This window comes from Osmerus eperlanus, chromosome 21, assembly GCF_963692335.1.
Source record: "Osmerus eperlanus chromosome 21, fOsmEpe2.1, whole genome shotgun sequence".
Lineage (NCBI taxonomy): Eukaryota > Metazoa > Chordata > Actinopteri > Osmeriformes > Osmeridae > Osmerus > Osmerus eperlanus.
Genome location: NC_085038.1, coordinates 4,824,780 through 4,893,776, shown reverse-complemented (window position 1 = coordinate 4,893,776; position 68,997 = coordinate 4,824,780). Strand labels below are relative to the sequence as shown.

At 44.7% G+C, this 68,997-nt stretch overlaps 5 protein-coding genes across 7 annotated transcripts in view; all 5 read right to left on the bottom strand.

Annotated features, from left to right (window-relative positions):
* arhgef7b (Rho guanine nucleotide exchange factor (GEF) 7b) overlaps positions 1-10,628 on the bottom strand; it is a 12,328-nt gene extending 1,700 nt beyond the window's left edge. Inside the window, exons 1-19 of one of the 2 annotated variants that reach the window (XM_062446856.1) lie at positions 10,186-10,628; positions 9,135-9,218; positions 7,643-7,727; positions 7,377-7,510; positions 7,010-7,211; positions 6,314-6,402; positions 5,266-5,360; positions 5,063-5,158; positions 4,263-4,385; positions 4,013-4,151; positions 3,696-3,755; positions 3,145-3,291; positions 2,970-3,056; positions 2,762-2,840; positions 2,524-2,669; positions 2,145-2,354; positions 1,883-1,976; positions 1,615-1,707; positions 632-814 (exon numbers count right to left, since the gene is read on the bottom strand). In XM_062446856.1, coding sequence (XP_062302840.1) covers positions 632-814; positions 1,615-1,707; positions 1,883-1,976; positions 2,145-2,354; positions 2,524-2,669; positions 2,762-2,840; positions 2,970-3,056; positions 3,145-3,291; positions 3,696-3,755; positions 4,013-4,151; positions 4,263-4,385; positions 5,063-5,158; positions 5,266-5,360; positions 6,314-6,402; positions 7,010-7,211; positions 7,377-7,510; positions 7,643-7,727; positions 9,135-9,218; positions 10,186-10,350 — 2,311 coding nt within the window. In that variant the 5' untranslated portion in view covers positions 10,351-10,628. The remainder of the gene's footprint in view (positions 1-631; positions 815-1,614; positions 1,708-1,882; positions 1,977-2,144; positions 2,355-2,523; positions 2,670-2,761; positions 2,841-2,969; positions 3,057-3,144; positions 3,292-3,695; positions 3,756-4,012; positions 4,152-4,262; positions 4,386-5,062; positions 5,159-5,265; positions 5,361-6,313; positions 6,403-7,009; positions 7,212-7,376; positions 7,511-7,642; positions 7,728-9,134; positions 9,219-10,185) is intronic. The other variant, XM_062446858.1, reaches the window with a different exon arrangement.
* A 450-nt stretch (positions 10,629-11,078) lies between these two features.
* On the bottom strand, positions 11,079-22,195 carry eif5b (eukaryotic translation initiation factor 5B). 2 transcript variants are annotated; one of them, XM_062446541.1, is made up of 24 exons: positions 22,040-22,195; positions 19,486-19,605; positions 19,324-19,393; positions 18,473-19,187; positions 17,986-18,191; positions 17,700-17,850; positions 17,392-17,490; positions 17,185-17,283; positions 16,923-16,988; positions 16,427-16,743; positions 16,244-16,355; positions 15,929-15,984; positions 15,617-15,684; positions 15,324-15,465; positions 14,641-14,772; positions 14,279-14,461; positions 14,008-14,169; positions 13,695-13,826; positions 13,369-13,500; positions 13,207-13,283; positions 12,933-13,097; positions 12,680-12,818; positions 12,371-12,532; positions 11,079-12,274 (listed from the first exon to the last, which is right to left on the bottom strand). In XM_062446541.1, exons 1-24 carry the CDS (start codon positions 22,072-22,074, stop codon positions 12,167-12,169), a joined length of 3,648 nt encoding a protein of 1,215 aa, XP_062302525.1. In that variant the 5' UTR covers positions 22,075-22,195; the 3' UTR covers positions 11,079-12,166. The 2 variants fall into 2 exon arrangements, with proteins under 2 accessions (XP_062302525.1, XP_062302524.1); XM_062446540.1 differs by having other exon boundaries at positions 15,929-16,039; positions 16,248-16,355.
* A 13,057-nt stretch (positions 22,196-35,252) lies between these two features.
* Positions 35,253-47,561, bottom strand: LOC134007115 (sodium/potassium-transporting ATPase subunit alpha-1). Its single transcript, XM_062446283.1, has 22 exons — positions 47,401-47,561; positions 43,060-43,173; positions 42,832-42,891; positions 41,475-41,678; positions 41,130-41,243; positions 40,906-41,040; positions 40,688-40,805; positions 40,342-40,610; positions 39,935-40,243; positions 39,215-39,349; positions 38,821-39,013; positions 38,452-38,627; positions 38,226-38,362; positions 37,844-37,994; positions 37,541-37,709; positions 37,301-37,455; positions 37,059-37,182; positions 36,729-36,874; positions 36,474-36,604; positions 36,267-36,368; positions 35,930-36,021; positions 35,253-35,521 (listed from the first exon to the last, which is right to left on the bottom strand). Exons 1-22 carry the CDS (start codon positions 47,410-47,412, stop codon positions 35,493-35,495), a joined length of 3,075 nt encoding a protein of 1,024 aa, XP_062302267.1. The 5' UTR covers positions 47,413-47,561; the 3' UTR covers positions 35,253-35,492.
* Positions 47,562-49,744: 2,183 nt separating this feature from the next.
* On the bottom strand, positions 49,745-57,632 carry LOC134007117 (sodium/potassium-transporting ATPase subunit alpha-1-like). The gene is made up of 22 exons (XM_062446286.1): positions 57,479-57,632; positions 57,218-57,325; positions 56,992-57,051; positions 55,800-56,003; positions 55,568-55,681; positions 55,322-55,456; positions 55,121-55,238; positions 54,701-54,969; positions 54,292-54,600; positions 54,007-54,141; positions 53,390-53,582; positions 53,101-53,276; positions 52,810-52,946; positions 52,571-52,721; positions 52,082-52,250; positions 51,834-51,988; positions 51,559-51,682; positions 51,234-51,379; positions 50,942-51,072; positions 50,678-50,779; positions 50,321-50,412; positions 49,745-49,950 (listed from the first exon to the last, which is right to left on the bottom strand). The coding sequence occupies exons 1-22, from the start codon at positions 57,488-57,490 to the stop codon at positions 49,922-49,924; spliced, it is 3,069 nt and encodes a 1,022-aa protein (XP_062302270.1). The 5' UTR covers positions 57,491-57,632; the 3' UTR covers positions 49,745-49,921.
* Positions 57,633-58,539: 907 nt separating this feature from the next.
* LOC134007116 (sodium/potassium-transporting ATPase subunit alpha-1-like) lies at positions 58,540-65,728 on the bottom strand. Its single transcript, XM_062446285.1, has 22 exons — positions 65,586-65,728; positions 65,245-65,352; positions 64,533-64,592; positions 63,892-64,095; positions 63,691-63,804; positions 63,453-63,587; positions 63,249-63,366; positions 62,774-63,042; positions 62,365-62,673; positions 62,089-62,223; positions 61,813-62,005; positions 61,537-61,712; positions 61,246-61,382; positions 60,893-61,043; positions 60,591-60,759; positions 60,330-60,484; positions 60,106-60,229; positions 59,773-59,918; positions 59,507-59,637; positions 59,249-59,350; positions 59,027-59,118; positions 58,540-58,743 (listed from the first exon to the last, which is right to left on the bottom strand). Exons 1-22 carry the CDS (start codon positions 65,595-65,597, stop codon positions 58,715-58,717), a joined length of 3,069 nt encoding a protein of 1,022 aa, XP_062302269.1. The 5' UTR covers positions 65,598-65,728; the 3' UTR covers positions 58,540-58,714.
* Positions 65,729-68,997: the final 3,269 nt, after the last annotated feature.

Below are 68,997 nucleotides of genomic sequence, written 5' to 3'. Positions count from 1 at the left end.
TCCCTGTTGTCCATGAGAGAACCAGTGTGTGTAGGTGTAGGCTTTATGGTGTAAAGAACAGTGTTGGAAAGCAGCCACAGACCCATCTGCCGAGGGAGGATCAGGACAGACAGGTGTGCCAAGGCTCCAAACCTGGCAACTCAAAGCGGCTGTCTTATCGCCCATTCATCTCTAACGATCTTTCAGACATATACAGTAGGCTTCAATATCAGATCCTCAAAGCAGACACAGTCCCCAGACAGCAGCATGTTTACTGAAGGTCACTGAATGGAGCTATGGAACTCGACGCCCAGTTCTTTGAAGTTTATAATGGAGGAAGATAGGAGGAGGACAGAGGGGAGACTGGGCAATTATCTCATCTTTGTCCACCGAGGTCTCTATGGACCCAATAAAAAGGTGGGGGGGGGTTTTTGGTTTCTCCTCTGTCACTGGAGAATGGGTGTGGGGAAGATGAAGAGCCTATCACTGTAAAAAAAAAAAGAAAAGCTGCCTGGTTCGTAATGTTTTACAGGAAGCATCTAAACTGTGAAGTGGCCTGGATTGGTCGGTTGAGTGGAACGTAGGGGAGGGGAGGAGTCGAAGGGGGGGGGGGGGGGGGGGGCTAAATGGGAACAGCAGCAGTGGTTCTTACGGGAGACAGAGGAGGTCCTGTAACTATGTGCGTTCCAAATACTGTCATAGTCTGAGTCCTCCGATAGGTCGGAACATGGCTCCGCCCCCCGAGTCGTGTTAACCGGGCCGCCGGGGGCATCCGCGCTGGACCGGTGGGCGTCGATGAGCACATGGTTGTGCATCAGGTCGGTACCCTGCCATGCTTGGGTGTGGGGGGGTGAGTCAAACCGTACGGAACGGGTACGGGGGAGTGGGTCAAACCATTTCAAAAAGGGGCGGGGGGAGCGGGTTAACCCATACGGAATGGGTATAGAGGAGTGGTTAAAAAAAAAAATCAAAACGGGAATGGTCAAAATGGTCAAACCAGAAGGGAAGGGAAGCATGGGTCAAACCATATCAAATCAGAAGGTGAGGGGATGTGCATGTCAAGCCACATGAAAACAGAACAGGAGTTCAAACCATTTGGAGGTGGGGGTTAAATTATTTTGAATGGAATAGGTGACATTAACATGATATTTAATAAGAAAATATATATTCCAAAAACAAGGCCGTGTCAAACCATGTAGGATGAGAGAGGCAGGTTTGTGGAGGTGTAAAGTGCAAAGCACAACATTTAAAAAGCAAGGAGAAAAAAGGATTTGGGAAGGGGTGTGTGTGTGTGGGGGGGAGGGGGGGAGGGAGGGAGGTAATATTGCAAGGAAAGTAATATACACAGAAAAGAAGAGAGAAAAAGGAAATGGGACGAGAAGAAACAGCAGAAAGACCTTTGTTAGAAGATAGAACAGTGTGACAGCTCATTAAGCACACAATTGAGAGTCGACTAAACCACTAGCTTTATACTGGTCTAGAATAGAAATACCATGACATGCCCCAGAGCTAAGATGGACATACTAACATTAACGGTGGAGATTAGTACAGAAACAGAGAGACCATGCATGAAGTGAGCTGGAAGCAGAATGACAGTTGGTGTCTTCGAAAAGGCTCCGAGTTAAGAGTATATACTTGAGTTGAGTGTCTGGCGTGTTTTAGCGCTGGTGCAGTATGCCTCGATGACTTTCAGAATCTGAGCATCCTCCTCCAGTGCAGCTGCCGTACCTGGGAGGGAAGAGAGAGAGGGGGAGCGAAAGAGGAGGGGTGAGGAGAGGGAGGGGAGGAGAGCAACAGAAAGAGGGAGGGATAGAAAAAAAAAAGAGAGACAAGACAGCTGATAAGCCAACGCAAAGCCCCCTAAAAGCAGGTCAACATTTCCTTGGGTGGTGTGTTAGCATACTCTTCCTGACGCTGAAGTCCTCCTCAGACGGCTTCCTCTCTGGTTTCCTCTTAGGAAGCAGCTTCTTCATGCTCTTGGGGCTCTTGCTCAGGTCCTGCATGAGAAGGGGGGAGAGGGGAGGAGTGGTTAGTGTGTGTGTGGATAAGAGCGATCGAGGTACAGGCAAATGGGAAAATGTGTCCAAACTTTTGACTGGTACTGTACATGTCCTGTATGTGTAAGTGAGTGAGTATGCAGTGTATGTCCACGTCCTACACCGTACCTCCTTGTAGCAGAGGGCAGCAGAGGGCCTGAGTGGGGGCGCGGGCCGCAAACAGCTGAGGCTCCAGGGTTTGGGGGTGCTGGGAGGTTCCAGTGGGGGCCAAGGCAGGGAACCATGGGAGGAAGGGTGGGGCAGGGTGTGGTAGGCCGGAGCCCCACTGGTGCCCCTGCTCTCGGAGAGCCTGGAAGGGGTCAGGGGCTGGGACGGAAGCTGGGGGCGGACACACGGACACGTAATGATAAGATGAGACTCCTAAATGTAGCGTACGTACATCGCTTAAGTACAGTAACCCTGCTGATTCTTCACAACTGACATCTGTGGACATTGAATTGTGTGTCTGTGTGTGTGTGGGGGGGGGGAGGGGGGGTGGTGGGCGTACCGTGTGACAGGGAACTGACTGGGGTTTAGAGGTGGGCGTGGCCATGGCAAGGTCGTGCTTATTGGTCAAGCACTGGAGATGCTCCACCCACTCCTGCTGGTCCTGCTGGCTGTCACACACTACCTGCATCCGCTCACATTGGCTGCCTATCACACACACACACACACACAATAAGCTGCTGTGTGGAGATGTAGGGTATTGGTCGGTTTAATGTGACCAGGAGAGGAAAAGGTTGTACCAGATATCTCAAAGGCATTCTTCAGGATCTCCCCGTCCTCCAGTTTGGAGACCAGCATTCCTGTAATCGGCAGTCTGCCCTAGAAATATTAGGGGGGGGGGGGGGGGGGGAATAAATAAATACAGAAGAAAAAGAGATAGGTTAGATTAGATGTGTGTGGTCTGAAGTTATGTATGTGAGGCGAGGGGGGTGAGTGTATGTAATATACCTGGTAGATAAAGCCACTCATTCTGGTGCTGGTAGACAGCATAAGGAGAACTTGAGGGAACAGCAGGAAGTAACGCTCATTTTTCTCCTGAAAGACACACATACACACACTGGCTGTGGATCACCAAGGACATGTAGACCGGACCCAAGGTCCTAGGGTTCTGTGGTCCTAGTACCTGGCTGGCTTGGCTGTGGACCAAAGTATGGGACATGTAAAGCACCGGGCCCAGGGTGGTGATGTCATTGCCCTCCCAGCGTCTGATGGAGTCAGTGAGGATCTGCAGCTCCAGTTCCTTACGCTTCCGAACCCCCTGACACTGGGCCTGTCACCATGGAGACACACACACTGGTTTTCATGCCACTGATTTACACTGCATTGTATTCAATCCTTTTTAATGTGGTATGGCACACAAAGACAAACTGAGATAGCTACACACACACACACACACAGTCTAAGCCGGGCACAGAGCCACAGAGGAGGGCAGCCAAACGGAGGCTGCAGCCAGACAAGGGCTTTACGCTCAGTCCTGGATAAGAACCACTGCTGATTACACACACACACAAAATGTCACCTTGACCAATACTACACAGCTCAACAGAGAGTGCGACAACAAAAACATGTGATATACAGGCATAGAAAATGCATACAAAAGAGTTCAATTAAATCCTGAAAAACATATATTGATCTGTCAAAGTGACAGAGAGATAGGGGGGTGGGGGGACTTACAGAGAGGCTTTTAAAGGCAGTCATACACAACTGGATGTCTGGACGATCAAGGTGGTGATCCTGTAGGTGGAAGCACAGGATTCAGACACACAATCAATATCTCTCGCTCTCTCTCTCGCGCTCTCTCTCTCTCGCGCTCTCTCTCTCGCGCTCTCTCTCTCTCTCGCGCTCTCTCTCTCGCGCTCTCTCTCTCTCGCGCTCTCTCTCTCGCGCTCTCTCTCTCTCGCGCTCTCTCTCTCTCGCAGTCTCTCTCTCTCTTGCACTCTCTCTCTCTCGCACTCTCTCTCTCTTGCACTCTGTCACACACACACACTCACTTCCATGTGCCTCTCCAGTTCTTTGAGCAGGGTGGGGTACTTGTCCAGTCTCATGAAGGCTTTACTGAGACCGGTGGTCAGAGTCAGAATACCTGGACTGTTGGCTCCCTTCGCCTCCATGTAGTCCCCTAGCTCCTTACTGCAAAACACACACACTTTCAACTTTTAAAAGGAAAGTACTCCTTTGGTCCGCAAGACACTTCTCCTCTCTGTCACTTGAGCATTAAAACACACCCACCCGCGCACCTACCTGTGTTCAGTGAGGATGCTGACTGCAGTGGGATGATTGGAGCAGTAGGCCATGTACAGAGCCTTCATCTGGGGCATGAGGTTGAGGAAGAACCCCCCTACTCTCTGCTGGCTCTCTGGAAGCCTGCACACAAGCACGCGCACGTCAACACGCGCAACCTGGATGTGCACAACTCGCATCCTGTTTGCAACACTCAAAAGCCGTACCAGTGTTTGCCCCTAGGTGTCACTGTGGCCTATTGAAATAGCATAGGGATGTGGGAGTAGCCGTCATGTGGTTTGAAGAACAGTACACCCACATATCGGCTATGAAAGAAGTGCTGTAAAAAAGAGCTTAATATAATTCTGGGTTCAGTCTTTAATGGACCCAGCTGGAAAGAAGATCTAACATAAGCATATTCTTTACAGCTGGTCTGGAATCAGCCATCCATTTTCTGATCATATCCTACCCCAGCAGAGTGGAGCCCAGAAAACTGACCACAAACAGGGGAAGTGTTCCATAGGTGGAGGGGGGGGGTGTTATTGTTCAACAGGAAGGGGCTTTTGTCTTGGTTCTTGCCCCTAGTGACAACCAGGAAGTGCTATTTGAAGCACAGGATAGAGTAGTGGGAGAGACAGCACGAGAGAGAGAGAGAGAGAGAGAGAGAGAGAGAGAGAGAGAGAGAGAGAGAGAGAGAGAGAGAGAGAGAGAGAGAGAGAGAGAGAGAGAGAGAGAGAGAGAGAGAGAGAGAGAGAGAGAGAGAGAGAGAGAGAGAGAGAGAGAGAGAGAGAGAGAGAGAGAGGGGAAAAAAGCAGACTAACTTGGAGCATTCCTCCAGGGACTGGACCAACATCTGCTGAAAGGTGGAGATTTCCTCCAGGTTCCCCTGAATGTAACTGACGTCTGCACTGGTCAGTCTAAAGAGAAGACGAGGAGGAGGAGATATTAGCTGTCATGTTAGATTCACATTATTCCAGAGAACCATTGCATTATTTGTCTCTCCCTCACACACACTCATACCCACCCCTCCGAGGAGTGCAATGAGCGCAGGTATGAGGACAGCAGGGTCTGTAGCTCGTTAGAGTACTCAGTCTCTGTTTCCAGAATGTTCTGGAGAACCTGTGGGAACATATAACATTTAATAGTGACACTGAGCCTGATGGACACACGCACACACACACTTTCTTCCTCCTAGAAGAAAAATAAAAAGACAAAGGAGACAGAATGAGGACAGTCCATTGGTTTGTCTGTTCATTACACAACCTAACTCCTGCCATCATTATCCCTCATGAAGAGTAGCCTTCTCCACCGGCCGTCATTTCAGGGGACCATTAGAACCACAGTGCAGTGGAGAGAGCTCCTGACGTCCCATTTTCAACAAATCCCTTTGTTTTTCAGCTGTTTTTAAGTCATTACCAGGGTTCAATAGAGGGACGTTCTTTTTGTGTGTCTGTGTGTGTGTCCATCTACAGTGGATGCCCGTCTAATCCAACCCTGTCATGTCTACAGAACATGCTGTTCTGAGGTGGAAGCCTACTGTTTCTATGTTGTGTTTATTTGTTCCGTTTCCAGGCCTGCAGATAGAAGGGAAAGGGGGCAGGAAGTCCTTCCCTGAACACCACAGGCTCCTCTAAATAATATAGCAGCACAGCCAGCTCTCCCAGGATGCCTTGCAAGCGGCAGCCTCTTTTTTGTAGTTAAACGTGAGACAAGAAGATTTTCTCACTGATCTTAGATGCCCGAGTCACCCTTTCATTGTGTGACTGACGCAGGCACACAACACGTCGTCACCATGTGTGTATCTGCGGGCACAGACACAACAGCCACTCCAAGTGCCCTGAAGACCAGCTTGGCCTAGGAGCCAGTGAGACGGAATAACCGACCTACATTACAGCATGCATGCCAACACTGACACACTCCTTTTCTCTCTCACACACACACACAAATGATCTCTTTCTACTTCTCCCTCACACACTATCTAGTTATGTCGTATCAGGAATTGTAGGGTTGGTTCAAATCCATTTAATTCGTTGCAACAGGGCCAGGTCATATCTCATATCTCAGATCCTCACCACATTGTAATAGGTCTTGCTGATGGCTGATGTGTCCAAGCCTTTAGGAGGGCTCTTCAGTGTCCCGGACTTGGGCGACACAGGCTTGTCTGTGATGGAGAAAGATGGATACAGTGAGGGAGGGAAAGAGAGGGAGGAAAAGAGAGGGAGGGAAAGAGAGGGAGGAAAAGAGAGGGAGGGAAAGAGAGGGAGTAAGAAAGAAAAGAAACCTCCTGATTTTGTTTGAGTTACTTCCTTCCTTCCTTTCTCTCTCTCTCTAGGCCATGGAAATGCATGGGTCTATTTCCTGAAGTAAATCCAGTAAATCAATGTGTTACACCATGTGCTTGGCCGGCCAATCGATAGACTGGTTGTTGGTGGATGAGCCCAAAATACACACCCAGTAAAAACAAGCTCTGCAACACTAAGTGAGAAGAACTTGTTGGGGGACGATGGGAGTCTCATGGAGGCTATCGAGCCATTATGCATTATGCATAGCTTAACAGACTGGATGATAGGCACATTTGGTTTTGTTCATTCTTGGACTTTTGGAACCAGAGGTTTTGCAAAGTAATTAGAAGGGTAGTTGTATTTCCTCCAAGCAAGAAGGTCTGCGTTTACATACAGTATGTATCACAAATTCAAATATGCAATCTTCTGCATGGAATTGACAAAAAAGTGAAAACTCTGAAGGTTTAAAAAACGGGTCACACCCACCGCTGCCTTTGACCTCGCGGACATAGTTGCTCGGGAACCAGCCTGTCCTGCCGCTGACCGACCCCTCCCACCAGCCGCCGTCCTCCTGCCGGCTCACGCTGATTATGTCACCCTTGGAGAAGGAGAGCTCATCCTCATTGGTCTGCTGGAAGTTGAAGCGTGCCCTCACCAGGACCTGCTGCCCCCCACTCTCTGACATGTCCTGTAGAAAGAGGGAGTAAGGGAGGTTAGATGAAGAAAACAGAAGCCATCTGTTAACCTTGATATTCCTCTCATGGTCCCTTATTTGTGCTTTAGTTCATGCTGGATGTGGTTCTGTGTGATTCTAGAAGGTTCTGCTCAGGGTATACGGTTCTGCTGGACTCACCAGGCTGCGATACTGGTGCTGAAAGAGCTTGGAGGAGCGTCCGTGAGGAGACTGGGTGTTGAGAGACTCGAATGACTTAATCCTCAGAGAGGAGGAGTGTCGTGCACACACGCTGTCACAGTCCAACCCAATATCTGGAAAGGAGAGAGACAGGTCTGCAATGAAATACAGGCTTGAATTGTATTGGTAACAGGAAGTGCTCACTGATTCATCGTTTATCAGAAACACACAGAGATACACGCAAAGACAAACACATGTTTCTTTACCTTCTGTAGCTTTGTTCAGGGCCACTAGAGAGTTGAGCACTTTGGTGAAGTTTAGTCCCTGAAGGAGATCATTCACCTCAAAGGGCTTGAAATACAACAAGAGGAGGGGAGGGAGGGGAGGAGCCAGGGTGAGGAAAGGAAATTATTTTTTTAGACTAGCCAAATGGAAAACCTATTATGCTATAGAATGCAACTCACAGGCATGTCTAGATAATCCACACATATAGTGATCTGGTTATCGTCACAGTTAGACACCATGGCATTACAAGTTAAAGGACGGGGGACTGTGCAATGTAAAAATCACAACCAATAGACACACACACCTTCACCACCCTGTCTGGACGGATTAGGCTATCCCCCAGACTGAGCCCCCTCTCTAATCTCTAACAATGTACCCTGAAACACACATGCCACTAAGCAAGCCCAAATTCATTCAAACGGACACATCACATGCATCCTGGTGGCTCAATCTTCCCTGACACAAAGTAACCGAGTAACCGGGATGAGTGTAACCAGTACATTTCTTGATTTCAGATCAAAATGGGGGGGAGGGGGGGGGGGGCAAGTAATTAAGGGAGAGGGGGAAGGAAGGAAATACTGAGAGTATCCTTTACAGAGATGTTGTACTGGGCCAGAAGCCAGAAGCTTTACATTTAGTCATTTAGCAGACGCTCTTATCCAGAGCGACTTACAGTAAGTACAGGGACATTCCACCTGAGGCAAGTAGGGTGAAGTGCCTTGCCCAAGGACACAACGCAATTTGGCACGGCCAGGAATCGAACTGGCAACCTTCAGATTACTAGCCTGCTTCCCTAACCGCTCAGCCACCTGACTCCCTCAGGTGAAACAAGGTGTGTACTAAACAGGCCTTGTTTGAGAGGCCTCCCTTCCAAACCCCACCTAGTTTGCTAAGAATTCTAAAAGAACAGCAAACGCTGAGAGCACCACCAGACAAAAGAGCCCCAACACACCCTGTCTGATATCTTACCAATGTCATGACATGGGGAAATAGCCTTCCAGCAATATTGCCATCCTCATTTCTTCTCTTGCAATACATGCCACACTATGGCATCCCAAACTCTAGTTGGCAATGCATTTCCTTTATGCGTGCATATGTGACGAAACAAAATCAGTTCATAGCCAGTTGTCATTCTCTCCACCCTGCATGGCCATAAGACTTACGCTAACATATCTGTACTGTGGGCACAAGATCTCCGGAATATGACCTTGTTTTAAGTTTGACACTTTCAATATTGGACTAACTTTGTTAGACCTAAAGTCTTCATGACGAGAATTTGGGCAAAAAACAAAACAAAGCTGTACTTAGTATCGGTTGTAGCCTATAGGATACTCCTTCGCGGATTAATAGACTCAAGTAAATAGTGTACTCTACTTTGTTTGTAAAACAGTTCTTACATAAAGCATGTCTATATGTTTACAATGCGAGACGTTTGGTATATTATTGTAAAATCCAGCGGGTTACAATGCTCACCTCTACACGGAAAGAGCCGCAGCCCTTTAGAAACTCCCTGATGTTAACCTGGCACTCGCTGTCATTCCGAGGTTCTTGCAAGACCTGTGGACGAGGAAAGAGTTTTGTGAGGTAAATCCCGTCCGGTACACCTGCACAATCTTCATGGTTTCCATAAACTGAAAATGTTCGGTTACAACTCACAAGGTCATATTATTTCTGATGAGGAACGCAGAGAATAATGTAAGAAAATAAATGCAATTGCAATCTTTGCCCCTGCGAAACCTCCGTTTGGGAAACAGGATTAGACGAGGAGGAAATGACGTTTGGTCCATTCTACGGTTGCAAACATGCAACTCCACCTGTGTTCTGTCTGTTTCCCATGAACAACATACATGTGTTTAGAATCAGTTTTTGTGCAATAGATTTATTGGGATGTAGTGCAAAAAGTAAAAAATTGTCATCATGTTTTTCTAATTGATGCAATGTTATCATTTGATCATTGTATTTTGACGCTGTTCAAAATCGGCACATTGCCATAAGAATAAATGCAGAGCAATAACATACCATCTGCCCAATATGCCCGAGCAATTCTGTACAGGCCTGATGTACGTGCTGTGAGCGTGTATAGCCTATCACGCTCTCACACACAAATCAGCCTCTTTAAAACGGGGAATGTCAGTAATTTTGCTTCTCAATGTTGGGTGACTGTACAAGCAGTCCCATCAACAACATTAAAGGTATTGGGTTATCACCCCATAACCTTATACGGTTAGTAATGAGACACAAATGTGTTAGATTAATTTTCCTGATTATGAAGGCTACATTTTGATAATAAAAAAACATGAGGTAGGCTATTAGCTCTAAGGCGCACAGGAAAGCCTAGGTTGAAGTAGACAATGCAAACATCTGGGCATATTTGGCTGTACAACGTGCTCCAAACAGTCTGTAATTGTCCCTATTGCGCCCATTAATCATAAGGCCAAGAGTGACGAAATATCTTGTCAGTCTAGTAAGTGAGGCCACAATGGTGTATTTAGTGTTGGCTATTCAGAATAATAACTGTACATACTTTTTCAACGGAACCCGGGCGCAATCTCTCCAGCAGCTTGCACAGGACTACCCCATCTTTAAGCGATGACTGCAAGAAGCCCTCTGGATCCGAGATGGTCTTTTTTGGCGATTCCAAAACCCCCAACGTTATTAGCCAAGTTACTGTCTGTTCCGCCGAATTCATGACTATCACACTCACTCTTTTATCCTTCGATGTTTTCCAGCGCACATGTGGTGAATCGCATAACTCACAATAATAACAGAAGTAGCTATTTCAGATCTATACCGACTATTTAGTCAGTGGTAGTCCAATGTTGATTTTCCAGAGCCCTGTGCAAGTGGTTCCTTCGTTTTCGCGTAACTGGTCTGGAATAATGTCAATTAGCCTACCCTATCCTGCTCCCTTATCCCGGAATAGTCTGCTGCCGTGGGCCAATAGATGACATCACTTTACTGTCCATGTCAACTATGACAGTGTATGTGAATGCCCCCGCTCTGACAGTTAAACATTTTACCATATTATTCTGCATCCTTGAATTAATGGCTTGCTGGCGTGTCAACACACATTTTGTACTTTTAGATATCTGGCACCTGCATCTATGTTCATCTTTAACACGTTTCATATTTACCACGTGTTATACAGTTGCAGTGCGAACTATATCTTAAAACAGCGAAGGCTGTTCAATTACATGGAAAACTAGCCTATTAAGTCTACAAATTCCAAAGGTTGTCTTTAAAATAATGTGGAAAGAATTGGTTTTAACAAACACAAGTGATTAATTTAGGATCCTTCAAACCCTGCATTATACCGCCCCCTGCTGAATTGCTCGATATGACAGAGCATAAACGTGGAAAATCCAAAGACCCACAAAATAATAATCAAAATCATATACATTATCATTCAAAAATAAATCAGATTGTGTATTTTCCATTTCTATAAATATGCAATTTCTTTATTGGGGTTGATTGTTGTATTTCTCTTGTACATTTCAAACAAGTCAGGAGGGATGCTTGGGGTCACCTAGTTCATTCACGGTGAGGAGAACACAATGTCCGTAGGCACCTGTAGAACCAACTAACAGGGTGGGGCCGATCGTGCCGATATGAGTGAAACTTTTAAAATGACCATAAAAAGAACTGCATTCAAGAAAAGGTAAAACACTGACAATGCAATATTATTCGGACGTTAGAAAACTTCTGTAAAGCAGGTCTTCCTTCCTCTTAGCCCGATTCCTCCGCACCTGTGGCCGATTCGTCTGCACCTTCTCAGAGCTCAACTTCGGCAATCTAGATTCTTCGTTGGTGCAAAGCCTTCCACTGACTATACTGACATTCTAACTAACTCTTAACAGAAAGGTTATGGTCTCTTGGAACGTATGGTGCCAAAAGGGCTGCCATATTAAAAAAAATCAAATCTAAATCTTAAACAGAGTTTGCCAAACTCTGGTACAGTAGCTAGCTGTGGCCCCTTCTCCCATTTCCATCTCTCTCTCAAGTTCCGATCCTTTCTTGGAAGGGGGGGGGGGTTGCGTGTTTGTGCAAATGGGAGGGGCGAAGTCTCAAGCAGAAGCCAGAAGGTGTAGAGCGAGAGAGAAGAATAATGCAAAAAAAAAAAAAGAAAAAAAAAGAGATGATTTGGAAGAACAGGCACGTTGGAATAGTGTGTGTCAATGCTGTCTAGACAGTCACTGTTAACAACAGTGGAAATTGTTCAGTTTCTCACAGAAAAACACACCTTCTTATTTGTCACCACTAAACACTACACTCCCCTCTCCCTCCTGGCAGACAGGGGAGGGGTGAGGGAGAGGCAAGGGTAGGTGCAATCCCGCATATCTCTCCCCTTAAACCGAGTGTATGGATTCAGTGGGATCTATGCCTTTTCTTGATCAGATGTCACATGATCCCGTGTGTGTGGATGAGTGTGTGTGTGTGTGTTTATATTGATGTTTACACCACGTGGCTGGCTTAAAAGATGGAAAGGGGGGTGTTTTTGGTTCTCCTCAGATGATCTCGAAGGTCTTCTTCAGCTCCATGATGAGCTGCCAGTCCGTCTTGGTCATCTCGTCTCTGAACCAGTTCTTCAGCGCATCGATGGACGCTCGCGTGATCTGGGGAGGACAACCCACCATTTCAAAGGGGTCAAAGGTGCCAAAAGACATGCCTAGCTGGGATCCTGCCCCTCAGCCAGTGCCGGGAGGGCGTACCTTGCTGACGATGAAGTCGGTGGCCTCGAAGTGGCGTCCGTACATCTTGGGAGACTCTCCGGGGATGGGCTCGATCTTCACACAGATCTCTTGGCCTTTCTTGGCAGAATCCACCGTCTTGTGGTTCATCTCAATACTGGTGATGATGCCAATGTCCACAAACTGAAAGGGAGACGCATAGGATGAGTGGCTTGATGAGTGACGCCTCGCCTCTAGAATACATTGGGACATACTGAAAATCTTTCCGGGGACTAGTGCGGGTATGAGGACACAGCTATTGATAGACTCTCCTCCTCCTCTCCCACTTACTCCTTTGGAGGGTACACAGAGAGGGGTGCCCTGTCGGAGGACGCCCGCCTCCACAGTGACTCCAATGACGATGGGGTCCCTGGAGTTGAAGATGAACTGGGGCAGGATGCGGAGCTTACAGGGGAACACAGCTATGTGTCTGGAGGGAGGAAGATGGAACACACCGTTACCACATGCAGAGCTCGGCCACCCGACAATCTAAAGGCTGACGCATGCCTTCACATGAGTATCGAGACACAGACACACGACATACTTGAACTCGTCCTGCTTCTGCTTCTTGTAGTCCTCCCGGTACTTGGTGAAGGCATCGAACAAGTGGTAGATGATCTCGGCGCTGAAGATGCGCACGCCCAGGCCGTCGGCCATCTCCTGGGAGTCCCTCTCCACCTTGACGTCGAAGGCCAGGATGGTGGCGTACCTGAGGGGCAGGTCAGGGGCGCACGGTCACAGACACAGCAGCATGGCGCCGTACGAGAACACACAGATGTCATGTAGTCCCAGGAGAGAAAGGAGGGAGAGTATCCTACTGTGGGTCGTGCTCCAGCATAGCGGAGGCCTTCATCACATCTTTCTTATGGACGGGGCCGATGTTGATGCCAGCGTACTGCGGGGGCCGAGGATCGGAAACTAGCGTTAATAAACAGGTTCTGAAACGGGTCGGAAAAAACGGTGTGTGTGTGTCCACTCACAGGCACTTTGGAGGTGCGTAGGAACTCCAGCAGGGCCTCCAGGGAGCCCAGCGTGGAGGCCTGGACGTACACCCCCTTCTCCTCCAGCTTTATGGAGTTGAGCGTCTGTTTCAGCTCGCGCACCAACTCGTCCTGTACACATAGCGGACACGGGGCGTATCAATACTGTGTGCGTGTACATTCAGGCTCATCCTGCACAGAAACCGGGATTTTGTTGTCATTTTGAACGAGAGGAAATTAGAAAGCAAGCGACCCAGCTAGCAGGAGAGAATGAGGCAGAGAGCAAAGGGGGGGGGGGGGGGGGTTCAGGGTGTGTGTGCTCTTACCCTGAGCACGGGCACCTCGTCGTCCTTGTGAGCCACCAGCAGGGGGAGCCCTGCAAGGGTCTTTTCCAGGTCCTTGCCAAGAATCTTCACCCCCTGCGCGGTGTTCACCTCCTTGTGCTTCTCATACTGATTCTACATACACAAAATAAAAACATGAAGGGAACCGAACCGGGATAAGCCAGGATAGGGAGCAGCACCTTGGCTGAATGAAAACACTGGCGTCATTCATCTGTCCAGACAGGATGCAGATCTGTTCCCAACAAGCACTCTTGTCAAGTGAGGACAGGCAGACGAAGAGAGCGCTCATACGGACCTTGACCCTGAGCTCCTTGAGGGGCGGGGGCAGCAGCAGACCCCTGATCTGGGTGACGATGGGCCCCTCCACCCCTGGGACGATGATTGTGTCCCCTTCTCTTAGGTGCCCGTTGATAAGAATCACGTCGATGGTGGTCCCCATCCCTGGCAGGGCTTTGACCTGGACACACGCACAGGGTTAGGGATGCCATGTCACCAGACTAATTGGAAGGATGCAGGCACAAACACGTGGGTGTGGTGAAGAGGGGTGTGTGGAGGGATGAGCTCACCTCCATGACCTGGGCGCGGAGCTCATCGCAGTGTGCCAGGCGGCGGGCCAGCATGGTCTGGGTCAGCTCCACCAGCAGGCCAATCAGGTTGCCCATGCCGTCCCCGGACACGGCTGAGGTGGGTACCAGAGAGACGAAGGTTCGTGGGTCCTTGTTCTCGTGGAAGAGAGCAGCGTTGAGACCCTGGTGGAAACACACACACAAACAGAGAAACACACACACAGACAGACACAGAGTTGAAAACAGACTGTGTTTTTTATTTTTTACAAATAATAGAATATATAGTAAGACTGTGAGTGGGAATGTGGCTGGAGACTCTGATAGGTGGAGACTGCAGCATGGTGATTGGCCGAATGACTGACCTGCTGCGCAAACTCTACAATGACGGCCTTGGCCCTCTCGTCAAACTCATCCTTGGTGTTCTTCTTCTGCTTCTTCAGAGCGGTCACCACGTCTGTGTCCGGGCTCTTCTTCCAGTCATATAGACGGTCGATCTGGGGGGGGGGGGGGGGGGGAAGAGAGAGAGAGAGAGAGAGAGAGAGAGAGAGAGAGAGAGAGAGAGAGAGAGAGAGAGAGAGAGAGAGAGAGAGAGAGAAGAGAGAGAGGAGAGAGAGAGGAGAGAGAGAGGAACAGAACAAGGATGAACAAATACAAAAGGTCTATCTGGTTTATTTCATACTTCTTTCCATCTTCCATCTCTCTCTTCATTCCCGCTATTTGTCCATCCAACCATCCCCCATCTATCTCCCCGACAAATTTTCCATCCACTCATCTATTTCTCCATCCATCTCTATTCTTCCCTCCCTTCCTCCTTCAGTGTGTGTGTGTGTGGGAGTCAGGTGGCTGAGCGGTTAAGGAATCAGGCTAGTAATCTGAAGGTTGCCAGTTCGATTCCCGGCCGTGTCAAATGACGTTGTGTCCTTGGGCAAGGCACTTCACCCTACTTGCCTCGGGGGGAATGTCCCTGTACTTACTGTAAGTCGCTCTGGATAAGAGCGTCTGCTAAATGACTAAATGTAATGTGTGTGTGTGTGTGAGACCTCACCTTGTTGAGTGCAACGATGAAGGGACATTTCTTCTCCTTGAGCAGGTTGATGGACTCTAAGGTCTGGGGCTCCAGGCCATGCATGATGTCCACCACCAGGATGGCGATGTCGCACAGAGAGCTGCCCCGGTTCCTCAGGTTACTGGAGCGCACGCACACACACACACACACTTTTAGATACAGCACCCAGGCATGGGCTGTGATTGATAGGCAAATGCAAATTCCCAAATTCCCACAGACTCACAAAAGCACACACACCAAACACACACACTACAAAAACAAGCTGCACACACCTGAAAGACTCGTGGCCGGGTGTGTCAATGATAAGCATTCCCGGTATTTTGATGGTGTCTTTGTCCAGCTGTGGAGGAAAAACAGTCGACTCATTACCACAGTGCTGTCACAACAGAAATACTCACAAAGGGTTGCCGGTTCATAGAAGGACCACAGAAGAACTCCAAAACAACATCCCCAGCTGATAACAGCTGTATTTTAGAAGGCCCATGGGTGGAGCAGGGAGCCTTCCCTGCTGTCCCCTCTGTGTGGGGGGCTGAGACTGAGGGAGGAGGAGGAGGTTTTGGGGGGGGGGGGGGGGGTGTACTCACGTTCTTCACCATCTTGGTCTGCTCTATGATGGTTTCCAGGGGGACGTTGGTGGCCCCTATCTGCTGGGTGATGCCCCCCGCCTCCCCATCCTGGACGTTCGTGTGGCGCAGCTGGGGACAGACACAACTTTTTAGAACACATGGATGTGGCAGTCCAGCCTCAGGTCAAAAGTGCTTCATTCATTTTTGGGGGGTTTATCTTTGGATGACAGCATCCGCTAAATTGCTAAAATGTCAATATAACATTGAAATCAGCAGAAATGTGATCGTGCACCCCTGTGTAAAAACACACATACATCCATGGCAGCGTCGCACACACCTTGTCTAGGATCTTGGTCTTCCCCGTGTCGACGTGACCCAGCACACACACCACGGGCGAGCGCAGCTTGTCCAGGTTAATGTTCCTCATGTTCTCCTGCCGCCGTTTCTGTGGGCAGACCATAGCGTCAAACCAGTGGCTGACCAGGTGTCTGTCTGTCAGTGTGTGTGTGTGTGTACCTCTATCCGCCTCTTGGCCTTGTCATACAGCCTCTCATCTTTGGTGCGGCCGTCGTCCGAGTCGCTCCCGCTGCTCGAGTCGGAGCTCTCCCTGCCCCCCTTCCTCTTGGCCGCCGGGGGCTGTGCCACGGCTGGCTCGCCCTCCTTCTTCTTCTCCTCTTCCTCCTCGCTCTCCTCCTCGTCGTAGTCCTCCTCTTCCTCCTCGTCGTCGTCCTCATCGTCCTCCTCCTCGCTCCCGTTCCCCCCCGCCCCCGGCTGGGGGGCAGGTTTGGGCTGTGCCGGGGTCTCCTTCACCTCTATGTGCACCTTCTTCAGCTCTTTGGGACAGACGGATGGAGGGAAAGAGAGAGAAGGAGGAAGTGAGAGATAGTTTTTTTTGCAAAAGTTGCCACAGCAACTAAGAACGGCCAAGAACACCCCTTTAACATATCAAAGATTGTAAAGACATGCAGTGTACATGGTCTACACTGTCCATCTCTACCATCTCTAATGGTACCTTTCTCTTCGTCGCTGGCTATGGCCTCCCAGTCATCAACAGCAGCTTCAGGCTTTGGTTCTTTCACTGACAGGGAAGAGAGAGAGAGGGAAGTAGGGACCACAGGTGTAGAGTGAGGAGAAGAAAAAGGTTTGCAGCAAAGATCTCCGTGGACTGGGAGCTTATTGGAAACACAACATGGTAAAGGAGAGCTGCTGATCAGCTGCTGATCAGCTGCGATCCTTGCGAGTATGGCACGACTCAGTCAACCTTGCTCGCTTACCTGCTTCTGCTTTGGATGTCGTCGCCACTGTTGCCGGCTCGGTCTCCATGGCAATGGGTGGGGCTGTCTCGGGCGTGGGTGTTGTTACCTCTGAGGTTTCTGGGGGGTGGGGGGGGGGGGTGGGAGAAGGAATAGGCAATGAGGCAGACACACAGAAGGTGTGTGTGTATGTTGTTGGTTTTCATGTTGAGCGGCCTGGGCGGTTACCTTCGGGGGTCTGGGCGGTGGGCTTCTTTTTCCTCTTGTCTCCGTACACGGGCTTCTTCTTCCTCTCTGCCGCTGACTCTTTGGACGGCACCTCCACACCTGCAGGGCACAACAGGTGGTTAGGCTGAGGTAGGGTGAAGGGCACAGCTACCCCGGAGACAAGAGGACAGAGTATTCTGCACGGAGGTCTGCCATTACCGGACTATTCAAAGCCAGGCCCAACGGAGCGTTTCCTATTCCTCTACATACCCAAGTCTTCCTGTTTCAGACCATGTAGCTGGGGTCAGCAGGTCGTCGTCCAAACTCACCCTGTGCCTGCAGCAGTTTGAGCGTGGCCTCGGCCCTGGCCCTGGCGTCCTTCTGGGCCTTGGTGAGGAGCTTGCCCTCCTTCTTCAGCCTCTCCTTCCTCTCCTTCTCCTTCAGTTTCTTCTTCTCCTTCCTCTCCTGCTCCAGGCGTTCCTATGAGGGAGCAGGGGGAGCACGGAGGTGAGAGGTCGGAAACACTTCTGGATTCTATTTCGGACCGACTTTCAGCGTCTCTCAGCTGTGTGTGTGTGTGTGTGTGTGTGTGTGTGTGTGTGCGGTAGGACCCACCTGCTCCAGTCTCTGCGCTTCCTGCTCCTCCAAGCGTCGGAGGGTCTCCTCCTCCTCCTTCTTGGCCCGCTCCTCCTCCTCCTTCATGCGGGCCAGGGCCTCCTGCATGGCCTTCACCGTGGCCTTGCTGGGGCCCTTCTTCTTCTCCTCCTTCTCGCCCTTCTTCTTCTTCTTGTCTTTCTTTTTCTTGTCTCCCTCGGCCTCCTCTGAAGAGACACAGACGTCAAACGTGACTTGTTGACATGAATGTCACACATTCAATATTGAGTTGATATTGACAAAATGATAATAATACGTTTATATAATAATACTCTAATACATTTCACTTAAGCGGTGAATCAAACAGAGTATTTATAAAAGACAGAAAGAGCCATGGCAGAGCAGGGAGGAGAGAGAGAGAGAGAGAGAGAGAGAGAGAGAGAGAGAGAGAGAGAGAGAGAGAGAGAGAGAGAGAGAGAGAGAGAGAGAGAGAGAGAGGGGAGCTCACCTTCTCCTTGGAGGTCCGCCCCCTCCTCCTGGTCCTCGGGCGGGGCGGCCTCGGCTGCTGCCGGGGCCGGTTCGGTCTTCGCCACCGCCTCCTTCTGCGGGGGGCCTTCCGTCCCGTCCTCCTTGGTCTCCTCCTTCTCTTTCTCCTTCAGCTTCTTCAGTTTGGCCCTCTCCTCCTCCTTCTTCTTCCTGTCCCGCTCCTTCTTCTCGGCTTTCTTCTGGGCGGCCGTCTTCATCTTGGAGGGTCCTTCCTCCTCCTCCTCGTCCTCACTGTCAGCCTTAGCCTTTCCCTTTTTCTTCTTCTGGGCTTTCTTGGAGGACTGGGATGTGTCGTCGTCGTCGGAATCCTCTTCTCCTTCTCCGACTCCGCCTCCACCACCACCACCTCCCCCTTTCCTCGCACCACCATCCTCATCGTCGTCTTCTTCCTCGTCCGAGGCGGCCTTGCGGCCCCCCTTCTTGCCGGCCTTGGGCTTGTTGCGTGTCCTAGAGCCCTTGTCCTCAGAGTCAGAGCCAGCAGGAGCGGCAGGCACCGGCGCAGGCTTTCTGTCTCTCTGCCCGCCTCCGTTTTTCTCCGGGTCGCCCGGACCCGATACCTCTTGGTTGTCGTCGTCGTCCTCATCCTCGAGGCTGGCGTGCTTCCCCTTCCGGGTCTTCTTCTTCTCTGCTTTGGTGGGCACCGCCGGCTCCGCGGCCGCTGCTTCTTCTTCTGTGGCGTCGGCTTTCTGCGGAGCCAAAGAGACACGACGTAAGCCTAACTCTCTAACAATACATACATGTCCTGTACTAAGCCCTACACTGAGGGAACGGCTTAGTGAAGATATAGGCCTACTCCATGTGGTGAGTGGGCAGGTTTACCTTTGCTTTTGCCCCTCCGGTTTCTATCGAAAGTTCCTCCAACTCTTTCAAGATGTCGTCCTCACTGCGGAGAAAAACAAGACGTGTGTCATCGCTGAGTAGCTGAAACCAGGCCCCTTCAAGACTGAGCAGATGGAGGCGGTCCGGTGAGCTTACTCAAAGTCATCTTTTTTTCCTGCTCTCTTCTTCTTCTTTCCTTTGGCCTGTTCTTTGGCTGCTCCGGCGCCCTCGATCTCGGCGGCTAAGGCGTCAATGTCGATGCCGTCATCTTTGGCACTGGAACACAGGGGACATTGAACACACATGCTTAAAACGTCCATATTACTGAATGTATGCGAGTGTAACATTTCTATTATCTTTGAGAGGCCTTGAACGGCAAACTAGAAAGAAGATACAACTGGCACAATATCACACAAACAAGCCCAACCACCCCCTCCCTACCCGCCTTAAGACAAGGCAGTGTGAAACAGACAGTCATTCATGCAGCCTGCAACAGACAGTCATTCGTGCAGCCAGTCACAGAGCAAGCGGACGCTTTTGCAAGCGTTTGAATGTACCACATCAACCCAGACACCTGAGGCCAGACACAGACTGTGAAGCACACAGCTGCTTCTGGAACAGAGCCGGCCTGACCCTGACTCACAGGTGCCACTCCACCCCCAACCACCTCCCTCCTGGCAGTCCCTACATGAAGTCAATAAGAAAGCTAGGAGGACGACGCTCATGTGAAATTGCAGTCCTTGACAAGAGGTTATTGACGACAACACTTGTTTCCAACACACCCAGCACTAACAGCTCCCTCCTGAATACCTCCACATAGGCCTACGGGAACAAACCAAAACCACAAGACGTTTACCTGAGGCTGCACATGAAGCTATGAGTCTTGAGGAAAGAGCCTGTGTTCATTGCCTCAGCCCTTTATAGGGAGTGGGTGAGGCTTTTCCTTGCATGCCTGTTGCATCAGCAGCATTGGGAAGCACCTCTGTGTTAGGAACAAGGGGCCACACACACACACGCACACGCACACACACACACACACACACACACACAGAGAGAGAGAGCTGTGCTCAGCACAAAGCCTACTAGATGACCAAGCTAGGTGAGACATCCAGTGCCTGTGGGATTAAAGACCGGATACATCCGTCTGAATAATAAAGACGGTTATGCTGGAGGTAGAAACGTATTCAAGCTAATAGCTTAGGGGTATGTGCAACAGCCAGGGGGTTGTGTTAAACCAAATAGAACAGTACTAAAAAAAAGCCCATGAGAGAACCTACATTTTGGATGTCCCAGAGATCCCTCTCAACTGGCACCCATTGCAAAAAAAGGTGAGCCTACATTTTCAGGAGAAACTGTAGTCTTAAGTTGCTGTGCACCATGTCCCTCTTAACATGGTAGGCTGATGGCAAGCGAGAGAGAGATTGACTTAGCTAGCCGCCAGCAGTGCACTACCACCAACAAATGCCCTGGTAGCAACCCCAGGGTGTGAGTCCACTTATCATGTGTTGAAGCTTATAGACAGACAGACACCTGCAGGTGCCATCTCCCAGGGTGGGTCCACATCTGATATGTCAGGGTGCATCTCAATAGTGTGACATGACTTCCTCTTCTCATTTGCTTCCAACATCTCTAGTCTCAGCACTGAGATTTAATTAGTCAAAAGGAGAACCGTGCCAGTGGAAATGCATTGTTGTGCACTGTTCATGTTTTTTGCTGTTTGCAAGGTAGTAGGCATTAAGAGGTTTCAAGCGTTCATTACTTCAACTGAGGGAGAGACAAATAAGTTGTTCCAGAGAATCATGGGCCTGCTATCAAGCAAACTCGCTACCTAATACATATGAAGAGGTCACCTCTTTATTTTCATGAAACAACTAAACATAATTCTGTCCCTATTGTGACAATAATGTTCTTATGTTCATGGGTAAATTGCCACAGTGACAAATACTCTAATATGTAGTCAGTATTGGTGATCGGAATCAGAATTAAAATGTAATATCTAGTAACAAAAGTTTGTGACCATGCTGACTCTCTTTTAGACAAAGCCTGGTCATTTCTCCATGGTGGCTGTTAGGTGACTAGACAATGCTCACCAGCCCTCTCTGTGACAGCACAATGAAAAAGATGATGTTGCAGGCCAAGCGGGCAGCCAAGCTGCTGCGACTGCTCCTGTCCTGACTCGTGCAGTCAGTCTTTCGCACATTTGGCTATTTAGCTAGCTAACATCTATGTACAAGCGAGTTGTTCCGTTGATAAAGTCATTGACAATCACGTATGGCAACAATAATGCAATGGTAGCTAGCTAGATGACTGATGTTCCTTCCCATGTCCCCTAGGTTATCTGGAGAATACGTTACACGCTAGCCCATGTTAGCAAGCCGGGACTTAGCTTGCTGTAGGTTTAGTAGCTGTCTAAGTGACAAGCTATGAAAACAAGCTTGCGAGAGTAAATCAGCGCCGCACTTGCAGGTCACTTCTGTGTGGGTATTGTGGCAATGTTTTTAGTCGAAATGCTTACTAGCCAATGGCTTACAATTGTCAAGACTTGTCACGTTACCATTGAAAAGAAGGCCTAGCCAAAGCAATCTGCCGCCACATGAAACCATAACGTCTGCTAGCAAGTTCTCTAGTCATGCCTCTACACTTGTCACTTGTCACACACAATCTCTATTCACACCTTATATGCAATTGAGACTAATTACTTAATATTTACCTGTCTTCCCCTGACTTTTTCTGTTTCTTCCCCATTATCCCGTTTATTTATCCACAATGTGCAGCCTCGTTGCTCGCCGATATTACTCGGTTCAAGCACATATGGTTGGTCTCAGGGAAATTGCGCAAGCGCTCTATCTAAGAATGTTCATGCCCATCATCCTGCGCACCAAGTTGCTGCACCAAAAAGGAACAGCTATGTTCCTTTTTCCAACTGTACCGCCCCCTAGCGTGCAGGTGTGCAGGTGCGTGTAGTGGTAGTTCGCATTCTGCTACCAGGTGTATGGAAGCAAATCAGTGACATCATGTTTTGAATTTTAAAAGGCATTGAATACTTATTATGGAAATTTAAACACCACCGAATTTGTTGGTTTTGCATTTACCTCTTTAAGTGTGAGATACAGTGGATCTTCCAGCAACGGATATTACGTCAATAAGAACAAAGTCACTGAAGACATAGACATATTTAAACTGAAGCATCTTCAACCTCTCCCTGAGGCTGATGAAAGTGCGCAAACTGTGGGAGACCTCCTGCATTTTTTCCGGTGTCCAAGAAAGGACGTCCCAGCACTCTCATTCATTTTTTATTCCTTACTTTCATTCATATTCCTATCATTCTTTCAGCTGCTGTAACTCCCACATGTACCTGCCTGGGATAAAGTGTTATATTATCTTATCTTAAGGACACGTTGCCCAAAATTAAAATTAAAAACGTTAAAAATGTTGTTGAAATGTACTTTTGATTGTTTGGAGTTTGGATGACTGTACACAATGCAACAAGTCATGTTTATATATATTTAATCAACTGCATGATCAATATTAATTAAGAGAGAGTATTCTTTGAGTCTAGAGGTTGATGCAAAAGTGTTGTTACCATTTGACAGTGTAATCAATCAACAGCAGGTGATTCTGCATCGAGGCAGCAGGTGCATGGCAGTGAGGTACCCTCCTTTGCCAGCAGATGGCACAGTACAACAGCAAGATAAACTGTTAGCCTGTATTACTTTATGGTCACAGTCCAAGACAGTCACTGTGTGCGTGTGTGTGTTTCTGTGTGTTTGTGTAGATCCCTTTGAAATGACATTTACACTTTAATAGACTCCAAAAGTCCAAAAGTCCAAAGTCTTACACCTTGAATTTCACCACATCTTCCACTTCCATTCAGTTTAATGTTTAACCCTTCGGTCTCTCAGAGGATCGGACTGTTCCGACAGTTATCCCACATGTGACTGCTTCAATGTTCCAAAGTCATCACCATTTTATGACCACCCTTAGTTAACCCTGGTACATTATAACACATTCTACTGATCCTTTGATGTAGGTTTATGAATGACCTACGGTGAAGCGGAAAACGTTCAGAAAGGCTGCAGGCCTATTTGTATTTTTTATATTTTTTTATATTGTAGATTATAGCTATTTTATACTTTACATTTATTTTATTATACATACCTGTCCCTTTAGTATTAGTTAGTATTAGTTAATTAGACTTTGCACCTTGTATAGTGTAGTTTGAATTGTTTATGTTGAATGTATGCACCTTCCTGCCAAAGTAAATTCCGTGTCTGTGCAAACTTTCATGGCGATTAAAACCGTTTCTGATTTTGATTCAGAGGCTAGGCTCCAAATGCCATCTACTTGAACCAAAGTAATCTAGTTCAAATTTGAAGCATTGGAAATCATAAAAGGCAATATACAGCAACACTAGGCAGGAGGACACCTCCCAAAATGGGACAGTCAGTATAACTGACATGGTTACAATATATCTGTCACTTTGATAGAGATATGTGCTTGGACATGATATACTTTTGAATATTTCTGCACAAGAAACAAGAACTTTAGAAAAGTAAGTACGGCTTTCTGGTCAGTAGTTCTCGTTACATTTAACCAATGTAGATAACCCAGTGATAGTACCAAAGGATTCTTCTGTGTGTGTCGGACAGTTTGTGTGAACTTCTGCCAAAGAACTGAAGGTGTTGCAGAATCCCATAACCTTGACAACTGGCTACTCCCTACAGATAATTAGCAATTTGCACTGGATAGATAAAAGAGTGAGACAGAGACAGAAAGAGAGTGAAAGAAAGATTATTTAGTCAAAGTATCCAGACAAATTAGTGAAATTAGTTACTTGAGAGAAAAAACTGACAACCATATGTCTCCTGCTGTCTACAGTAATTAAAAGCCTGGATTTTAGCACTCAACTCTCAACCTAGTATTTCAAAAATGTGTAACGCCTGAACCCTTGACACCACTGAACAAAACCATATACTTGTGTTATCTCAGTGACTTGGAGAGTGGGACCAACTTTAAGTTATACTGAGGCCTCAGTGTGGGTTGTAACATGTGCGTGTCAGTGGTTATGTCGGCGGGTGAGTACGAGTTTTTCTTTGAATGGGTGTCGGCTGCCAATTCGTCTGTTGGAGGACTGGAGGATTGCATAACCCGATTAGGCCCCTGGAATCTGAAAGAGACCTCCCATTGTTCACAGCCATGTGACAGAGGGTCAAGGGTCAGCTGTGAAGGTACGCCAACACGGGATCCGGAGGCAGAGTGGAAGCACTGTAGAAATGCTTACTACTGTACTGCTTGACCAGTTAGATGGGATGCTGAAAACCTGGTTTGGAGAATTTTGACAAGCACCAGGTACAGGTTGCAAGTGATCAGAATGAGAAAGACAAGAGACAGAACAGAGAACAGAGCGTGAGTAAATGAGAGAAAGGAGAGGTGTTTTGTTGTTCCCATTGCCAAGGTCAGGTCATTCAGATCCCAACCTCCTACACCAGGGTAACCGTTAACCCTTTCCTTCCTCTTGGTGCTGCACGAACTTCCTAACGGAAGCTATGTTCCTCCCTTCCAGACCAAGTCAAATTACTCCTTTGTTCTGAGACACCATGTCATATGTGAAGGACTCTGACCATGGCAGATTTTGTGCTTTTCCCTGTAACTTGTAGATCAGCAACTATGAGCTATGTCATGGCTAACTGTGCTAACAGCTCAGCTACCCAAACATCAGAGTGACAAATATGATGGTACGGTGTGAGCATCACACCATGTTTGGCAGCCTTTTGACACTTCTCTTCTACATGTGTGGGGTCTTCTGCACGTGAAATGCGTTTGGTGAATATAAATAGACATAAATGTAAAAGAGAGGAAAAAAAGAAAAGAAAAGATTCTTTCAGCTCAGGGGGTAAAATATCATGCCAGTGTAATGGTTTCTCTGATGCATGCATGTCCCAACTTCATCAGAGAAACCATTATGAAACCATTATGTTCTCCTATAGACCCTGAGTAGCCTATCTGAGGACTTGAACCACTTCATTATTAATCGTTAACGGCAATAAGTGTTAGCTTAGCTGCACAATACAAGTGTTTCCCTAGGCTCTTTCTGCAGTGAACTGCTTTCTGGAAAGCATGGTGATGGACCCAGCACTTAGGAAGGGAACTGGTGCTCAAGTGCTAAAGTTAGATGGAGAAAGAAAGTAAGCATTTTAGAATAATTAAACTGGCCCACGCCCATTCCAAACAGGAATGGCAAGGTACTAAAAAGTTAATAGGCTATAATAGCAGGGGCGGTTCCACAGTTTTGGGATGGAGCTGTCCCCCGAGAGACAGGCTATATGGTATATGATATTTATCAGTCATCAGAAACACCCGTGTTACCGTGCCGTCGACTTTGCTTCAGTAAGCAGACATGCTCTAGTCTACACTCCCTCGACAGAATAGGACCATTGGACCCTATAGGTCGTTAAGTTTATGAGCTTGCTACACCCTACTTCTGTTTTACAGGCCCGTTTTTTTACGGATTATTAATCAAAGGTTGTCCTTAGTGGGGCAGAAATTTAGATGAGAAAAGATTCGGTTTAGAAGGAAACAACATGGCATGGGTACTGTTGAGCGCTAACTATTGATGAGAGAATATTGCCAAACATGGTTCGGTTTCCCATTGATCTAGACATCAACTGCAAAGTGCTGGTGTGTGGTGCTGGGTTGGGCTGGGCCGGCTGGGCTTTATTAAAGTCGTTCGTCACCAGACAGCATCTGCACTGCGTTGCTCTCTTGTCCCCCACTCTCTCATGACTATTCTCATTATATGTCGAAACTCCCGCCAGGGCTGCATGAACGTCTATTGACAAACGCGTAAAAACGTCCATCAATGTTTCTGCGGTGCACTGAACATTGTCGGAACGTTGCAGGAGCATTCTCAGTTGAGTAGGCTACTAACAGGGGAAGCATAAGATTGGGGAAAGTGGCCCAGACGACTTGATTTGTGGTGGTGGTGACGGTAGGAGATCCTGGTAGTACCCTTTGGCTTCTGAGTGTTGTCTTCTACTGAGCAAAGGAAACCTTTTAGGAAAATAGAAAACGACAAAAGATCTATTAGTAAGCGTTGATGGATGCCTCGGTCGCTGGTACTGTTTGGTAAGCGCTCAGAAGGCGCCTGCATTTCTTAACCCATTCATATAACCACAGATTGCTGTTTTGAGCAAAACAAAATGACAACAGTGACTATGAAATACACCAGTCATTCACTACCTTGAGAAGGCTCATGAGCTAAATAGAATACTCTTGGTACCGTGAAGGCTCCCCACCCACTCTGTCTCTCATTCAGCCTCCACAAAAACAATCATTAGCTGTAATTATAGTAATTGGTGAAGTCTGTGGGAATCTCAACAATATTGGGACTGGCACAGTTTCCTTACATAGGGTGAGATAGTGAATGTGTGAGAACGTGTCTACTCAATGCTACATATCTGCCCATGTAAATATATGTCTGAATGTAAACAGGCCTACATGGTTTGTGTGTGTCCCTGTATGTATATGGTGCATGTGTATACTGTATTATGTGGGTGTGTTTCTACATCAGGTGGCTGAGCGGTTAGGGAAGCGGGCTAGTAATCTGAAGGTTGCCAGTTCGATTCCCGGCCATACCAAATGACGTCGTGTTCTTGGGCAAGGCACTTCACCCTACTTGCCTTGGGGAGAATGTCCCTGTACTTACTGTAAGTCGCTCTGGATAAGAGCGTCTGCTAAATGACTAAATGTAAATGTACATGTATAATGTGTGGTGTGTCTCAGTATGTGTGAGCAAGGGTTGTTTACAGTATATCAATACCCAGCACAATCAGCAATACATAAATGACTTAGAATATCTGCAACTGGTCCATATGGAAATCCATACCAAGCACACATCAGAGCCTATCTGGCTGTTAGGACAATTACAGACACACACACACACATGCACACCTGCAGACACACACCTTAATTGCCTTTCCACCATCTCTGCATCAGATGAATGTTTAGCCCATGCTGAAGCTGCGGCTCAGCTGTGACCCGCTCCTATTAGGCTTCTCATTCATCTTTAATGATGTGTAGGATCAGACATGGTGTAGTAGGGAGGGGGGATAGGAGGGGGACGTCTATAGGGTCTCTTCTTGCTGTACATACAGAAACGAGTATGGCATTCAACCCCTCCCCCTTCTCTCTCTCTCTCTCTCTCTCTCTCTCTCTCTCTCTCTCTCTCTCTCTCTCTCTCTCTCTCTCTCTCTCTCTCTCTCTCTCTCTCTCTCTCTCTCTCTCTCTATCTCTCTCTGTCTATCTCTCTCTCGCTCTCTCTCTCTCTCACTTTCACCATCTTCTGTTTGTGCTTGTCTCCATCTTCTCTCTTCCCTCTTGTAGTTTGGCTTATGTTCTGCTGTTCCTATTATCTGAATATGTCTCTAAATGTATTCCCATTACATTTTTCATGTTTTGTCCTCATCTGGACGTGGATTCAACCGATAGGGATTGTATTACAATATACAATAAGTATTGATTGTGGTTGGTTATGTGTTGGTGATCATAAACAGATAACAAGAAGAGTAAATAAAGCTTTGTGCAGAGGAGTGCTTTTTTATCCATTTGCAAAGAGGAGAGAGTGTAGGTTGTCAAATTTGCATAACGGCTGAGAAATGTGGGCACAGAAGACACAAGCAGACCACAGGGTGGTATCTAGTGTGAGGTCACCTCCTCGTTTTGACAAACTCCCCTTTTCTGAATGCCAAAAAAGCAGTAAACTGTGCTTTCTTTGGGTTAACATAAGCCTGGGCTGGCATAAAAGACATGTGAAACAGTATGGCATATCAAACAGTGTTGATATGCCATACGGAGCGTAGACCTTGTTGGTCTACAGTATTCAACTACAGGACAGGACCCAAACACAATTTCCATCTGACTGGCACTGCACCATTTCAGTTCTTCACATGAACGAGAAACAAGAGGGTGGCTGCTTAATTTGGCATTATTCAATGCAAAAAAAGTTTTGCATTCTCTCCTTGTCTCTTTCTATCATCTTCTCTCCTTCTCTCTCTGTCACTCTTTCTCTCTCATGCACACAGTCAAACAGTAGTATTTATTGTGTATCAACCCAAACCTCAGGGTCTTATAAGAAATGTAATCCATTTTATAGGTGAAGCGCTTTCAATTCTTCCCACATCCATTTTTTTAAACTGAACATATCACAGTTATATTACAGTGTCAGCACCACTGGGAAATTCCACAGACTCAAGATGGGTCAATAAACCTATAATAAAACTGAATAAAATAAAACTATAATAAAACTAGCAAACAACTGCAATAACGATAGTTTGGAGACAGATGGGGTGGCAATTGAAAGTGATGTTTTTATTGGAGAATGAAAAAATTAAAAAATAAACACACTGCACTGCGACAAACTCTCAATGCAATAAAACAGAAACCAAGGGGATATCATTGTTTATATCTGGAGTACAATTTACAGTGGAACCAAGAAAATAAGGGATTGAAATGTATGTTATAGAAATCAGGGAACATTCCAGAATCATGTCAACATTTCGACAAACACGAAGGCATCACAAATTTAGGAAAGTTTAAATAGAAATAAGTTGTTCTAGACACTGAAGGAGAAAATGTATTTCTCTTCTTGACACCTTTCTCTCACTGTTCCAGTGTTGCACGACCTGTCAGGAACATCTGTGACAAGACTCAGGCTGCAGGGAGTGGTGCCTGAAACATAGAACGTGTGAAACAGACTTAACACATCACACAGCTCTCCCCATGAGCTTACAGCTAGACGGTAGATAGGACTGCAGCCATGGACCATTTCACATCATGGTGGTGATTGATTAGAAAATGTCCTCATGTGTTCAAACCTGTTCTGTCCTAAAACAGACTCAAAAACTTGACATATCTCCTAGTCTAGGTTATCAGATGCAGGGCTCAGATTGCTAACAGCTAAAACACATAGACATGGATGCCACCCACAGAACAGGTGAAAGACAGAGGAAGAGAAACTAGGAGTGATAATTGGAATACTGGAAAGAGGGAGGGGAGAGAGAGCTGGAGAAAGATCAAGAAGGAGAAGAGAGAAAGATGGAGAGAGAGGAAGGAGAGGATGAAAGACAGATAAAGAGATCGAGAGAGAGAGAGGACGAGGAATGGGATGAGAGAAATATGGATAAAGAGAGGGAGAGAAAAGGAGGGGTTAATGCATTCCTTCATTACTGTTATTTTATGTTGCAGAATTGTTAATGGGAAAAAAGCTAATCGAGATCAACTAATGCTGGTAAGCATTAGGGAAAGTATCATTAAGAAATACAATCAACATCAAGTGTTCCTGTCCTAAATGACTTTTAATAATTTTTTGCATCAATGGTTTCAGCCCTTTTCCTTCCCTCCTTTTTTACTAGTCCTACTCCATCTTTCCTTTTCTCTTATTCTCCACCCCCTCTACTGTGTCTTTCTCTGAATCCCTCTTCCCCCTCCCCCTGTATATCAGTTGGTTTCACCCTTCTCTCCATCCTCCATCTCCTCCCTACTCTGTTTGTGTTGTCGCTCTTATTAATGACAGCCTCCTCGCTCCTGCATCATTTATTATTCATCACTTTGGGACACAAAGTACTGTTTGTAGCCTCATGACTGGGAGCCAGTGTCTTAATATCTCTACCGTGGAGACCCACATTGCTGCAAACACAAATTCACAGAGGCTGCAGTTTGCATAGCCTTTTAATAACTCCATTCTTAATTCATTTTGGATGGATTTGAATGTATGGATAAATATTCCAACCACATATACTGTACATTGTGTGTGCATTTTTGTGTGTGTGTGCATGCGTGAGTGTGTGTATGGGAAATAGCTGAAGTGTGTGTTTCATTGTTGGCTCCTCACATGTAAGCATACTAAGAAAGGTGAGGCTGATAGGGTAGCTGAGGCAATAGAGCTAAAAATAGCTTTCTTTCCCAACCTCCTACCCCCACCCCTCACACACACACATTCACACATACACACAAGACATGCACACAGACAAACACACGTGCCAACATAAAGACACAAACCACAACTCTCTTCTTTTTTTCATGAACCTCCTTATCAATCTCTCTATATGTCATCTGTCCTCTCTCTCTCTCTCTTTCTCTCACTATCACTCTCTCTTTCTTCATATCTGTCAAACTGTTTTGTTTTTTTTGCAACAATCTCCCATCGCTGGCTCGGAAAATCGACACGCCTTGTCATATGCTTGGAAACAGATGGCCTTGGTGATAATTACCAAACGCCAGTTGAAAGAAAAGCTCTGGATTGGAATGAGCTCTGTCCTCGACGGTGCTGTCATCTCCAAGACTCTGAAGAGCATATGTGAGGATGTATCGTCTGTCTCTCAAACCTGATTTCAGCTTCACTGCCTGGTGGCGAGGCTGCTGCAGCTGCTCCTGGAGGGTTATTAAGGCAATGGAAACATGCGCACACACACACACACACACACACACAGGAGGGGATGCAGGATCTGAGAACTGGCTCTTGTTCCTGGCACTAATATTGCGCCTGGAGAGGCAGCTGCTCTCTCCTCCAGTCTGGATCATGTCTACCTCCACAAACCATTTTCGTGGAGAATTAAAATATTACCTTCCAAATGTTCTGCTCCTGTTTTATACACAGTTGCAAGGTCCTCCTATACAGTGTTTTTGCACATTCTACGTTACTGTAAGTTGAATGTAGTACGCACACTCGTTATCTAACGGTGGGTGAGACACAGAAATTAAGGAGTGTGCTGAGCATGGGAACCTGGGGTTTTCAGCCTGTCATAATTAGAACACGGCTGATCGTCTGACTCCAATGTTACGCTTGTGAGGCGTGACCCCCCTCCCTCCACGTATCCTTCATCCAAATAAGCCCTGTGTTTGTGCTCGTGTGTGTGTGTGAGCGTGCTTGTTGTGTGTCAGAGTGTGTGTTTGTGTGCGCACGTTTGTGTGTGGGTGTGTGTGTGCCCCACAGGGATTTACCTGGGTGTTGTCTGCCCCACTGACTCTGACTAAATTCAAAGGCAGTGATCCATCTTTCTCCTACCACATGACATGGCCACCTTAATACTTTATGTGTGTGGGTGTGGACCTTCATTGTTGGGTATAGTTTTGTTATTTTTTATGTTAATGTTACATTGGTCACTGTTTATGAAAAAAAAATATTTGTAATAAAGGCAAATCCTGTTTCTCTTTTGCCTTCCATGCTCCTAATGTATCATCAATAACGTCTAAACTTCGCTGTGGTCTCTAGCACTGCATCCTTATTGGCACATCTGTTGGACCTGGTTGCTGGTGGCAATATCTAGAAAATGCTCCCTGAAATCTCATTTCATCTCCCATAGTACAATCTAATCAGTTAGCCACTACCAGGAAGTCAACAGACCATTCGCAGAAACCTGAGCACCAGAAATCTGCACTTACGCCCTCTGCCAGCAACAAACACCTTGTCCTTCCCCTGTAGCAAAAACAAACCTTTCCTGAAGAAAGACCAAATGCTTTCTGTATTCACAAAGCTCTTTTAAAAGCCAAAAATCTCTTAAAAGCTCTTTATTCCAATTGTTTGAAACATCCCAGTTGCATTTGGTAGAGGCCTTTTGTTTGAGGCTCTGAACAATGCCATGTGTATGTTGAAACTTTTGGTGAGATTCAGTCTATTTTCAAATCCCTTACAGGAACTGACTGCCACCCAATGGGACTTGAGGGGATGCTAATTAGGTGTACTTTTTTGAGGGGAGTTTCACAGCGGCTTTGGTGCTGTTTGGGGTCTCCTCATTGCTAGTCACTGGAAGGGCCTCCAAGCTAGAGGCTCACAAAAGCTCAGGGGAACAGAGAAAAAAAGAGAGACCCCCATCGCTTTGATAAACAGCTCCTCAGTTCTGGAAAAATGAACCAGTTTCCCCCCAAACCGCCTTTGTCCGACACTCAACAAGGTTGCCATTGTTTCAACGCAGCTCCCTCTGCCACGGTGCCCCATGCCAGTACCAGCAAGCTGTGCTATGCTCAGAAAGAAGACAGCCAACCAACCAACCATAGACCTTTTTGGGGCCAGGTTGGGCAGTGGCGTGGTTGACAAAGATTTGGCAGGCAGAGAGGAATATGTGTGGGCCAAAGACCATGACGTCTGTATAGCTGAAGTGAACAACTCCTTCCCATGTATCCCACCAAGTGTCTCTCCAGACTCTCATACACAGCTGATGTGTATTTGCAAGTTGCCAAGTAGAAAGAGCAGCAAGTAGGGTTAGTATATATTATCCATGCGCTCAATATCCAATCTGTTTCAAATGAATCTCTCTCTCTTGATTAGGAAATTTGAAATTCAAATAGGCTGCGCAGGCCAGGTAATTAGCGACAACAGCAAGTTGCAAAGCTGGCATTAATTTAATCATCTCTCCAAGCCTGCACCAGGAAATAAAACAACCCTACAGCATTTTTGTCTGGCATCCTTCTCCACACTTCTTTTACACTCTCTTTCATTCCTTCCTTCCGCTTTATACCCCCCCACATCACTCCATCCCATCCATCCACGTTAAGAGGGTCTGGAGATGTGATCAGCTGCCTGTGTGTTCTTGTGTTGCTTCATGAGCGGGTTGTTGTTTCCTCCAGGGCCCTCCTGCTGCGTGGTACCAGGATGGATGGGGAGTTTTTCTGATCAGACAGGCTGATTCGAATAAACCCCAGCTCCAGTAGAACCTGTGTGTACATAGAGTACTGTATATCATAACACAAAGCAGAGGGAGGGAGAGAACCCTGAATTAACTGGCTTGCCACATCCAAAGCGACATCACAGAGGATCACAGGTCTTTAACTCCCTTAGTCGCTGACCAGTTGAGCCAAAGGCAATGGGCCCTAACTCTGGAGAGTGGACTACACACTGGATGGGAATGTTGTCAACACATATCTCCTGCTTCTGCCCAGCTTAATAAATGACTTGACTTAAACAGAGCTCAGAGAGCCGACAGGACTGGAACAGTTATCTCCTGTGAATAACATCCTGTCTTTTCATGACATGATCCCTGTCTAATCCTCCAGATTTAGGGCTAATCCTCACCCTCTCACCTGAGTACACTGTACATCATCTACAGGGGTTTCTGCATGTCAGATTTGTTTAATGATTTGAAATATACAGGCCATTTTCCCGGATTTCGTATGTAAAAAAACACTGGTGATAAATTATAGCTGGTGACGGGTAGCGATTACTGTGACTGAACTCATAAGGTATTTCACAGCAAAGGAAGTTTACTATGACAGTGACACAGGGTAAGAAAGATGGACACAACCAGTATTAACAATTCTGTTAACCCAGCTATCATTAAAAAAAAAACACCATACCTTTATGCTATCTGATTTAGGACAGATGCATTGTCTGCTTCATCCCCAATCATGATACCATTATCAGAGAAGAACCTTTTTTGATTTGAGAGTGTTCTCCTCCTGTAATGGGGGAACTCCAAGGTCTTAATGTGTCTTTGACAAGCAGCCCATTAGATACCCTTGTCACCCATAACCCCACCCCCCTCCACCCATAACCTCCTCCCCCTCCTCCTCTCCTGGCTCTTCTGCCCTGTTTTGGGTTCCCTCTGCCACTGGGCCTCTCTGTGGATAAGATTCAAATTCTCCTACCCTTATATAGCCTTTGATTCTCCTGCCAGCTGCATCACAGAGGCCACGCTGTGCCCATAAGGAGAGGTCCCTAAGCTAACTATGCCCACTCTCCCATGATGAATGGTTAACTCAGCTAGTGCCCATGTCAGTTTGAAGCTTAGCGGGCTAAAACCAATTTAGTTAAGTGGATGTTTAGAAAAAGCTTACATAGCATACATGCTGGATAAGTATTGGTTTTAGAGTTAGCTAAAGTGAACACCCCTAACATGTATCCCTCACCTCCATCTAACAATTTCTTAACTTTCTTAGAGGATGTTATGTAAGAAGCTCGCAGCAAAAAGTCACAAAGTTATGAATCCCCAGAGTGTTCTGGGATGTGATGTCGATAAAAATTGGAAATTATAGAATTCTGTAGTGTTAATGAGCCTGAGGGTTTAGGTTGGTTTAGTCAGTTCAACCCAAGTTTGTCTCACTCATCTCTTATGGTATTTTCCGATTTGCCAGAGTCAGGATTTGAAGGAAGGACTTTGTATCATACTAACCTTGAACTATTGTCATGCAAAGACATCTAGACTCTTGAATACAGATATGATAAGTCATTGACTTTTGGAACGACACTTCGGACCCCATTTCAGGATTCAGCGGAGTTTGAAATAAGAAAAATGTAAGTGGTGTGGGAGTGGGCACACTGCCACACAAGCATTTTCAAAGTATGGGCGTAAAACCTTAAGTTGGTAAACAATCTGCTGTCTTTGCAGTCCTATGCTACAGTAAAACTTGAATGATGCAATTGTGTCTTCTGTTCCTTATCAGAGCAATACTGTTGGAGACAGTGGTAGGAGTAAACTACTCAGTGGGAGGATAAATACCATTTAGCTCTGTTAAACCTCAAGGCGTATAGATTTGCATTCCATAGCTATAAAAAACACTCATGCATTCAGAAAGGACTGTCGATGTAAACTATTATAACAGTTGTATCATGAATGCAGTCTCCAGTGTAAACTGCTAGAAAGCAAGCCATGGGGTCCTCACAGTCAAGTGCTGCTCGTTGATAAGGCTTTCCCTTGTGCTACTGATAGGAGTTTGGTCTGGCTCCACCCCATAGCCTGCATTTCCATAGGCTTGTTGGTGCTGAAAGGTCAAGTAGGGTCTTATGGAACACAGTGTGACCATGCGTGTATTTTTTCTTTACCAGCAATCTACAGTACACATGACCCTTAACTGATTGATTTAAAAAATTACTTTGTCAAATACTTTCCACTAGAATTGTATAGTAATATTCAAAATAAGCACAAGAAACCAGATTGGGACCTGACTGAGCGTTTATTCATATTACTGTTAAAAACAAGTATAAAATTGGTCCTGTTCCAGAAACAAGGCACGCAATGTCAATGTCTTGGTCATCACGATCTCAGTGTTTTAGTATCAAGCATTCCCTATATAAAAACACATCCAAATTTTACGGGAGGTTAAAATTTCCGAGCAGCAAGCCAACCATGCAAGAAAACTCGAGTGATGCAAACTGGATGCAAACTGGATGCTTTCTAGTAGTAGGTCTCCCTCTCCACCCAACCTGAAACAACAAAAAACACGATTTAGAGATTGGGATCACATGTGCACCACAGCTAGCATGCCAACTATCAGTGTGAACGTAAGAAGGAAGACAACAATCTACCAAACAACAATCAGGCTTGTTTGGCATTTTATCTAAATATGTGACAATACTCCAAAAGATTACACTACACACCCAAACAGAGTCCCTGTCGGATCACTGCATCACCAAAAGCAGCCACTACATAATACTACTCTAGAAGTGCCTAAGTACACCTAGTCCTAAAATCTCCTTGGGACCTAGAAAATAGCTAGGTTTGGTTTCCCAGGTGGTGTAGAAAAGCCAGCAGCTTATGGTTTGAACGGATAAATCTGGCAGATAATGTCGACTTAGGGCAAAAAGCAATAAACAACAGGATTTGTCTCTTACCTCCCGGACTGCGTCGCAGGATCAGTTTTCGGATCTCATCGTAGATGAAGATGAGGAGGGAGTAGGGGAAGGCACAGAACCACCAGTTGGGTCTGTGGAGGGAAAGAAAACAAAAACGTGAGTCAAAAATAACAGACCAGAGAAAAGATCATAACAGCGGAGAAGTCTTTCTCAAGATAGACCATCGTCTACAATACAATACTTTTCCACCCTTACTACAAACCAGATGTAATAATGTAATGCATGACTGAAAATTGCCTTTTACTGTATTCCTTTATATTAGGTGGAAGGTATATACACATTTTGGAATAGAGACTTTACAGGGTTATCTACTTACTTGAGTGGGTACATTCTCAGGGCAACATCCATTCCAGGGCAATAAGACAGGAAGGCAGCCAGGGCTGTCTCCTCAAACAGGCCAAAGATCAGGATCTTGTTCCTGAGGTTGACATAGATGTGAAATTAGTGACTGTAAGGTTGGTGGACCGTTAGGAACAGCTAACTTTTAGTATTGATTGTTGGATTGACAAATTCCATCACAAACCTCATTCCCTGCTGGAAGACAGAGTTCCTTCTGGTCTTACAGATGATCAGATCAGCCCACTGTACAACCACGATACTGGCAAAGAAGGCTGTGTGGCAGGTAAACTCCACAATCTTTCTCTGCTCGTATGTCTGAGGCAAATAAGGAGGAAAACCGTGAATACATCATCTAGTGGTGTTTATAGTATCAGACCAGCATTGTTTGTTGCAAATATCACTCATTGAAGCAAATCACAGAAAGGTTGGAGGTACTGACCCACTGCTGGCCATAGCTGTCCTCCAGGTCATTGAGAAATTTGTTGTCCCAGTTCACACGGATGCCCAACAGTGTGGAAGGTAGGAACCCGTTCTCAGCCAGGATCACAAAGTAGGTGAAGAACCCGGCTAGGGCCTGAATCATACCTAAGATGGCAGAAGCAGGCACAATTACCTTCCTGCTTTGAAGTAGAAGACTTTTTAGAAGGGACAAGACTGGAGTGGAACCCCTGGAGGGGGGGAGCACCTAGCCACTGCCAAGCCTTTACAGGACTATTACAAGACCTTTATGGAGATGCAAAGTGTAAAGATGTCTGAAAAAGCATCTTACCGATTTGGCCGTATGCTATGCTGATGAGTCTCTCATTGACCAGTTTGTCTGTTTTGGGGTTTCTGGGCTGTCTCTTCATGATGTCACTCTCAGCTGCTTCGTAGGCCAGGGAGATGGCAGGAACCTAGAAGGGAAGGAATGAAAAAAAGTAAATTTCCATGCGGATGAAGTGTGATCAAGCATCATGGTGTGTTTTCTTGAAGCTCATGATGACATGAAAAATTCTCACAACAAATGCTCACCATGTCAGTTCCCAGATCAATACAGAGGATGGTGACGGTTCCCAGGGGCAATGGAATGTTAGCGATAATAAAGAAAAGGAAGGGGGTAATCTCTGGAATGTTGCTGGTCAGGGTGTAAGCAATGGACTTCTTCAAGTTATCGAAGATCAGACGACCTGGAAAGAAAAACAGCCAAGATAAATAACTAAATTATTATCTTAAACCTTTCATTTTATATTCCAAGACTTGAACTATCCTTACCTTCTTCTACCCCAGTCACAATGGAGGCAAAGTTGTCATCCAGAAGGATCATGTCAGCAGCCTGCTTGGAGACGTCTGATCCAGCAATGCCCATGGCAACACCAATGTCAGCCTTCTTCAGGGCAGGAGAGTCGTTCACACCATCTCCTGTCACAGCTACAATCGCACCCTGTGGATCAGGAAGTCGAAAGGTTCAGGAAAATATTTAAAGGAAAAGGTGAGAGAGACATTTCGTTTGACTGTGCCTTCAGCTAAACCTTCTAGCACTATATAAACTTCATAAAAAGACAAGAGGATTACTACCTGGCGCTGGCAGCCTTCAACTATGATCAGCTTTTGTTGAGGAGATGTTCTGGCGAACACAATCTCTGTGTGGTACTTCAGGATATCGTCCAACTGTTCAGGAGACAGGTCCTTGAGGTCACCTCCATGGACCACACAGGCTTTGGCATCCCTGGAGAAAAACCAAGAAGAATCATATCACTGATCCCTCAAAACATCTTCCCTCCCCAGAACATCGCTCGACTGGAACAGACTTCTGTAGTCTAGGCCCAGAGGACAAACAGTGATGCAATCACTGATGAAATCACCTTTAAAAAAAATGAGCCTAATCCTTCATCTTTTCCACAAGAAAATATTTTGTATCCTTTACACTAGTATTGTAGGAGAGGAACATATCCCTTACCTTGGGTTGACTTCAGTAACTGGAATGTTAAGACGTGCAGCAATGTCCTCAACAGTCTCATTGCCCTCAGAGATGATACCCACACCCTTAGCGATGGCCTTAGCAGTGATTGGATGATCACCAGTCACCATGATAACCTGAAGGATGAAAGGGGGCAAGTTGATAGGTCTGATCATTGAATTCCTACACTAACAACATTTTATTTTTTAGTTCAGGGTGATCATACCTTAATTCCAGCACTCCTGCACTTGCCCACAGCATCAGGCACAGCTGCACGGGGAGGATCAATCATGGACATGAGGCCAATAAAGCACAGGTTCTCAGTGGGGAAGTTCACCTCCTCTGCATCAAACTGGAAGCCCTCAGCAAATTGGTCATCAGGAAGAAGAAAATGGCAGAAACCTAAATGGATATAAAATGTATATTCGGTGAAGGAAGCATACCATTTTATCAAATCAAATGTTATTTGTATAGTCCTTTATAGAAGCAATGTCATAGACGGCTGTCATAGACGGCTTTACACGCCATGTGTTATCTATACACGCCATGTGTTCAAGTCTCATTACATCTGACATGACCAATTACACTCCCTTACCCAGAACTCTCTCTCCCAGGCCACCCAATTCCATATAGGCATTCTGGAAGGCGTCTTTCATCTCATCGTCCAATGGCTGCTCTTTGCCCTGGATCAAGATGGTGGAGCAGCGGTCCAGGATCCTCTCAGGAGCTCCCTTCATCACTAGCAGGTGCTTGGTCTCACCCTCAACAGTGTTGTTGTGAATAGAGAGCTGGGGAAGAACAAAACCCATTTCTGAATACCAGGACCAGTAATACCAGACTTGTCCTTAATGATCTGTTGTTATGTATACAAACTCTTGGTTGAATAAAGGTCGGTTTCCAGTCAACCATTTACCAAGTGTTAGTGCCTTAGTGGAGGTTAGTGTGGTATAGTTTTGTGGGTAGTGATAGTATGGGTGTAACCAACCTACCTGGTATTTGTTGGTGGAGTTGAACGGGATCTCAGATATTTTAGTGTACTTGTCTCTCATCTCCTGGACAGAGCCACAGCACAGTTCGATACACTTCAGCAGGGCAGACTCCGAGGCATCCCCGGCCACATCTCTCTGGGAGTGTAAGACAAGGACCACACATTGAGAATCAAGAACCCTCTCAACCAGCATGCTCATTACAAACATGTTGTGCAGAAGCTTCGGGCATCTGATTTGTGATGGCCTGCTTAAGAAGACGCTGATGTAAAATAACAATTATTCCACAGGCGTTGCTACGAGTTAAAAAATAACCACCCAAAAAATGTGTACAAGTAAACAATGGATGCGTCACCCACACTTGTTCAAACTGTGACAAGAGGAAAATTATCCCAAGGGTGAAATTACGTATCACAATTACAGCTCATCAGAGGCTTGGAATAAACAGCTGATTAGTGGAGTGGGGAAATGAGAGGTTATGTTCTGGGGGACTGTGTGAGTGCAGGAGGCCTGAGGCACCAAAGGGCCTCACAGCGGCTAAATGACATTAGTCACAAAGCAGACCAGATGAGTGACACACACACACACAGTAATAAAAAAATACTAAAGAATCAATATTGCTAAGTCTTTTATATCCGATTTCCCTTTCCACAACAGACTTGGTGGCTTATTGTGAATGTGGACAAATGTATCAAGCTCTGACAATGGCATCCCAGCACTCACCTTAAGGATAGGCAGGTTGGACTGCTCTGCCAGGAAGACAGCACGGTTGCAGAGGCCAGCGACTCTAGCCAGGGCAGCCCAGGTGGCAGAGCTCTTGTCGAAGGAGGTCCCACTCTGGTTCTCAGTAGTGTCAGCTTCATGGATCTGGTTGTCAAACCACATGTGGGCCACAGTCATCCGGTTCTGGGTCAAGGTGCCAGTCTTGTCGGAGCAGATGGTGGAGGTGGAACCAAGGGTCTCCACAGCTTCAAGGTTCTTCACCAAGCAGTTCTTCTTGGCCATACGCTTGGCAGTCAGAGTCAAACACACCTATAACAGAAAGACAAAATTAGTAAGTTTGTAAAAACTCTGAAGAAAACCTGCTATTTAATGAAGAAGGAAACTCTGTAGACAATTTCAGTACTTACAGTGACTGTTGCCAGGAGACCCTCTGGCACGTTGGCGACAATGATTCCAATGAGGAAGATGACAGCCTCCAGCCAGGAGTATCCAAGGATGAGGGAGAGGACGAAGAAGGACATCCCAAGGAAGACGGCCACACCAGTGATGATGTGGATGAAGTGCTCAATCTCAATGGAAATAGGGGTACGTCCGACCTCGAGGCCAGAGGCAAGAGTGGCGATACGACCCATAACCGTACGGTCACCGGTGTTGATGACAATTCCGCGGGCAGTTCCTGTTGGATGGAACAAACATCAGACCCCTGCGTACAGACCCCCTTTAGGACTATGAGAGAGTTGAAAACGAACGTACCTTCAACACAGTTGGTGGAGAAGAAAGCGATGTTCCTGGTCTCCAAGGGGTTGTCATTGGAGAAGTCAGGGGTACGTGTTTGGGGCTCAGATTCACCAGTGAGGGACGAGTTGTCCACCTGAGTGGGAAGAGACAATAACAATTAAAAACAGCAATGAATAACAATGGTGTGGGTGGCACATGACACATTTGGGTTAGGGGGATTTTGAAGTACCCACCTTGCAGCCGCTGGCAGAGATGATGCGCAGATCAGCTGGGATCCTGTCTCCTCCCTTCACCTCCACCAGATCTCCAATCACCACCTGCTCAGCGTTGATGTTCATCTTCTCACCGTCACGGACAACCAAGGCTTGCTATAACATTGGGGGAAATCCAGGTCAGAATCTTTTCAAGTTTAAAGTGGAAACGTGCCATCTAATTTCTCAAAAGAGTGAAGCTGTACCTGTGGGACCAGGTTCTTGAAGGAATCCATGATCTTTGAGCTCTTAGCCTCTTGGTAGTAGGAGAAACAGCCAGTGATGATGACGACAGCAGACAGCACAACACCCAGGTACAACTGTGAGGAGAAAGTGCATCCGATTACTACATGAATGACCACAACTCCCACTATGCTTTAATACTACTTGAAAATATTATTATTCAGTAAATTCCTTCAAACTTCTCTCCTTGCCTCTTTGTCAACATGTTGGAGCATATACAAAGCCTTAGTTCAAGCTACATTGAAATTTAAGAATGAGGAAAGGAAAGAGGACTCAATGAATCTCACTTTTTATTCCACCAGTCTTACATTGTCATTGGCTGGTTCATCTTCCATGGCTGCCTGGATACCGTAGGCCAGGAAACAGAGGATGGCACCAGTCCACAGCAGCATGGAGAACCCTCCAAACATCTGCTTGCAGAACTTGACCCATTCAGGGGTAGTGGGGGGTGGGGTCAGGGAGTTGGGGCCATCGCGGGCAAGGTTCTCTGCAGCCTTGGCACTTGTTAACCCCTGATGAGAAACAAGATGTTTGCATTACTTATCAGATGTAATAGCAGGAGCAAATGAAGGCTTTACAAACTGAAAAAGATTGTTTCCTCCACGGACCACTGCTGCTTTGTTTTAAAGTCCATATTGTAGGCTACTAGTACAGCTAGCTATGTTTTTTTAAAATGCCGGTAGTTTCTGTTGGTATTTGTAATTTTGTCATAGTAACCCCCTTGACTAAAGCGGTTCTCACTTCTAGTCCAGAACTCTTTTCGGGCTAAATTGGAACCAGTTTTTTGGGTTCTTATCCGGTTCTTAGGCTGTCAAAATGTAAAGAACTGGTTTGAGATTAAGCACTGGCTCTGAACTAGCATGCAAAATGCGTTGGTGGAAAAGGGGTCTAAGTGTTAACTCCAGGTGAGGAACCAGGAACGAGAAGTAGTTAGCTAGGACTCTGGAGACAGTTAAGGTGCTGGCGGTTGCCTGGCAACTTCGTACAAACGGTGAAAACAGGGCCATCTTCCTCCGCTGGGAAAATCCTGTGAAATCTGGGCTGAGAGGTACTGAGACTGTTGCTAGCTGCCTGGTGAATTACTCAAAAGGCTCCTAAACCCTGCTCCAAAGTTTGGAGGCGGTAATCTACCATTCTCCTTGATCTCCTCAATATGATCAAGCGGCCGTTTGCACGGATGTCAGTAGAGGATTATACCCCCTTCCTCAAATCAACTGATGTTCTGCAATTTTTGTATTCTTTATTACACAAAATATTGCTGTAGGAGAGATCCTGAGGCCTCAAGAGGCTGAAGGTGCAGGTTGTATTCAATAACCCCCCCACACACACACACTTGCATTTTCAGTTAATTCCAGCACACTGCTAAATGAATACACTATCAATATTAAATTCAGACACTTTAATCCAAATGAATGTACAGGGGGGTTTTGAACCTGAAACCTCCTGATCTGGAGTCAAACCCATCCTATAAAGGAGAAACTACCCTTGGCTACCCAACATTGTTTTTGATAGGTGGAGTTCTCAAGAGAGCGGAGTATGTTTATTTATGAAAGTTGTCATCACAGGAAACTCAATGAATGATGCGAGGCAAAAGTGAATGAGTGAGTTGAAGTGCATCAGTCCTTGCTGTCGAATGTAGACAGTGAATAGGCTGTGGTGACTCACCCTGCTAAGGTCTGTGCCGTATTTGCGGTTGAGCTCATCCAGGTTTAGTTTATGATCGTCCTACGGGACCAAAAGAAGGAAACATTCAGTGACAAGCATAATTCTTCATTGTTTGGTACAAGAATGGACAATTGGAACAGAATGAGAGATAGAGATAGAGATAGAGAGAGAGAGAGAGACAGAGAGAGAGAGAGACAGAGAGACAGAGAAAAAGAAAGAGCCACTCACCAGATCCACTTCCTTCTTCAGCTCATCCATGTCCTTTTCCTTCTTCTTGGCCTTGGCCTTCTTCTTGCTTCCCTGCTCAGATGTCGCAGCCAGTTCATACTGCTCACGTCCTTCCTGCAAACACACAGAAGAACATCCTTTAGAGAGACAACAAGACCAGAGTTTCACACCTTCTAGATCCAGTGTTTCCACCTTGGGTGTTCTAGATGCAGTTGCATGGCCAGGGTTCTACGCTTACTTTCTTCCCATCTCATTGACACTTTTAAAAGTACTGGTGATCTGACCACTGGCAAGTTCTGATGTGTTCATAATCCAAAGACCACAAACCACTATCACTGTAGCCACCTGAATTGCTTTTCTTTTGCGTTATTTTTTCCTTCATCCGTTTTAAACCAGTTCTACTGTTGGGACAAGGACCTAGATGATAATGCCTCCGTTAAACAGCTGAACACGTGTGTGTTATACAATTACCTAGACACTGGTACTGCCACAAGATGGGTGAACCGATAAACATCAGTGAGTGGTTAGTTATCATCTATTATTCAGGCACGCAAAGCTGTCAGGGCTGGGTGGTTTAGTTCTGAAAGCTTGTCTTATAGCCCAAGGCTTGTAGCACTTGAGAACTACAAGTTATTGTAAGTAAGCTATTTAGTAGTATGTGTGTGTGTGTGTGTGTGTGTGTGTAAGGGGGGGGGGGGGGGGGGCAAGGAAAAGTGTATATATTGCTGTAGGAAGAAAATCAGATTTTTATGGAAGGCACTCAGTGTGATCCCAAAATGTGTAATTCCTCAATAGGCTGTAGGAGGGAAAAATACATTAGACTGGAACAACAATTCCAAGGGGCCCCTGAAGAGTCTGCTGTGGCACAGTCCCCTGTGGTCTTCACATTAGCTGACAAGCCCACTGAACAGTCTCGCTCGAAACCCTTGAAAAACACGGATCCATACTACTTCCTGGCTGGAGCAACAAAGCTCTCACAGTGCTTATTCTCTTAGTGATCTGTGAACTCAACATGGGGAGACAGGATGAATGCTTTTAAGTTTTCAAACTAGATTGTGTTGTTAGTGACTCAAGAGGAAGCTACTCCTTGACAAACAGGAAAGAAGTGTGGATGACTGGTGTGGAATCTCACACAGAGCCTTCAAGCATACTAAACCATTTTCCCCTACTTGACTCAGTTTGCACATCAAATGGCCTTTTTCACTTCGCTTAGCTTGATCACAAGCAATGATGGAAATGGCTTGAAATTGTTAGGGTGGCTTACAACTGTACAGACATGTTATTCAGATCCTCCTGCCTAACCAGGTAGATAACTACCCACTGATCTGAGACTACTGTAGTAACTTGGTCTACAAGTCATTGACAGCACTCTGTGGCTAGCGTCTACATGGCCTTTCTCTCACAGGTTTGACAAATAGTATACCGCTACTAGATGTTCTAGAAGAGTGTACTGGTCAGACAGAAAGAGAAACAATTGAACAAAAAGTCAGAGAAGGGAGACGAAAGATTGAAGGCACAGCCTCCATTGAAAGAGAAGAGAGAACCTGTTTGAAAGAAGAACTTTGTTCAGAACAACAACAGCAGCGACAGAGCGGACCTTCAGTGCGGGGGCTTCTCTCCCTCTTTCTCAGAGCTCAAAAAACAACAGCACCTATCCAATAAGGTCGGAAGGGACAGTTGAGCGGTTGCATATTTTACAGTTGGGGTTGAATTCCTGCAGACACCATTCCTGGATCTGTTCCTGTACGTGTGCCAAATACAAAAGCTGCTCACTCAAGCGTAATGTCCCCCCCCCCCGTCCCCCCACGAGGGACTTTGCCCCGTTGCTACCGGCGACATAACCACACCTCTTGGATATCTGAATGCTGAATGGGTAGGATCACGTGCTCCTTCACTCCCCTTTTACTCCCCCCGTCCCACCCCCCCCACCCCGCTCACAGTCAATCTGCTTCTTTCTTCTGAAAAAAGTTCATTAATTCACACAAAGTGTGTTTAAAACTCCACCCACGTCCTGCGGAAGTTCACAACCACAGTAGCACGACGGTCCTGTAGTGGACGGACCAGATTTTCAAACCGAGTGAGTTTCTATGTCACTACGTTGTGAAAAGCACAGCCTAGTTTGGCTTACAGTACGCAGGGGCTCTTGCAACATGGTAATTGTAGTTGTATGAGAAAATGATTTTAAGGGGGAGTACACCTAATGTGTGTTACTGCGTCATCATCCTCCCTTACCATGGCTGGCTTGAAAAACATGCAGAACACACACACACTCTCTCTCTCTCTCTCTCTTCTAATGTTTGTGCAATGAAAGAGAGAGAGAATGGTGGGGGTGAGATGTGTTTTCTGTCACAGAGATGGGGTGGTTGTGACCAAAGGGCCGCCTAATACATTGTGACTGTCAGGCAGAAAGAATGTTAAATCCTCAGAAGCAAAAGGCAGACACAGAGAAAGAGAGAGAGAGAGATGAAAGAGACAGAGAGAAAGACAAAATGAGTGAAGAGATGATAGAAAGGCCTCTTACTTCCACCCTGCCCCCCTGAAAAGTAGAAATGGGCAGCTGGGGCCTCAAACTGATCCCTTACAACAACAACGCCACCACCACTAGACCAAGCCCATGGGCAAAGTTTTTTTTTTGCATATTAGCTGACTGTGCAGGACTGTAATTTGGCCATAGGTTTCAGTGATTTAGCTAGTTGGTGGCTTCAACCATTTTCTACTGAATACTGTAGCCTAGCGCTTCCCTGCGCAATCCAATCCGTTTTTGAATCAGACATACACCCCACCCCCTTGTGCTCGCGTTGGTGAATGGTTACAATGCGGCAACTGGTGCCCCTCATCCTTCCCTCCCTAATACTCCCCTTGCTGTATCTTTTCAGTTTCTTTGCTACCTCTGCCACCCTCCAACCTCTCCTTCCCTGTGCTTGATTGCATTTCTCACTCCCTCATATTACCTGAGAAAGGCTATCCCTCCCCCTCTTTGACTTAAAGAAGGCTCTACTGCTAGTTTGACCATCCTTTTTCCTCGTGTCTAGGCATATGTGGGAAGATAATGGACCTAACCAGAGGAGAGAAGAGGGAGTGACAGAAAGGCCATGCAGGAGACTACCTCACATGTATATCTTCCACTAGATCTTTCTGTCTTTCTCTCCCTCACTGGCTGTGATTGCATAATTTAGCTATGTGCCTATTGTAGAAGCAGCACAGCAGGGAGTGGCTTGCCCTTTACATGATGATATTGCCCACTAGACCTCCCAAACCCACCCTGGAAGTCCCTACAGCTACACTAAATGACAATACAACAGGTAGTGCACCCAAATCAATTTTATCACCATACCAGGTGACCACCAATTATTCTTCCCAGATAAATTACCATTTAAATTCAAATGGGGGAAAAACATGGAAATTACAGGTTTTAAGAACTTTAAATGTGGGATAAGACTAGCACCATGGACACGTAGAATTTCAGCCTCATATGGTTCCAAAACGGCGCACATTTAAAAAAGGTCCTACTTTACCACGGAGACAAATCCTCGGGACCAACACAGTTGGAAATGAATGCCGAATTTCAAAAGGGGTGATCTTTATAAGGCTTTAATACACCATCAAGACAATGCACCGTCAACGTCCCTGCACTCACTAATGTCCCATTGTTTTGTTATGCACCCACCCAGATAAACAATAAGGTTATTATATTCACGTGCAGCCACCCCAAACCAACAGCTCGTGGATTACTATGACACCAAAATGACCCTCTACTCTGAAAATAAGTGCTAAAAAATAATAATCTTATTTGTACAGTAGCAGACATTCGCTAACTTTTGACGGTGGAGTCGTATCTGGCGGGTTTTCAGACGCAGTTGTCTGTACCTAGTCACAAGATTTCCCGTATCTCTGACGGTCCTCGCGAGTTCACACACACTAGGCCAGCTTTACACAACTAATATTGCTATTTGCTTCACTGAATCATTATATTGTATCATTCAATCTTTTACAGATGTTCATAGTGCCGTCATTTTCCAAAATTAAGTCTACGGCGTTCCCATGGCAACTTGTGGAACATATCATTTTATTCCTACTAAAACGAAAGTTTTAGCAAAGATTCGCTTTCGAAGACTGATCAGAGCCGCCTGAACAAAACTGCGGAAGTCTTCATCGCAGGCATTTGAAAATGCAGCGGCGCTAGCACATGTCAAACATGGACAACAACTTTAAACTAAGTCATTTCTAACAACCATTGTTGTTGTTATATAAAAGTATTTTGATATTAAACTGACACATGAGCTTTACAATTTCACCGTAAGTGAACGCATATGATTTAAGAACAAGAAAAAGTTAACTTACTCCTCGCCCCATGTTGGTTGCTTTCTGGAGGATTCAACTAAAAAAATAAAATCCCAGTTTATCTTATTTTATTTGTATTTAACTTGAATTGCCTCCTGGGTGTGCCCTCGTCCACACGTGTCACTCCACCCGGACACTCATCCAAGCTTTCTCTAGTTACAAGGTCCAATACTTATATACAGTGAGTTTATTCGATGGTGACGTCTGCACTTCTTGCCATGGTAACATAGATGGGGCGGAGTCATGATGGTTGGACGATTTACAATGATCAGCTTTCATAAAGAAATGGAGAGGCCTATGTTTGAATCATTCCACCTTTAACATGGGATACTACTATTAAATCCATTACTACATCCACATTCTACAAAATCAATTCCTCTTTTGAATACGATTTATTTCGTTTTTTGTCAGACAGGGTTTTATGAATCAAGTAGAGATATATTACAGGATTTGAGGAATTACTCTCTGCGGGTGGCTGACTTGAGCAATCTATTCCACAAGAATTAAGCAACTATATGACAATTTAGCAGACACTTTTATCCAAATTAACGCACAAGCTTGTGTACAACTACTTTAGCCTGAAGACTGCAACAACATTTACAGTAGCTTGAAGAAGAAATAACCCATATAGCCTTGCACCTTTAAGGCCTTGCACTCTCTGGCCAGGGTGACCTTGTTTGAAGACTAATTAAACCATCTGTGTGACAAGATGTCAGTTGTTGCATCTATGAATGATTAACCCCTTCCAGTTGACATCCTAACTATTAACCCTTGTCTCAAGGTCCTTTCTCAAGTCTTAACTCCCGGTTACTTCACTTTCAGTGCAGTCACGTCAAGGTCTAACTGGAGAAAGGCAGATTCAACCACCATAACTAACCTTCATATCTCATAATGTTGTCCAGCATTGATTTTCATTATCAGTAAGAATAAGTGAAGAATGTTCCATCATGCGTGATGACAGCAGAGATGCTGGGCAACAAATAAGAACAAATGACACCTGTATGTCAGTGAACAGAAAACAGAATGCAATTCAATGCAATATAATACAATTCTTAGTGCACATCAGGTACTAGGAAAATTGTGTTAACAACAGCAGGTTTACAGGGACATCTTGTTTTTATTCTTAAATGGTTTAGGAAATAAATAACCTTACACAGAACTGACAGAATATGCACTAGAGTATGAAAACACAATAGGTTGTTTCTAAGGGTTTGTCTGTCAGTTCTTGTAAGATACTTGATGACCAGATGGACAGATAACAGCACATCAGGTAAAATGTGTGTGTGTCTGCGTGTGGAGTGGGAAGAGGGGCATGCCAACAGCATGTGTGTTCTCAAAGAGTGTACTAAAAATATATCCAATTCTATTTACATGCTGTGAGCCAGATCCTAAGGGTTGCCATGGAAACTATCACGTTCCAGTCCCCACTGAGGGAGCAGTAAGACAGTTTGTATCCCTTACTTTGTATACTGCCCCCTAGTGTGCAGTCAGCTGTCACCTCTTGAAACAGATCTATGTACATCCCATCAAAGCACTTTGTTTTTACCTTGCCAGGATCCCCTCTCACCACACCATTGATCCTCCCATCCCCCAGACTCATAGGCCAGCCTCAAAGGGAGAAACTGCACTGGTAAACAAATGAGCCCATTGTGATGGCAACACTCTGTATTTGCATAGCAATTCTCATAGGTACAAAGACACCACCTGAGTCATTCATACCCTGTTGTCTTTCAGACACTCAGACAATTTAGATCCCTGTCAGGGACCTCCAGAATCTCCAATGTTTTCAGAATAGTGCTGCCATGATTCTGATCAGAGTGCAGAGGAATCCTCACATCGCCCCCATTTAGGCATTTCTGCCCAAGCTCCCTGTCTCCTAAAAGATTGAATTCAAACTCTTATCTGAAAAAGCTGCTTGCATACCAAAGACAACCCCCGTTGTTACAGAGAGTGCCTAAACTTTGCCCATACACTTGGGACTCAAATGATTATCACAGGTCTTGTTCAATAGTAGATAGAGTAGTAGTAAATTATTCTGATAGAACTCTATTTTAGAGTTCTAACCCTGGTCATTAAATACCAAAGGCCAGGGTTCTTCAGGGGATAGAAAGACAGGCTGACCTTTAATTCATTTTATATACTGTGGATATCAATAGTCAAATGTCAACTCATGTTCCTGGATTTATTATGATTTTACACATAACTTTTTATTGTTTTTATATTTATATAATTATAGATTTTGATACATCTTGGGAGGTAACATCCATTCCAGAACAAGTTTAATTCAAGGACCATGACCCTGAATACTGGTGCAATAAAACACAATATAAAATGACCTCAAGCATTACTGTTGAAATGTTATTTATTTTAGAACCACAATTTGACAATCAGGACAACCCAAATACATCTCAATGCCTCATCACAATGCTTATTGTATCACAGCAGCCAGATTAGGATGGACTGTAACATAGCTGTTTGAGAGGTAAGTGGAATCTGGGGATCTCGGGATAGCTTCTCAGCCTCAATAGTATGTTTCTTTTTCCACCCAACCTGGAGAAACACAACATCAGAGAGGGTAAGAAAAATATATAATTTAGAAATAATCCAACATGGCCATCCATGTCTTATAATTGCATCAACAGGTTGTTATGTGGTCAAGCTATCAAGTGACTGTTTCGAGCCATCAGTTATCTGGGTAGAGTATTCATCCTGACAGAGCTTGCTGTGCTGGGATCAGTACCACAGCCCTCTCCATAAGTGAATAGTTATGCTCAGAGATCTGTGAAGATTAGTTCAGTCAACTGAAGTAAGATCAGCAGGCAGAACACGGAACAATCTTTCTTCTTTTCTTTTTTACAGAACTCTCTTACACCATCTTGCATTGCAGTCAATATATGGGTTTACGTGAAATGTGACATACCTCCTGGGTTGCGTCGCATGACGTATCTCCGGCCTTCATCGTAGAGGAAGATGAGCAGAGAGTAGGGGAAAGCACAGAACCACCAGCAAGGCCTTTGAAGAGAAACCAAGGTAAAACATGTAATTATGTAAGTGTCAAGTTTTATAGGACAATAACAAAGACAGAAAGCCTAAAAGATAAGGAGCCAAATTGAAAAAAAAGTGTCAGGTTGTCTAATCAGCTTTTGATTGCCGTTAAAGTTCAGGTGACAAATTATTTCTTGGCTCATCAGAACAATCCATAAAATCTACACTGTGATGAAAACCAACCGAAACCACTTTCTAATAAACTGAAGGACCCACATTGGTCCCTACTTACTTGAGTGGGTACATTCGGAGGGCAACATCCATTCCAGGGCAATAAGACAGGAAGGCAGCCAGGGCTGTCTCCTCAAACAGGCCGAAGATCAGGATCTTGTTCCTGAGGTTGGAAAGATGGACCAAATGATTAAATATGTGACAATTTCAAGGCCTATATGGATGGAGTTGAAAAAGAGTCCATGGATATCGGTTCAGCCATGTGCACTGAGCTAAACAAATTCACCTCTAACTGTATGAAACCATGGTGTACATTTGTACTCACTTCATTCCCTGTTGAAGGATGGAATTCCTCCTGGTCTTGCAAATGATCAGATCGGCCCACTGTACGACCACGATGCTGGCAAAGAAGGCTGTGTGGCAGGTAAACTCCACAATCTTTCTGCCCTCATATGTCTGAATGATGGAAGGATGGTAAAGAAGTAGTTGGAAAATATGCATATCAAATCAGAATAACTGTAACAGATCATATAATATCATAACCCATTTTTATCTACAGTTACTGACATGGACATATTTGACATTAGTCATGTGAACTAATGTGAACGCGTACTAACCCACTGCTGTCCATAACTGTCCTGCATGTCGTTCATGTCTTTGTTATCCCAGTTAACTCTCAGGCCCAGCAGGTCCATGGGAAAGAATCCATTCTCAGCCAGGATGACAAAGTAGGAAAAGAACCCGGCCGTGGCCTGAATCATACCTGAGAGAAAAGAGAGGTCAGATAGCATTTAATGTGATGTCAGCATTAGACTCCATGAATGTAAACATGACAAGAAGATGCAATGGCTATTGTAAACCAGTATCGAGAGCAACAACAAAATCTAAAGAACTATTAAGAGACCAGAAATAGTTCCACAACTTAATAACTTGAGCATTTACCAATTTGACCATAGGCTATGCTGATGAGTCTCTCATTGACCAGTTTGTCTGTTTTGGGGTTTCTGGGCTGTCTCTTCATAATGTCACTCTCAGCTTCTTCATAGGCCAGAGAGATAGCAGGAACCTAGAAGATATGGATCACAATCAGAGTCTTAAACTATGGTCACTTTTTGTATTTGCAATATCCCCTGTACTTCATAGGTAGGTTAGGGGTATAGTTCAAAGGAACCATGTGTTTCATACACAGGATAAACTATATATCAATAGATCTTCACCATGTCAGTTCCCAGGTCGATACAAAGGATGGTGACAGTTCCCAGTGGCAGTGGAATATCAGCAATGATGAAGAGGAGGAAAGGTGATATTTCTGGAATGTTACTGGTCAGGGTGTAGGCAATGGACTTCTTCAAGTTGTCAAAGATCAGACGACCTGAGGTAAGATGGAGATATGAGGGAAGGTATTAGTGGTTACAGATGATTAGATGACCTATCGGAAAAAAAAGATCTTCAGAGCTGCTATTACCTTCCTCAACACCAGTCACAATGGAGGCAAAGTTGTCATCCAGAAGGATCATGTCAGCAGCCTGTTTGGAGACGTCTGATCCAGCAATGCCCATGGCAACACCAATGTCAGCCTTCTTCAGGGCAGGAGAGTCATTCACACCATCTCCTGTCACAGCTACAATCGCACCCTGTGTATTGGGGACAGTACTAATCTGAGCTCTCATTCATAGTTTTTTCATATATTTCAGAAGGGGGGAGTCAGATGGCTGAGTGGTGAGGGAATCGGGCTAGTAATCAGAAGGTTGCTAGTTCAATTCCCGGCTATGCCAACCAAATGACGTTGTGTCCTTGGGCAAGGCACTTCACCCTACCTGCCTCGGGGGGAATGTCCCTGTACTTACTGTAAGTCGCTCTGGATAAGAGCGTCTGCTAAATGACTAAATGTAAATGTAGAAGGATAACTCAATTTGAGTTTGGATTGATGTGTTTGTTCGTTAATTATTGTTACCTGACGCTGGCACCCTTCTACAATGATCAGTTTCTGCTGAGGTGAAGTTCTGGCAAACACGATCTCAGTGTGGTGGGCCAGAATGTTGTCCAACTGCTCTGATGTTAGATCCTTCAGCTCACCACCATGGACCACACAAGCCTTGGCATCTCTGAAATTTCAACCACCAAAACATATAGGGGGGTACTGTCCATGTCTAACAAAACTGAAGGCCTTCTTATTCATGTCCAGGAACATACCTTGGGTTAACCTCTGTAACTGGAATGTTCAGTCGAGCGGCGATGTCCTCAACGGTTTCATTTCCCTCCGATATGATACCTACACTCTTGGCAATGGCCTTAGCTGTGATTGGATGATCACCAGTCACCATGATGACCTGTAGGGGGGTATTGACTTTTAGTAAAATGTGATAACATGAAGCGTAATTTATGTTTGCAAATTAATCGGAGCAAGATCTGACTGTCTCGGTCTAATTATAATAGTACATGGGACAACATATGTGAAGTGAGAGTCAAGTTTCAGAGTCCAACCTTAATTCCAGCACTCCTGCACTTGCCCACAGCATCAGGCACAGCTGCACGGGGAGGATCAATCATGGACATGAGGCCAATAAAGCACAGGTTCTCAGTGGGGAAGTTCATCTCCTCTGTATCGAAGTCAAAGCCTTCAGCAAACTGGTCATCAGGAAGAAGAAGTTGGCAGAAACCTGAAACACACATGAACACTTAGTCAATTCTTAAGTCTTCAGTTCAATCAATACAAAATATCGAAAGTCTTTGGCAGCATTGATGTTTTAAAAGGAATGTGTCAGGCTCTTACCCAGAACTCTCTCTCCAAGTCCCCCAAGTTCAATGTAAGCATTCTGGAAGGCATCTTTCATCTCATCATCCAATGGCAGCTCTTTTCCGTGGAGCAAAATGGTTGAACAGCGGTCCAGGATTCTCTCCGGGGCTCCCTTCATCACTAGCAGGTGCTTGGCCTCTCCTGACTTGGAGTTCTTATGGATGGAAAGCTGAAGAATAGAGGAATAATTATATCTCTAGGGGCATTTATATCCCAAAGACATCTTTTTTTGTTGATTATAAAATTATGTATATAATTGTTGTATCAATGAAATCATAGACTACATTTACATGTAAAATGTTTAGTCATTCAAAATCAATCCATTCGCAATGGACAATCCGAACCAACTGTTCACATGATTGCCAATTCATGAGCTTTGCTGTTGGGTATTTGTTTCCTGTAGATGTCAAGAAGTTATCATTTTGTTTATTTCGCAAAAGAAATTGTCAACTAGAGAGTGGCAACATGAAGCAATGACTACAAATACAGAAGATCAATGAATCCAGCAATGGCTCCATTTGGGTAAAAATGTTAATTATGAGATGTTTATCTGAGGGGATTTCATGTATAATCAACTTTATTTATTTCATTACCTGGTATTTGTTGGTGGAGTTGAATGGTATTTCAGCTATAGCGGGATTCTTTTCTCTCATTTGTTTGACAGAGCCACAGCACAGCTCAATACACTTCAGCAGGGCAGATTCAGAGGCATCACCAGCTACATCTCTCTGTGAAGTCACAAGGATTTAGAGGAGTTGTATTTAAATGATTGAAAGAGCTATGCATTGTTTGTACCATCAATAGTACATATAATGTCTAAGATTCAGATACAGGTAGAGGTGGATAGAGCTACTAGGAACATCAGTCTGGGAAATTACTTTCAAGATTGGGACATGTGTCTGCTCTGCCAGGAAGACAGCACGGTTGCAGAGGCCAGCAATTCCAGCCAGGGCAGCCCAGGTGGCAGAGCTCTTGTCGAAGGAGGTCCCACTCTGGTTCTCAGTAGTGTCAGCTTCATGGATCTGGTTGTCAAACCACATGTGGGCCACAGTCATCCTGTTCTGGGTCAAGGTGCCAGTCTTGTCGGAGCAGATGGTGGAGGTGGAACCAAGGGTCTCCACAGCTTCAAGGTTCTTCACCAAGCAGTTCTTCTTGGCCATACGCTTGGCCGTCAGAGTCAAACACACCTATAACAAAAAGCAGAGCAATAGAACATCTGATTAATATAAAATACTAGACCAGGATATTTGCAATGTTACTCAACTTTAGATTTTCATCAATACTCACAGTGACTGTAGCCAGAAGACCTTCTGGCACATTGGCAACAATGATTCCAATGAGGAAGATGACAGCCTCCAGCCAGCCATATCCCAGGATGAGGGAGAGGATAAAGAAGGACACACCCAGGAAGACAGCAACACCAGTGATGATGTGGATGAAGTGCTCAATCTCTTTGGCAATGGGTGTTTTACCGCCTTCCAGGCTTGAGGCAAGAGAAGCGATACGACCCATAACTGTGCGATCACCGGTGTTGATGACAATACCTTTGGCAGTGCCTTAAGAAAACCATGAACACAATGGTCTGAATAATGGAAATATCACAGAATACTCTGTCAAAGACCGTTAGATTTGAACAATTTTAAATCAGTATCAGGCTGATTTGGTTTGGCATTCTATAGCTTTTAAGATGTTCATTGAACTGTGTACCTTCAACACAATTGGTGGAAAAGAAGGCAATGTTTCTGGTCTCCAGTGGGTTCTCATTTGAAAATTCAGGAGTACGTGTTTGGGGCTCCGATTCACCAGTGAGCGAGGAGTTGTCCACCTGAGTGGGATGAGATATTCCCCAGTTAAGTCTATGAATGATCTTAAGTTTGGTAGTATTGTACATTTGATCAAAAGACCCACCTTGCATCCTTGGGCAGAGGTGACACGTAGATCAGCTGGTATCCTGTCTCCTCCTTTTACCTCCACCAGATCTCCAATCACCACCTCCTCAGCATTGATGTTCTTCTTCTCACCATCACGGATAACTAGGGCTTGCTAAAATGCAGGAAAGACATGTTTCCCTTGTGAATTTAGAGGCTCATACAGTCGGTAGGTCATATGCATGTTATTTTCACTTAAAATTTCACATTTGATATGAAGCGGTACCTGTGGGACCAGGTTCTTGAAGGAATCCATGATCTTTGAGCTCTTCGCCTCTTGGTAGTAGGAGAAACATCCAGTGATGATGACCACACCCGTAAGCACCACACCCAGATACAACTGTGACAGAGATTAAGATGTTTAAAAAAACACTACTCAACAGTAACTTGTAACAGTAACTATGTCTGAGATTTTGTTAAAAAATAAATAATAATAATTAAATCTAGTAAATATTTACATTGTCATTAACTGGCTCATCCTCAGAGGCCGCCTGGATACCGTAAGCCAGTAAACAGAGAATGGCACCAATCCATAGTAGCATGGAAAAACCTCCAAATAGCTGCCTGCAGAACTTGACCCACTCAGGGGTGGTGGGGGGAGGAGTCAAGGCATTGGGACCGTCACGGGCCAGGATCTCCTTTGCACGGGATGAAGAGAGACCCTGGATCCAGGTAAGGACAAGGGGGTGAAGGAGAGAACAGGAAAGGAGAGAGCAGGAAAGAGGAGTAAAAGGGAAGGATTGTACCGCCTGGGTTTTTAGAACTGGATGAACAGGAAAGGCAAGTCATTCCATACTCCTTCCCCTCTCCTCTTTTCTGCTTACTGCCAGTATATAAAGTTCCTTTGTGAATGCAGCCGTTGTTCTTGAAATTCAGCCTAATCGTCAGATCAAATTGCGGACCATTATCTGTCCACCATCTCTTTAGTGGTGTATTATAGTTTGTGATAGTCTACCTCCTTTGTGCCTTACTTATGTGGGAATATAATGTCAATAAATCTAATTTATGTAAAAACTGCTACATCATAAATATGAAAGTACATGTAATGCTTGACTACATGACTGAATTTCTGCCGAGACATTCAAGGAGGTCGTTGGGAATAAACTCACAACAATGTCCAAATTTCACCCTCATTAGTTAATAACCTGATCAGAGGACTCAATGAATACTCTTTTATTCAGTTATCTGCAAACGGTGCTAAAAGTCTGGATTATAGCCTCTTACTTACTTTCCCAAACCCCAAACTCTAATTCCATGTTACCTTAGTTTCTGCTTAGTGTCAGACAGGAGCAGTAAAATGTGTAAAACTAAAACTTTTATTAGAGAAAACTGGCAGAGGCCATATCTGTTATTTCTCTGTTTTGCAGTTTGTTATTAAATACATTGTTATGTTTAAGAAAATGTAAAAAAAAAAAAAAAACATATTATGAAAATGCTACTTGTTCTGCACGCAGCCTATGCATTTCCCTTAGAAGCACAGTCATAGCATGCTCTAAATATTTGTGGGCCATTGAAATTGTATTGTTTGACCTTGTGCACTAACCTCCATGAGCTTAAAGGATTGCAGTTTACCGGAAACTCTACATCTAGCACACTGACTAATTTTCCACAAAGAATGCATTACACACACACATATATATATAGACTCACCCTGCTTATGTCTGTGCCATATTTCCTGTGAAGTTCATCCAAGGTCAGTTTATGGTCATCCTACAAATGGAAAGGTTAACAGTTCAATTGTAATGGCGGACATATAACTTTCTGTTTAGAAAGAAAGTAAACCTATAGTTGAAAATTCACAAATATGTTTTTTAATAGCAAATTTCTATTCAAATTATTTAATCCTGCAAATATACCAAATAAAGATCCTGCTCACCAGATCAACCTCCTTCTTCAGTTCATCCAGGTCCTTTTCACTTTTCTTTCCTTTCTTAACTTTTCCGTTGTCATCGGTCGCTGCCAATTTGTAGTCATCTTTCCCCTTCTTAATTAATGAAAAGGAAATAACAGAGGTGAGAGACTGCTCATTTTCGATCTTTTACTAATCTGTCTAGTAGATAGAACAATGCTGTATTGTAGTGAGGTGTCTTGTGTGTGTAAGAGAGCTCAAAGATTGAAAATACCAAACCAAACTTACTCCGTGCCCCATAGCTGCAACTTAGTCCCAAGTAATACGTTTTTTCTCCCGGTAGTGAGAACTCCACCTGCAAGCCGACCACACTTGTCCCTCTTTCCGTTCTTCTTCAGATTTCCCAGAGCTTCGTGGATGGTTGACTAAGCTTTGCCTACCTTTATACCCAACAGGATGCCATGCACAAAGAGGAGGTGCTCCGGGAAAATGACGAAGGTGAGTGGAGGGGGCTGTTAATTTATTTATTTATGCAACCTTCACCTGTACAGGTAGGTCATTTTGACGACAAGCACTCTGAATGAAAGAATCCTTGTTTAACGTTTACAGTAGAAACAATGTGGTGTGGGTCGGAAAGAGAGAGAATGACAAAGATAGAGAGATATACAGATTTGATACAGATATATGAAGGGTGAGTGAGGGTATCTTCATTAAGAATTGTAGATAATGATGATACATTACTAAATCTAAACTGCAATAAGTTTTGGGCATAAAAGTGTACGTTTTATTACACTTGGGGCTTTGTACTTATTGACACTTGCTACAAGTTTATGTTTGCTATTCAGACAAAAGCAGTTGGGTAGCTATGTCAAACTTGGAGTGGGCCTCAAGGGCATCTAGTTCCTGTTTTAGGTGTATTTTAATATAACATTTCAAATTGACAGAGACATGTTCACCCGTTGGGGGAAGACATTTTCATAACTCAATTTGGATTCTTCACTTTAATTGTATGCAAAACTACACCTGGATATTCAGTTACAAAGATTAGTAGAAAAGGTGGATGTGCACATTGACATGTTCACTCAGACAGTCTGACCTTTTGGCTTGACAGAACTGAAGGTTGCTGATATTTGGATGTCTGTAGTATTTATTGACCACAAGTCAATAAATGGCTCTTTATGTGTGATGCAGCAGCAGCTTTAATGTGATATATGAAATAAATAAATGTGAAAGTATTTGAACTATCTGCATGTCTGTATTTTCTGAGATAAGTTTTTATTTATGATCCTAAACAATTCATTCATTTTAAAGGCCCATTTTCCTGAAGACAGATTCTAATACTTCAAGAGTTACTGTTGAAGTGTTCTTTATTTTAGAATCACAAAGGCACAATCAGAACACCCCAAATGCATCTCAGTGCCATATTGCAATGCTCACTGTATAACAGCAGTCAGATTTGGATGTACTGTAATGCCTAGTTGTTTAAGGAGTGGAATCTGGGGATCTCGGGGCAGCCTCTCTGCCTCAATAGTATGTTTCTTTTTCCACCCAACCTGGAAAAAGACAACATCAGAGAGATACTATTTAGAATTGTATGATGTTGATCAAAAATCAACCTGAATATCAACAAACGTATAGGGGAGACCAGGGTAAGATGTCACAGTGTTCAGTTATGTCTTTTACTCTAAAACCATAAGGTTGGTTGTCAGAAGTCCAGTTAGATAATTGTTTGCCCTTGTGATAGAGTTGATCTAAGTTAGTGCCAAGTGAGAAAAAAAATACACTGAGAGGGCACTGCAGTCCCATATATGGGGTGGAAGAATGGGGCAGACATACCTCCTGGGTTGCGTCGCATGATGTACCTCCGAGTTTCATCGTAGACAAAGATAAGCAGTGTGTAGGGGAAAGACCAGAACCACCAGGAAGGCCTGAGAAGACAGAAGGGGACAACAAGTCCAAAGTGTTCAATCATAACACTTGTACATGGGCAAAATGCAAAAAGAAAACAGAAAGAGAGAGAGAGAGAAAATAGACAACATTTATTAGCTGTCTACTTACTTGAGTGGGTACATTCTGAGGGCTACATCCATCCCAGGGCAGTAAGACAGGAAGGCAGCAAGGATTGTCTCTTCAAATATGCCAAAGATCAGAACCTTGTTCCTGAGATTTGAAAGATGGACCATAGATATCATCATACTATGGCAGATATTAATGCTATGTGTAAAAAGGGCATATGGACCTTTATCTAGCCAAGAAAGACTGACAGATATAGAAATGTTGCTCCTCGTGAAATAAATGTGTGTGCTTCATTCTTACTTCATTCCCTGTTGAATGAAAGAATTCCTCCTGGTCTTGCAAACAATGAGACAGGCCCACTGGACGAGCACAATGGTGACAAAGAACGATGTGTGGCATGTGAACTCCACAATCTTTCTGCTCTCGTGTGTCTGAGCAATGGAGTTGGAGATGACACATATCAGATGAAGAAATAACGAGTTTCAAATCAAATCAGCAACATCATGCTTTCTTCCATCTGTAAAGCACATACAGGTTCGGCATGACACATGTTAAGGCATACTAACCCACTGCTGTCCATAACTGTCCTCCAAGTCATTCAGGTCTTTGTTTTCCCAGTTAATTCTAATGCCCAGCAGGTCCCAGGGGTAGAATCCATTCTCAGCCAGGATGACAAAATAGACAAAGAACCCGGCTGTGGCCTGAATCACACCTGTGAGAAAACAGGAAGAGGTCCAAAAAAAAGAAGGTTGCATGAGAAGTTAGTTCTCAGACTCCACACAAGTAAACATGATAACAGGAAATCAGTTTGTCAATAAATCGGTGAAAACTGTGAAACAAAATGTATTTGTGAAATCTGAAGACAGTGGATAGAGATCCACAATTCAACAGATATTTACCAATTTGACCGTAAGCCATGCTAATGAGTCTCTCGTTCACCAGCTTGTCTGTCACAGGGTTTCTGGGCTGTCTCTTCATGATGTCACTCTCAGCTTTTTCATAGGCCAAAGAGATTGCAGGAATCTGAAAGGTAAGTATTAGATTGACAGTCAGATTTAAGTCGGATTTAAAATATATCCACTTATTTGAATATGTATCTGGAAATATATCAAGGGTTCTTCACCATGTCCGTTCCCAGGTCAATACAGAGGATGGTGACTGTTCCCAGAGCTAGTGGAATTTCGGCAATGATAAAGAGGAGGAAGGGGGTAATCTCTGGAATATTACTGGTCAGGGTGTAGGCAATGGACTTCTTTAAGTTGTCGAAGATCAGACGACCTGAGGTAAGATGGAGATATGAGAGAAGGTATTAGTGGTTACACATGGTTGCCAGGATGATTAGATGACCTATTGAAGTAACAATTATCTTCAGAGCTGCTATTACCTTCTTCTACCCCAGTCACAATGGAGGCAAAGTTGTCATCCAGAAGGATCATGTCAGCCGCCTGCTTGGAGACGTCTGATCCAGCAATGCCCATGGCAACACCAATGTCAGCCTTCTTCAGGGCAGGAGAGTCGTTCACACCATCTCCTGTCACAGCTACAATCGCACCCTGTGTATTGGGGACAGTACTAATCTGAGCTCTCATTCATTGGTTTTTCCATTTATTTATTATGAAACAGATGACTCAGTTTGTGTAAGGATTTATGTGTTTGTGTCTGTGTTTGGTCGTTAATTATAGTTACCTGGCGCTGGAACCCCTCCACGATGATCAGTTTCTGCTGAGGGGAAGTTCTGGCAAACACGATCTCAGTGTGGTGGGCCAGAATGCTGTCCAACTGCTCTGATGTTAGATCCTTCAGATCACCACCATGGACCACACAAGCCTTGGCATCTCTGAAAAGTTCAACAATTATATAACAAATTATAACTATACTGTTTACAATATAATAAGAAATATCATGAGTGGGGAATGTCCCTGTACTTACTGTAAGTCGCTCTGGATAAGAACGTCTGCTAAATGACTACATGTCATGAATACATAGTAAGGTGCTTATGTGTGATTAAATAAACATGACCATAAACTATGTCCAAGTACCTTGGGTTAACATCTTTAACTGGAATGTTCAGGCGAGTGGCGATGTCCTCAACGGTCTCATTTCCCTCCGATATGATACCTACACTCTTGGCAATGGCCTTAGCTGTGATTGGATGATCACCAGTCACCATGATGACCTGTAGGGGGGTATTGACTTTTAGTAAAATGTGATAACATGAAGCGTAATTTATGTTTGCAAATTAATCGGAGCAAGATCTGACTGTCTCGGTCTAATTATAATAGTACATGGGACAACATATGTGAAGTGAGAGTCAAGTTTCAGAGTCCAACCTTAATTCCAGCACTCCTGCACTTGCCCACAGCATCAGGCACAGCTGCACGGGGAGGATCAATCATGGACATGAGGCCAATAAAGCACAGGTTCTCAGTGGGGAAGTTCATCTCCTCTGTATCAAAGTCAAAGCCTTCAGCAAACTGGTCATCAGGAAGAAGAAGATGGCAGAAACCTGAGAAAACAGACAGAGTAAATTCGAAAGTCTTCGGTTTAGTCTGAACAATGATCAACAGCATTGCTGCTTTTTCATGTGAGTGGTACCCAGCCTTTACCTAGAACCCTCTCTCCAAGTCCCCCAAGCGCAATGTAAGCATTCTGGAAGGCGTCTTTCATCTCATCGTCCAATGGCTGCTCTTTGCCCTGGATCAAGATGGTGGAGCAGCGGTCCAGGATCCTCTCAGGAGCTCCCTTCATCACTAGCAGGTGCTTGGACTCACCTGGCGTTGAGGTTTCATGAACGGAGAGCTGAGAAAAGGAAAAAAAATTGTTTAAAACTATTTTACCTTAAAATGGGTAGCATTTAGTCCTTCCCTGACTCAACTGATTACCTGGTATTTGTTGGTGGAGTTGAATGGTATTTCAGCTATGGTTGGATGCTTTTCTCTCATTTGTTTGACAGAGCCACAGCACAGCTCAATACACTTCAGCAGGGCAGATTCAGAGGCATCACCAGCTACATCTCTCTGTGAACTCACAAGGATTTAGAAGAGTTGTATTTAAATTATTCAAAGAGCTATACATTGTTTGTACCATCAATAGTACATACAATGCCTAAGATTATACAGGTAGATAGAACTACTAGTAACATCAGTCTGAGAAATTACTTTCAATATTGGAACATTTGTCTGCTCTGCCAGGAAGACAGCACGGTTGCAGAGGCCAGCAATTCTAGCCAGGGCAGCCCAGGTGGCAGAGCTCTTGTCGAAGGAGGTCCCACTCTGGTTCTCAGTAGTGTCAGCTTCATGGATCTGGTTGTCAAACCACATGTGGGCCACAGTCATCCTGTTCTGGGTCAAGGTGCCAGTCTTGTCGGAGCAGATGGTGGAGGTGGAACCAAGGGTCTCCACAGCTTCAAGGTTCTTCACCAAGCAGTTCTTCTTGGCCATGCGCTTGGCGGTCAGAGTCAAACACACCTATAACAAAAAGCAGAGCAATAGAACATCTGATTAATATAAAATACTAGACCAGGATATTTGCAATGTTACTCAACTTTAGATTTTCATCGATACTCACAGTGACTGTAGCCAGAAGACCTTCTGGCACGTTGGCAACAATGATTCCAATGAGGAAGATGACAGCCTCCAGCCAGCCATATCCCAGGATGAGGGAGAGGATAAAGAAGGACACACCCAGGAAGACAGCAACACCAGTGATGATGTGGATGAAGTGCTCAATCTCTTTGGCAATGGGTGTTTGACCGCCTTCCAGGCTTGAGGCAAGAGAAGCGATACGACCCATAACTGTGCGATCACCGGTGTTGATGACAACACCTTGGGCAGTGCCTTAAGAAACACCAAAAGGAAATTATGGTCTTGACGTGTCTGAAATATCATAGATCGAAATCTTATGTTGAATGTCAAAGATTCGAACCATGTTTTTTATGCATTTCAATGAATAAACAATTTGCTCTCTGTTGTGGTAATAAGAATGCATTTTACAGTGTAAGAACAATTTTCTTATTCATGTGGCCAATCATTGAGTTGTGTACCTTCAACACAGTTGGTGGAGAAGAAAGCAATGTTCCTGGTCTCCAGGGGGTTGTCATTGGAGAATTCAGAGGTACGTGTTTGGGGCTCAGATTCACCAGTGAGGGAGGAGTTGTCCACCTGAGTGGAAAGAAACAATCCACAGTTAAGTTATTATGTATGATCTTAAAAGTTGGTGGTTTAGGAAATTTGATCGAAAGACCCACCTTGCATCCTTGGGCAGAGGTGACACGTAGATCAGCTGGTATCCTGTCTCCTCCTTTCACCTCCACCAAATCTCCAATCACCACCTCCTCAGCATTGATGTTCTTCTTCTCACCATCACGGATAACTAAGGCTTGCTAAAAGGCAGAAAGGAAGTGAATCTGTCCATCGTTAATCTGAACGTTTACACACTGCCTGTAGGTCACCTATCTTCTTTTCACAACGCACATGAAGCTGTACCTGTGGGACCAGTTTCTTGAAGGAATCCATGATCTTTGAGCTCTTAGCCTCTTGGTAGTAGGAGAAACAGCCAGTGATAATGACGACTGCAGTGAGTACAACACCCAGATACAACTGAAAGGACAGAGAATAAGAACTATATCTGAGATATTGTTTTAGAAGATATAATGTAATTGGTCAATATTGTACATCCATCCTTACATTGTCATGGACTGGTTCACTCTCATAGGCCGCCTGGATACCATAAGCCAGCAAACAGAGTATAGCACCAATCCATAGTAACATACAGAACCCTCCAAACAGCTGCCTGCAAAACTTGACCCATTCAGGCGTGGTGATAGGAGGAGTCAAGGCATTGGGACCATCACGTGCAAGGTACTCCTTGGCACGGGAAGTAGAGAGACCCTGGATCCAGGTTGAGGAGATGGAGATGAAGGAGAATGGGTTGAGTGATGTTTGTAAGGGGTTGGAAAGAGCAAAAATTACCATTTGCACCCCTTTGGTTTCCCCCCTTCAGAAATGGGGAAAACAGGTAAGATAAGCTACTCTTTACATTTAGTCATTTAGCAGACGCTCTTATCCAGAGCGACTTACAGTAAGTACAGGGACATTCCCCCGAGACAAGTAGGGTGAAGTGCCTTGCCCAAGGACACAACGTCATTTGGCACGACCGGGAATCGAACTGGCAACCTTCAGATTACTAGCCCGATTCCCTAACCGCTCAGCCACCTGACTCCCAATGACTCTTTACCCCAGCCCCACTTCTCTGCATAATACATAATAATAATACAAGTAATTTACACAAGAGTTATGTCTAATAATACACACATACACTGACTCACCCTGTTTATGTCAGTGCCGTATTTCCTTTGGAGTTCATCAATGGTCAATTTATGATCATCCTAAAAACGAGGAGGTTAGCTGAGAGTGAAATAAGAGTGGTAATGGTAGTAATAAAGTAGCATGGTAACTAAACGATCAACTGTGATCCAAAATTCGCAGTTTTCTGTCTGGGAAATCAACCTAAGCCCCCCCCTCATTTCAAAACCTACTGTAGCAGTAAAGGTCTCATATTGGTGACCTACGCGGGATGTTCCGTTTAAACAGCCCATGGTCACATATTTATGACAATTATATTTTGTATTCAATCGTAAGGAATCTGTTAATCTATTAAAGTGCTATGGTAAGCTTTGTTAACTAAACTTAACTGAAGTCAACAATGGGTGCACGAGCGACTAACCTACTTTAAAAAAACATTTTGTTAGAGCCTGGCCAGTTTTACGCAGGCGCAGTGTTAGTAAGTCGCCATACACTTTCTGCTACGTTTCTATGACAACAGACGGAGGCAGTCGTTCAACTGACCGGCATCTCCAGTTCAGCAAGCTCGGTTAGGAATCAGCCGTGTGTTTGACATGTTGTCACAAACCATGACCTGGTTTATGCATCTGAAGAGTGAGGTTTGAAGTCCTCATAGAATTCACTCATAATTGAGTTTGATTTATATTAAGTTGCACATGTCTTTTCACAAAACAAAATGATAGTGTTGTTTCTCACCAGATCAACCTCCTTCTTCAGTTCATCCAGGTCTTTTTCATTTTTCTTTCCCTTCTTATGCTTCCCATTCTCATGGGTCGCGGACAGTTTGTAGTTAACTTTCCCCTTCTAGATCAAGGCAAAAACACAGATGACATACTTCTCAATATCCATCTGCTACATCTAAAACATAATGAACCTAAACCAATTAACAAAAACATTACTTTCTTTCAATTTAACAATGTTTTTATATTTATTTTTTATCAATATTATGAAAAAGAATTATTGTGAGATGATTTGAAGCAGAGGATTAGATCAGATGAAATCCTGATTTTGGAAATGCCAAATCAAATTTAGCCTACTCCATGCCCCATGGTTCTAGCCCAGTTGCCAACGCTACTTTTCGGTCCTTGTTGAGAGTACTCCACCAGAAAATCTTCCCCTGCTTGTCTTGCTCTCACTCTGTCCTCAGACTCTGGAGTTCCATGGATGGATGACTAAGGAGTGCCTACCTTTATACCTTTTAGATTCCCTGCTCAGTTTCCTTGGAGATGTAATCCAAGGAAATTAGGAAGGGGCGTGAATGGGGGCCGCCAATTAGTTTATTTATGCAAACTTTACCTGTGCAGGTAGGTCATTTTGACAACATGCACTCTGGATGAAAGCATATCTGTTTAACGTTTACAGTAAAAATGTGGGGTGGCAAGGGGAGAGGGAGCGATGGAGATAAAGTTATGAAGGGTAACGGACCTCTATTATCTTTTATAAGTGCTAGATAATAATGGTAAATTATGTATCATCTCGATATATATAGTTATAGTATTTAGCATTATCAGAATCAGAATCAGAATTCGGTTTATTCGCCATGTATGTTATACAAACACAGAATTTACTGTGGCAGGGAGGTGCAAAACACTAAACATATACTTAAATTAAGTAAAAGTACAAAAGTTTAACTATTTCTAAGAACTAAACAATCTAAGAATACAACAATTTAAATATAAAATAAAATATATATAAGAATAAGAATAATGAGCAGCGTGAATGGTCAACATAGTGCAATCGGATACTGAGATAAAGTGGCTTATGCACATGCATGTATCTTTTGGAAGGCATCTTTGCCACATGTTCATGTTCTCTTTCCAGACAATAATAGTTATCAAATGTACATCAATCATCTTAAGTTAAAAACTGCATCAAGGACAATCCCAGTTCCTGGTTTTGGTATATTTGAACATGACATTACAAAGGAATGTAGTGACAAATTAATTGATTGGTGGATCAATTGGTACTTCAAATGACTCTCATTAGTTCACTTTCATTGCTTAGCCGTTGCTGGTAGAGTAGACTATCATATTCAGATTAAAAGGTAGTGAGTGAGGGTGGATGTGCATAACCTTGATATACAGTACACAGGAACACAGATTGTTCTAATGATGGACTGGATGTTCCTTGTAGTGTGTTTAGTAAACGTCTACTTGTTGATGTCTACTTAATGACAGGCCATCACATCTCACCATTTTGCTCTGCATTGATTTACAATATCAGTTGTTATGTGTTAACAGATTCTGTCATGGCTCTCATCATTTGTAGGAAGAGTTCCTAAACACCAGTGATCCACATGATTATCACTGAGGTTATGGTTTAATTGGTCAATAGTTGATGGTATATTCTTCTGATAGCACCTTTTTTAAATAGAAGTCTACCAGTGGGACATCAAATACCAAAGTCCAAACAGACTCTTCAGGCTGTCCTTTGCAGTGTTTTCTACATAACAGTAATGTTTTACTGAATGCTGTTGTAATAATACAAATACATTAATTATAAATCTTCTAACTACATATATTTCATTTGTATTTCCCTTCCTGAACAATGAGTTCACCTTAAGGACCATTTCCCTGAAGACAGATTCTAAAGAGTTACTGTTGAAGTGTTATTTATTTTAGAATCACAATCTTACAGTTGGGACCATGGTCGGGACACCCAAATACATCTCGATGCCTCGTCACAATGCTTATTGTATCAGAGTCAGAGTGGAGTCTGGGCATCTCATCAGGTTTTAGTTAACGTTCAATTTTCCATTCACCTTGATGAAAACTAACATAAAGTGCATACCCTTGACACACCAAGTCATAGGTGTTGTCCTTTTAGGCTGCCATGACTAGAGGTTACTGATAGTTGGAAGTCTGTTTGGTAAACATCTGGTTGTTTGTGGTTGCTAGTCTGTAACAAGAGGCAGTTTGTAAGAAAGAGATGGGGGAGGAGATGGAGAAAGACAAGAGAAGAGTGTTTGAGAAGTGCGTATGCAAGTGAATGTGAATGTGTATGCTTCTGTGCCTGTGAAAGAAGAGCTTGTCTTCGCAAAACCAACCGACACATGCTCATTGACTGGACTGTGTGGGCAAGGTAAATGTTTGGTGTTTTTAATGTTGGGAGAGAGTTTTCTGAGGATGGCTATGAGGAGAGCTGTATGTTTTTGACCAAGGGGAATCATATAAACTCTTCCTGTCTGTGATATGACATGATATGTTTCATCTAACAGAGCTATATGTTTCATATGTCCTAATGATGATTGAACTAAGTCCTACCAATACTTGACCCAAGAGGTGAGTGACAAAGTGAGAGTAAGACATAGAAAACAAATACAGAAGAAAGAGAGAGAAAGGGACTACTAAAAGCCATTAAAGGTTGATGAAAATCATGCTTCATCAATCATTCCTATTCTGATTGAACGCAACCCGTAGCTTTATTCTCCATGCTGTTCTGTGCCTGAACAACCTCCTCAATCATGCAGGATTATGGCGGATCACTGGACAACAGGGAAACAATTGGGATCATCAACAATCTTCATCTTTTGGGTGATGGAAGTTGTGCAGAACCAGCATTTGTTCTAACTCGCTCTAACTCAGCTGTGGGAGAGGATATCTGATTTGTGGTCGAAGTGTCACATAAACAAATACACAGATAGACACGCAAACAGATATACACACATCTGGCAAATACCAGCCTGGTTTTATCCCTTGATTACAAATGAGGGAGAGAATGTGGCATGAAGAGGGGGTGGGGAAGTGAAGTCAGAATGGAGAGATGGAGGAAGACAGTAGTCTGAGAGGATAGAGAGAAGAGTGGGGGAAGGCTGAACGTCTGAATGGAAACAAAGAAGAGAGAAAGAGAGAGATTTAAATGAAAAGAGAGAGAGAGAAAAAATGAAGATTCTCATTTAATTGTATACACTATGTGTATCTGGCCAGTGTCCCTGTCTCTCAGAGCTGCCATGTGACAGAGCTACTCTTGTCCCTCATGTTTAGCTTACTCCCAGAGGAAAGAAGGAGAGAGTGAGGGAGAAACATGAAGCAGAGGCCTTAGCAATAGACCTGGCACGACAAACAAAGGGCCTCTGTCCAGAAAAGACACACACATACACCCACTCCTACACAGACACACCAACAAACAAGCAAACAAAATCATTTTCCGAGCCGACCGAACTTCACACATTGAAGACAGTCTGAGAGTGGTTCCCTCTGCTGGCCTACTATGAACTATGACATGACGGTATATATCTTCAAGCCCAAACCAAGCCTTTTATTTTGTGCAAGCATTTAGTGTGTGCATGTTTATGTGCAAACAGTCTGAGGAAAGAGTCGGTGACCAATTTCTTGGTATTGAGAGCCATGTCACACTTGAGTTGCCTTACTGCCTGTTTTGTGGATTCAGTGTGGTTTCTGAACTTCCCTTAAAGTAAAGTGGAGTTCCAGGGACTGAGTCAAACAGAAG

Bases quoted from the DNA above. Each gene is read 5' to 3' on its own strand.
- eif5b (XM_062446540.1), bottom strand. From the start codon at position 22,074: ATGGGGAAGAAACAGAAAAAGTCAGGGGAAGACAG. The intron at 13,284-13,368 runs GTGAGTGGACAC...CGGCCCCCGCAG, and splicing joins TACGCACCTCCAAAGTGCCT to TACGCTGGCATCAACATCGG. The intron at 12,275-12,370 runs GTACGCCCTCCC...TGTCCTCCCCAG, and splicing joins CCGACTTCATCGTCAGCAAG to ATCACGCGAGCGTCCATCGA.
- LOC134007116 (XM_062446285.1), bottom strand. The intron at 63,805-63,891 runs GTAAGGATGGAT...CTGTCCTTTCAG, and splicing joins GTGAACCAGTCCATGACAAT to TTGTATCTGGGTGTTGTACT. The intron at 59,638-59,772 runs GTTAGTATGCCT...TCCATTGCTCAG, and splicing joins ACAGTTATGGACAGCAGTGG to ACACACGAGAGCAGAAAGAT.
- LOC134007117 (XM_062446286.1), bottom strand. The intron at 54,142-54,291 runs GTAATTTCCCAG...GTGACTTCACAG, and splicing joins CACATGTCCCAATCTTGAAA to AGAGATGTAGCTGGTGATGC. The intron at 53,583-54,006 runs GTAATGAAATAA...TCTATTCTTCAG, and splicing joins ACTCCACCAACAAATACCAG to CTTTCCATCCATAAGAACTC.
- LOC134007115 (XM_062446283.1), bottom strand. The intron at 37,710-37,843 runs GTAGTAATCCTC...CCTGATCCACAG, and splicing joins TTGAAGGCTGCCAGCGCCAG to GGTGCGATTGTAGCTGTGAC. The intron at 36,022-36,266 runs GTAAGTAGATAA...TTCCCTCCACAG, and splicing joins CTGAGAATGTACCCACTCAA to ACCCAACTGGTGGTTCTGTG.